Source organism: Oryza sativa, chromosome 4 (assembly GCF_034140825.1).
Source record: "Oryza sativa Japonica Group chromosome 4, ASM3414082v1".
Lineage (NCBI taxonomy): Eukaryota > Viridiplantae > Streptophyta > Magnoliopsida > Poales > Poaceae > Oryza > Oryza sativa.
The window spans coordinates 3692278-3763686 of NC_089038.1; the positions used below are offsets into that span (position 1 = coordinate 3692278).

A 71409-nucleotide genomic window follows, 5' to 3' on the forward strand; every position below is an offset into this window, starting at 1 on the left:
TATGCTATACAATCTAGATTAACAATGAGATCTAACTCTATCGGCTACTCTCTGGTGATAGATATTAACCGATTGAAGGTTAGATCATGAAACTAATAAAGATTATAAAGCATATATGATAACTCAAAGATTTACATAAACAAGAGTGTCATAAAGATGGAAGCACTAATCCCGAGAACGCAAGCCGCCATGACAAGTTTACCTCTTGTTGAAGATCAAAATCGATGCAGCTCAACCCGAAAGCAAGAACTCGTCGAAACAATAAAAGTAGAAAAAGGGTAGCGATACACCAAAACTGTTATTGAACTGTTGTTGTAAATTACATGGGGTCTGGTTATATTTATACCCGAGATACATGACTGGTCCTTACCGGACATGACTCTTATCTCTAACAAACTCTAAGATATGAACAAGTCTTTACAGCAGACTGTTGCCGTAACATATCTCTAAAGAAACTATTTAAAATATCCTAATTAATTGATACAATTGCCTATCCGCGAGCTTATCTCCATCGTGGCAGTCCTTGGGTAGCACATCGATCGATCCTAGAGACGGTTTTACAACCATCTCAACGAAATCGGCTACATCAGCTATATCGGCTATCTTCTGTCCGATCCATCTCAGCCGATGCAGTCTTCAGCTGATACCCTCGTAGCCAATGCACACTTTGTTCTTGGAATATGATTCCTTGCAAAATCCACATCGATTCCGATGTTGAACCTGGTTCATGACTTACCAAATTTGGTCGTTAACAGACTCCTTCGAAATTCGACTCTGCATCCCATGCGCACACAATATCTCCATCATATGCCATTGTTAACGACCAAATTTGGTAAATTATGAACCAGGTTTGGCATTGGAATCAAAGTGGATTCGGTAAAGAATTGTACTCGAAGAACAGAGTGCGCATCGGCTGCAAAGGCATCGGCTGAGATGGAGTACAAGGAGATAGCCGATATAGCCGATACAATCGATTTCGTTGAGATGGTTGTGGAATCGTCTTTGGGATCGATCAATGTGCTACACAAGGATTGCCACGATGGAGATAAGCTTTCAGATAGGCAATTGTATCTATTAATTAGGATATTTTAAATAGTTTCTTTGGAGATATGTTTTGGCAAGAGTCTGTCGTAAAAACTTATGTGTATCTTATAGTTTGTTAGAGATAAGAGTCGTGTCCGGTAAGGACCAGTTATGTATCTCGGGTATAAATATAACCCGACCCCATGTAATTTAAGAACAATAGTTCAATAACACTTTCGGCGCATCGCCACCCTTTGTACTTCATTGTTTCGACGAGTTCTTGCTTTCGAGTTGAGCTGCATCGGTTTCGATCTTCAACAAGAGGTAAACTTGTCATGATGTCTTGCGTTCTCGGGATTAGTGCTTCCATCATTATGACACTCTAATCTTGTTTATGTAAATTGTCGAGTTATCATATATGCTTCATAATCTTTATTAGTTTTGTAATCTAGCCTGTGATCGGCTGGTATCTATCATTGGAGAGTAGCCGATAGAGTTAGATCTTGTTATTAATCTAGATTATATAGAGTATTTACCATATCCTAGAGGTTTTCATTACCTTGTCTAGATCTTATATTTATTTGTATGCTTAATGCCGCATCGGTTGAGTTCGATCTATTAAGTAATATCTATAGATGTAATATCTAGCTTGTTTTATGATCATCAATAGAGATAGTGTCGGAGTTTCAGCCAATCTTACCTGATTTAGCTATTTTTATCTTATATGCTTGCTTGTTACGCTAAATCCGCCCTTTATATTAAGATCTTATTACATTAAAGTATATTAGGCTTTTTGTTTAATATATCCTGCCTGTTTTAATATCTTAATATAGAGTGGTATCAGAGTATTAGCCGATACATGCTAAATTTGATTGATCGGCTATTCTATAAACGTTCGCATAATCATTATCTTAATGTATCTTTAGACTTAAGTGATTTATACTGACTCGACTTGCTGTTCGATCTATCCCAATCACTTAGTTTAAATATACATCGAGAAAATGATTATATCTCGTTGATATCTACAGCCGATCGAGTAGATTTAGTTTTATATTACTTTATTCTTCACTGCCGATCTAATGCCAATAACATCAGCTTAATGATAGACGATATGTCATCGGCTCCTAGCTGATCGGCTATCAAATCATCTTTATTTCTTGTCTTTATTTCGAACCTAAAAGCAAGATTTTAGACCTGCAATGGAGTTAAGTAGATCTCCCAGGCCAGTGTGTGTTTTTCGCATCAACAGCCATATGGAATCTTCATTAGACACTTGAATTGATCTTTACTCTAAGCATCTCGCATGATAGTCTAATCGTCCAGATGTCATCTTTTCCCAACTTGACTCCCAATCCATCACCGGCAACACTATCCCGAGGCATCAAGACTCACCTACACATAAATTAACTAAGAAACCATATCCGAGCACAAGTTCTTACAACTTGACTCAACATTAGCACACAACACTATTATATGCGCATAGTATCTGGATACTATGCGTATATAATACTGTTGTGTGCTCCACTACAACAAAAACCTCATGTAGAGGCAACTTTTAAAATGCCTTAAAAATCAGAAGTTCTAAAGTGCAAAGACACTTTTTAGAGGCACTTTAAATATTACCTAAAACACTTTCAATATAGAGAAATATTAGAGACACTATTAACGCAATTTGTTAAATTTATCTTGTAGAGTTAGTTTTTCGGCACTTTAAAATTTGCATGATATGTAAAGGTATTTTCTTGAGACATTTCAATCTATATAGAGGCACTAACAGTTATTTTAGTCTATGCTAAATAACTAGATGAAAGTAATATGGGGCACATAAGTATAAGTAATGACATGAGGTTGAGATGGTTAGACCATTCAAGATTAAAATGATATATTCAAGAGGTGTAGATGTAACGCCCCAGGTAACCACGTACCTAGAGTGCCACACAAAAAAAAGCACTAAAAACCACTAACTCCCGAAATTATTAGAAATTTTGGTAGTCTCTCCTAAAAATACGGACATCCACGACAGGTAGTTATAAGATAGATCAATAACGAATTAACCAACATATTGCTAACCATCCTATCTCCATAAATTCCACATGAAAATAAGGACCAGAACTTTAAATGACCGTTACAAGTTCTATACAAAACTTATGCTAAGCAGAAACATAGTCTAAAACTAAATTTCAATAATGTGCAATAATAATGTGTAGTTTAAGGGTGCTACTCCCGTCCCATGCCGATCAATATCATTAGGTACCTAAAAACCAAATTAAACACAAGAGTGAGTAAAGAATACTCAGCAAATACAATATTGAACTAGTAAAACATACACAGGTTTAATGCAATAAGAAAACCAATATGAAACATTTGACTTCCTTTAATTTAAAACGAAGGAGGCAAAAAGTAGTAGTTCCCTCCCGGGCAGGTGTGAATATCCTCTTAGTATTACGGTAAGCCGAGTAAGCGTGATCAGCACTTCTCAAGGATAATGAATAAAGATCCAAATTGCACTCCCATAACTACTCATGGTACTTGAATAAGTAAACAAAAAAATTTCAAATTGCACTCCGATGACTACGCATGGTACTTGAATAATGTAAACAAAAACTTCCGGAAGAATGAAACATGAATAACGTCGTGAACTTGAACATGAAGTGAAATATGAATAGGTAGCATAATACCAAAACCACACAATTGATAATAGGAAGCTTCGAATAATATTTGGGTAAATGAAACCAACAAAGTAACACAGTTTATCCATCACACAAGTCCATCTTGTACTTGCCTTAACTCCTTCGATAATCTGACTCAACTCCTCCAACATTGGAATCCTCCACACCTGTGGAGCAAAACTACGCATAAACCACTATACTCAACTAATGACAGTTACAAGGGATATTTACTAAAACCGATAACCTAGAACATATATACTCAACTAATGACAGTTACAAGGGATATTTACTAAAACCGATAACCTAGAACATATAGACTTTTTTTACCGATTTGTATTAAATAACCTATAGGAGTTCCCTTACTATTTTATGCGTAACTCGCAAACCGTCTAACGGAATCTAGCAAATAATATAACTTTGGACATCTAGACAAAATTATCTACAACTTTCATGTTGAGCACAAAATCAGATTATGCCTCTGAAAATCCCAGATTAAGGAAAACGAATCGCTGTCCTGATTTCCGGACCCGGTCAGCAGTACTGTTTTTTTGTTGTTTCTCCCAAACTGTTTATCAAAATTGAGTGAAACCTGCGCCGTTAGAAATATATCGACGATGACTACAAACTTTATTTAGGAAAACTAACCTGAATCCTGATGGTTTAATACCAGCTTTGAAAATACGGTTTCAGCCTATATTTGAATCTTATACTTCTAGGGACTAAAGAGAAATTGCCTTTGCAGGGGAGGAGCACTACCTTGCGACAAATTTCCCTAATTTGCGAAATTGCTGAAATTCCTCAACGTTGCTCTGCTTTTCTTTTCCTTGTTCCTCATGTACACCCTCTCGGTACCCTTTTCTCTGATCATGCAGCAGCAACAGCAGCAGGGCCACGTTAGGAGCAACAGCAGCAGCAAGGAAAAAGGTTAGCAGCAGCAGCAAGGGACAAGCAACAGCAACAGCAGCTCGGCAGCAGCCGCAGCAGCACACGCCGCAGCAACACAGATCAGCAACGATAGAAGAAGGTGCAGCAGCAGGAACTCACCGGGAAAAAGGAAAACGGAAAGGAAACACCGGTTGCGATGGATGACGACGGCTGCGGCCTCCGGCTATAGCCGTGGCAGCGGCGCAAAGACGGCGGCAGCAACCGGGTCGACAGCGGCAGCGGCAAGGGCGCATGACGGAAGGCGTGGTGGCGGCTAGGGTTGGCTGCAGGAGCGTTCCCCTTTTTTTTTTCTTTTTTTTCTTTTGGTTGGTTATATAAAGAGACTGAAAATATCTAACGGCCCACATTGTTTTAATCCCCGGGACTGTGATCGGACTCCGATTACTATAAACTTATAGTCTATTATGCACTACTCTGCAAGCTCTACGCATCCATGGTTCCTGATCGCCTATTCGAATAACAGTTTAAAAATTGAACTTTTGCACGTTTGTGCTAATATTCCCTGAAATATAGTAATTCGAAATTCGGGGCATTACAGTAGAGTTCAAGTATTCACACAGTCAGACCGTCGAGCTAGGTGGTCTGACTGGTCACATAGTCAACAACCCACTTCGCCAATTGTCTTTGAATATCAAAACCCAGTTATCTCACATGCCAATTGTTTATCACAAAATAATAATCAAACACGATTTAATTTTATAGAATAAACTTGAGTATAAAACATTTCATTCTAGGTGCACTGCACGTAATAATTAATTTATATAATTATGGTCTTATTTCAAACAAATATTAATTGTTTCAAAGAAACCATGAAAAGAGAAAGACAAAGAACTTAGCTTCAAACAATTGTTGATATTTTGCACTACCAAGCCAAGCTAAGTTCTTTAAAAGTGTGGAGAAAATATAAAATTATGGAACTTTTACAGAGAGAAAAAAAATCCAATCTTTAATGTACAATTAATTTGGTTGTCACTATATCATATGAGAGGATTTAATCACAACAGACATTGAGTTTCTCTCGCAATTTTCGTTTGTATCCATAATTTACGGTACAATTTTGCTATATATTTGTCGACAAATTTTTTCTCAAAAATTTGACAGATGTAATTACAGTACAATCGTAGTGTAATTACACTGTAACTTGCATCTAATTACACTGTAACTATAGTGTAACTTGTATGTAACTTTGAAAAATCTCTCCTTAACATGTTATTTCGGTAAAATGGAGGTCATGGGAACAAATTCTTTCACATATATGTGTGCTAGGATTTGTTTTCTTCCTCACCAAAACAAATCTTGTAATAGATCTAACGATTCAAAATTATGTGAAACTTAGTTACAGTGTAGTTACATATAAGTTACAGTGTAATTACATATAAGTTACAATGTAATTACACTACGATTGTACTATAATTACATCTGTCAAATTTTTGAGGAAAAAATTGTCGATAAATGTATAGGTAGTCCGTTTACGGTATGTATAAAGCTAGTGTGTATAATATGTAGCTAGCGATAGTTTATTATTTACTCGAGGAAAAAAGATGATCCAAAAGTCGTACTCCCTCTGTCCCAGAATATAGCAACCTAGAACCGGATGAGACATATCCTAGTATTATGTATGAATTTGGACATGGAGATGTCCCAGCCGGTTCTTTGGAATGAGTTGGCGACCCAGATCATGCTGCTCTTGAGCTTTATTAGGATACGTCCCATCTGGTTATAGGTTGCTATATTTTAAAACAGAGGGGTATGAACTAATCAATCTCTGGCTCAAAAAGGGTAGAGCCCTTAGATTTCCCCTTAATCTACGAGACAACGGTGGAAGCGCAACAGCAAGGAGAACGTGGCGCTGACGCAAAAAGCAGACAGCTTATCACTTATCACTACAATCATCCGGCAAGGAAAGGAAGCACATGGTTTGGAACCGTACTTAACTACCGAATCGCCTGATCCCAAAATTTACTACTGACAATACTCTCGGATGCAAAAAAAGGTACGGTCACATGCGCGATTCGTCACTCGTCAGTTCTCAAAACTTTTAGCTTTTTGTTTGGCTTCTTGTTGAAAGTGGATATAAACCTTGTACTCCTTGGTTCTTAGCAAATTAGCTACCTACTAATCCATAGCTCCCACAACAAGTAAGGATGCACTGCGTTCGCCGACTCGAGAGTGTGTGCTATCAGTGTTTGGCTTTGACTGCCACCAGCTCTCGCTCTCCTTGTTCCCAAGCTTCATAGCCAATTATGCGTGATCGATCGTCTAGCTAGCTCATGTAAGTTTCTTCTTGTTGTTAATAACGTGGAATGCATACATATATACATGTATATACCTTAATCTTCAAGTACAGCAATTGCAGGATTTCCCTGACCCATCAGCAGCAATGGCACGTGGGCCAATGGATCTTTGGAACGAGTGGGCGACCCAGATCCTGGTGCTCTTGAGCTTCACTCTGCAGATCATCCTACTCCAGCTTGCCGGGATTCGTCGCCGAGAAGCTCCAGCTGTGCTGAGGCTTCTCCTGTGGTTGGCATACCAGCTGGCTGACTCCACTGCGATCTACGCCATCTGCCACCTCTCCCTCGGTGGCACACCGCGTGAGCACCAGCTGGTGGCATTCTGGGCACCATTCCTTCTGTTGCACCTTGGTGGCCCGGACAACATCACCGCATATTCCCTCGAGGACAGTAAGCTCTGGCTCCGACACCTTCTCACTGTCGTTGTGCAGGTCTTGGGAGCTGCATATGTCCTCTACAAACAATTCAGGGGCAGTGGAAGCCCACTCCTACTCGCCACCATTTTGATGTTTGTTGTAGGTGTTGTCAAGTATGGGGAAAGGACATGGGCACTCATGTCCGGCAACATCGACACCATCCGGAGTACACTCAAGAAGGAGCCGCATACCAAGTGCCATTCCCACATTGAGTATAAGCCCCACCAGATGAGCTTCAGTAATGAAGGGCACTTTAGGAGGGAGGCTAATGAAGAGGAATTCCTGATCTGTAATGCTCACGCCCTGTTCCACATTTGCAAGTATGCGGTTGTCGATGATTCTTCATATGACAATACTAGGGATACCCGTGCCAGTGACGCCGCAATACTTCGTGGCCTTACGGACGAACAGAAGTATGCAGTGACGGAAATTGAGCTCTCCCTCTCTCCCTCATGTACGATATGTTGTACACCAAGGTGAGTGTGATACATAACTGGATTGGATATTGCATCCGACTCGTCTCGCCTCTTGCCACGGCCGGTTCATTACTCATCTTCCAATTCAATGGTAGAGGTGGTCAAAACATAGTTGATGTTTCTATTACATATGTTTTGCTACTCGGTGCTTTCCTCCTAGAGGTGACCTCACTGTTGCGCGCACTAGGGTCAAGTTGGACGTTTGCCTCTCTGTGTGCTGCCCGGTGGATTTGGCTTAGGCACGCAATTGCTCTTATAACCACTAGGATACATGTTATTTCGCAACAACTAGTAATTTTTTGAGTGGACTAGAACGAACGTTTATGTATAGAGAGAGTACTGATTGCTGTACGACATACTCTTTATTACTTTCTTAAAATTATATATTCTGTGATTGAAATTTAATAGGTTAAGTGACTCTCAATTTAAAACTTATTAATTATGATTTAGAATTTGAAATAAATAATTTGCATCCTGTAACATATGTAACTCCAAATCAAGCACAGCTACATATTTGTAATTATGATTAATATATAAAAAAGATATAATTAAGACTTCGATATATTGACTAAAGTTTTAGAATCATTAAATCCTAAGAAACATATATAGTTGAAAATCAAATCAAGTGTAACTAGGTACTTATTTATTCACAATTTATAAATTAAATACTAAATTGAAACCCCAATATCAATACAAATCGGTACTTATTAATTCCAATTTTAAAACTTTTAAATTAAGAAATAGAATATACCAAGAGAAATATTTGAACGAATTCTATATAAATCGGTAAATACTATTTTTGATTCTGGAAACTATAAATAAAGTTATGTTTATCCTCATAACTTTAAAACATATTTAGTATATATTCAGCAAATTTTAGTAACCGATCTATTTAAACATTTTTAATTTATAGTCTTCATAATACAAATAACAAACAATAGGCCGTGTAACACACGGGTTAACGATAGGCTGTGTTACTAGGCATTAGGTTCCAAGCTCGCCAGTTTCATCTCTGGCATCACCGGGGATGCGAAATATGCCAGCGTGTTCGTTGAGTATCCAGACAATTGTTGTGAGCTCGCCTCCACAGGCGAGCTGCTTGGCATGAGAATCCCTTGTGCATCGGACGGACGCATACATCAGAATACGAACCCATGCCTTGAAGATATAGTCCAGCATTACCGAGATATCAAACGCAACCTGTTCTTCCAATTTAGGAATCATCTCTTTAATCCTTTCATATCTCTCAGGGCTAATTTCGATATGTGCGGTTATATGTGGGCTGTCTACCCAAGCTCTACTTAGCAGCACCTCGGCGAATTTAGCTCCATCAGACAGAATTATATTCTCGTCATAAAGAACACTTGCCTTTGCTGGCCTTGACTTGTGATTACTATAACCTGGCCTCCAGTTGCTTACCTTCTTTGGAGCGTTTGAGATTTGGACCTGCTTCTCCTTCTCCATTTCTATTAGCCTGTCGGCCAGCTTCTCCTTTCTCTCTATCAAGCTACCAGAATATCCTTCTTTGAGCAATATTTCCACAAGAGCCTTGTGAGTTTCTTTGTACAGGCTGCGTAGCTTAAGGCCTGGTAGCATGCTTGGGCGGACCGCTACGAGGAACGCCATGTAATTCGACAGCGCCATGATCACCTGTACTTGCTTGGAGTTGGACGGTGATGCAAATTGACGACTGACCAAGAGGAAGATGTCCGTGGCGATGTGCCAGATAAGGATTGTCTCTTGGAATGCATGAGCAAAGTTCATAGCTTCATCAAGCTCCCGGTTCTTCCATGCACTCCCGGCATATCCCAGACTGCTGCAAGAGAGTAAATTAGTCTTCTCAACAGTCGCAGCTGGATATGCTGTCTTGAGTTGCTCCCATATCTGTTGGAACAACAATTCCCTTACCTCCGATGAAATTGCAAGACCCCTTGCGTCATGGTATTGGTACTCCATCCAACTGTCATCTGATACAACCTTCTTCAGCAGCGAGCCAAACATGCCGATCGTGCCATGAGTGCACTCATGCAATAAGTTGTACTGCCCAACGGTTCCTGACCACATCCTGTACCTAGTTGGTTCCTTGCCGAGCAGCCGGCATGGATCCAGACAGAGGACAAGACGACGGAGCAGGCGCCACCTCCCGGAGCTCAAGCATGCGGCATGAAACCAGCAATCTGGCCTATTGTTCAGGAACGAATAGGTCCATGTAGACACCATCGCCCTGAGAAGCCATCTGACATCCAGGATGATGGTGCCGACCATCAAGATGTAGGTGATGAGCACATCTGCCCTCCTCTGCTCATCTTTACCTTGGAACCAGAACAGCAGGAACGCGGTGGCACTGACGACCGGCGACGCCAAACGGATGATGTAGCCGAACCATGTGTGCACCACAGCTACCTTGGTGTAGAGGATGTCGTACATGAGGGACAGCTCCATCTCCACCACCCTGCACATCTCCTCCCATCCATGACCAAATATTTGTGATCGTGCCGCATCACTTTTCAGGGGATTCTCGTCGTCTGAATGATCGATGAAGGCACCCTTGGTGATATGGAGCAGGCCATGAGCAACCAGCAAGGTTCTCTCGTTACCCACCTCTTTAACATCTCCGAAGCTTCGTTTTCCTAACTTGCACTTCTTGTTTGAGCTTCTCATCTTTCCCAGGTTGGCCTGCCTAATCGCCACGGCCCTCTCCACGTACTTGGCAATGCCGATGGCGAACATGACGACAGAGACCCACAGCAAGGCGCTACCGCCGCCGTCACGGTTGTATATCTGCTTGTACAGGACATATGATGCTCCCAAGATCTGTACTGTGACGGTGAGCACCTGTCTCCCGGCGAGAACCGTGTCCTCAAGGGAGTAGGCGGTGATGTTGTCGGGGCCAGCAAGATGCAGGAGCAGGAACGGTGCCCAGAATGCCAGCTGCTGTTGCTGCTGCTGCGTTGTGCGGCCGAGCGACATGCTGCCGAGAGCATACGTCCCAGCCCAGCCGCCAAGCTGGTACGCCAGCCATAGGACAAGTGCCCGCACGCCGGTGGCTTTACGCCGACGGATTCCGGCAAACAGCGTGAGGACGAGGTGGGCGGCGAAGCTGCAGAGCACCACGATGCGGATCGCCCAATCGTTGACAAACAGGGACGTCTGGTTCAGCCAGCCTGCAGCCATGACAATATTGTTAACTTCTTATGCACTGAAATGAGGTTTCATGGTGTACCACACATTCACCGTTTGACATATTAAGTGAGAGTTAACGGCTGAGGGCACACATACCGGCAGCCCAGCTGATCGATCAACAAATTTGTTACCTAGGAGAGCGATCAATCATCTCATAGGCTCAAAGCAAGATGACTAGAGTTTGATAAAAAAAAACTGTGAGCTTGTATGCTTGTAAACTTAACTGATTGACCAGTGTTTACTACTTTAGTTTATCTGGCAACTAGCTAAGCTTGCTTGCTATTATAAAATTGGTGGTAGGTGGTACTACAAACAGATTCATTCCTCTAAAGAAAAAGAACTGCAGACTGATTCAATAGCTTCACAATTAGCCGCTTGGTTCCACTCAGGATTCCATTTTCTAGATAGTTTCATTGAGAAACATTTGGTCACCATCAAGAGTAACTGTCAAAAGAATTGGCCGGTTTATAGAATGTCTGTAAGAACACCGGGAAACTGTGGTCAACCACAGAATGGTGATTAAGACTATTACGGAGTGCAAGAATATAATGCTTCCAAAGGAAATAAAATAGCCAACTAGTGCAAACCCACACAACTTGGGGTTAACCCAGTGTTTTCAAGTTGTCTGATTAGTCGCGACTAATCGTAACTAGTTGTCCTTATCGCTACCCTGATCTCAATCAGGAACCTCGAAGCGATTAGTTCGATAGAAAACTTATCGTCCGACTAGTCACAACTAGTCACGATTAGTCGTGGATGACTAGTCTGTTAGGGCTAAAAATATGTGTTGGGCTTTACACTTCAGTGGCAGGCCTTTAGCCCAGCCCAGCCCAGCCCAGGAAGGCCTGTACCCCTCATCTAACCCGAACCAGCAGTCTAGATCTAGTCACGGGAGAGAGGGGAGAAAAGATGAAGGACTTATTGCAACAAGGACAGGTAAATGATTTAACTTTAAGACCTTAAGTCAAGTGTGAACTGTCAACTATGTAAGTCTGATTATCCTTAGTTTGTACTATACTATACTAGTATACTATGGTAAGTAATACTTATAAATATCTATACATTATCCTGGGTACCCCTAGCCCATAGTCACTGACTAATCTACAACTAGTCACGACTAATCACGATTAGTCGACTAGTCGGTGCCCTTATGACTAGTCCCGACTAGGCGACTTGAAATCACTGGGTTAACCACAGTTTAACAAACTCCACCTTACAGGGTTGTATGAACGGTATTGCAAATCTCGGGGGATCTAGCATTAAAGTTCAAGGGTGCTAATAGGCTTCCATCCAAAGTTAGGTAGGTAAAATCTAGTCAGGAAGTTTGTAGTATTTTTGTAGGCTTGTTGTAGCAGTATGAATATTTGTTCAAGACAAGCCAATAAAAATAGGCCAAAATGCATACCGGCCTGAAGTGAAATAGTCAAGTGGGAGCAGCTACTTCATGCCTTCATGCTTTATTCGCCGTGTACTATAAACAAACCCTATGTGGATTTGGTTGAGGCTCCTCCCCACACCCAATATCCCTCTATCAATCCGCTTCCACCTGTTTGGTTAATCCCTGTGAGGGAAGGATTGGAGGGGATTTACTCAATCCCCTCCAATTCTCTTCAATCTCCTCTAAACCGAACAAGTCCTAAGTATTGTATTTGTTTGGAGGGGATTGGTCATATTCCAGAAAACATTGTCAGGCTTCATGGGCTGGCGATGACAATTTGTCTCTCCCGCGTTCTGATAATAAGGAAAATGTAGAAACATACAGGATTTTGTTGTCAACTGAACATCCCTGAATCATAATTGATAAATTGAGCATGAGGCATGCATGTACCTAGAACGAAGAATCTCATGTAGGTAAAGAGATCACATAAGTTGCACTTCTCTTCCTCCAATAGCTTCCTCACCTTGAGTGAATCGAGCTCAATCTCGCTCGGACACCAGCCGAGATGCAGGTCGAGGGCGCTGTCGCCAGATTCGTCCACCGCCGCTCGGCTAGTGGTCCCCATCATGTGCGTCGTCGGCCCAGGAATCCCAGCCGCCAGATCCGCCTCTCCTTCGTCTCACCCCCACCCTCCGCCTCCGCCTCCGCCTCCGCCGCGGCCCTCGGCCACCCTCCCATCTCCCCGGAGCTCACTGCCTCGGCGCCTCCATCTGTCGCGTGTCGCCGTGGGATGTGGCGCCGGCGACCTCCGTCCTCGGGCAGATCCGGTGCCCAATAGGCCATGACGCTGCCGCATGGTGGGGGGAGGGAGGGAGAGCTCAGCTGGCGCCGCGGAGGAGAAAGCGGTGTCGCGGTGAAGGTGAGGAGGAAGGCGACGGTCGTCTTCGTTGCGTGCGATGGCGGAATTTTTCTTATTTTTTACGTACTTAGAAAAAAATGCCATTGCAACGGGAAGAAAACAAGAGATTTAAGAAAGAGTTGAGAAAGATTTACAATATATAATTAATTAAAATATAAAATCACAATTAGACACGTATACGATGCTGGAGAAAAGAAAGACTCATGAAAATCAAGGTAAAGAGTCATCGTAAATTGCACTGCTTCCTTCCAATAGCTTCCAGACCTTGAGTGAATCGAGCTCAAGCTTATTCACGTGGACGCTATCCGAGATGCAGCTCGAGGGCGCCGTCGCTAGATTCGTCCGCCGCTGCTCGGCTTGAGGTCTTTGTCATGTGCGCCATCAGCACTGGAATCCCAGCCGCCAGATCCACACCTCTCCTTCATCTCATCTCCGCCCCTCCGCCGCCGCTGCAACCCTCCATCTCCCTTGATTCCTGTCGCCTGATTTCTTTCGCTGTCTTCGTCGCCGGTTTATCCATGGCGAGATATTTTGTCTATTTTATTTGTTCTTTTTGGTTTGTTCTAGGGTTTTGAATCACCTCGATGTATACTACTGTGTTTCTTTTTTTACATTTTCATGTGTTGCAACTACCGTGAATCTACGGTGTATACTATATGTATACTAGCAAAGATTAATCTGTGTAGTTTACATGGGTGTGCCCCCTTTATTTTTGTGATTTGATTTCTGGATTTGAATCAGCGGACTTGGTACGCTAGCATTGCAGGAGCTGGATCTTTCTCTTCTTTTTGTTTCATGTGACAACGGAGCATCCAGTATCGTGGATCTGTATTGTAGCAAGTAGCAACGGTGAATCTGCAAAGTTTTCATATGCATGGGCCTTTTTTTCTCTTTGATGATTTGGTTTATTATACAGATATTTTGAGGCCTTGTGGACTTGTGGTAGGCTACCATCGCAGGATCTTGGATCTAGAGTATGAATCATGCAACGATGTATATGCAGAGTAGCATATGCTTTTCTTTTTACTCGATATCTCATGTTATTCATTTTATTTTTCCCTCTTATTTTGTGCTGATCTGTAGTTTCATAGTTTTGTAGTTTTTTTTCTGCAAAAGGTAGAGAGACTCTACCTTGTATCCATTATATTAAGTAGGAAGGTAGCCCGCACATTCGCACGGGCAAATAACGTAGGTTATGTTTTAAATACTATAAGGACGGAATATAAACCGGAGTACATTTCCGGAATATAACCCAGAAAGAAAGCTCGCATAGATGCACCGATATCTTATTTGTTGTTCAAGAAAAAGAATGCTAAAAGAAAACGCTATACACAGCAAGGGAATGTAGATGGTGGATTTTAATATAATACTAAACGTGATAAGAATGTCTCTCATATTGAAATAAAAATCCCTTTATCCTGGTCATATATAAACTCGCCTATTATCATCACTATTTATTTACTTATTGTTATTGTTTTGTAAGCTAGGTGCATAGGGTTAGCCGATGAGCTGGGCAACGATAACACTTAACACTTTTGCTCTGACTTCTTGAAGGTCCTACACATTTTGAGGGAGTCTTGGGCGAAAGCCCTGCCTAGTCTTCTAGGATCGGCAACATCGACGTCTGCGGGTGTCGTTTACTCCTTTGAGGTGTTGCCTTATGGACTCTCTCCCTCTTTGGGTGAAATCCCAGTCTAGTTATGGGTTGTTCACCTCCTTGGAGGCTTCGCCTAGAAGGTCTTACTCCTCTCTCGGTTACTTCAGTGGTTCGTAGTTTTGTCACGGGCTGTTTGTGTCTTCTGTGTAAGGTTTTGCCGATTTCCCTTTAGCAAACCGTGCAGTTGTATGGTTTTCCAGTCCGGTTTCCTTTATAAACAGGGTCAACTCTCTTCTTCTAATATATCCGGTAAAACTCCTACTGTCTACTGTTTCAAAAAAAAAGAAAGCTAGGTGCATTTTTAATAAACGAAACTGCATTAGTTCCACTAAAAATGATAATACACTAGAAATTTATTTACATTGCATAACTCGGTGTTCATCACTTATTTTCACATCTATATATAAATAGTCTAGAAATACCACTTCTACTGGATAATACTATAAGGCCATCACCAATGCGTAGCTTCAACCCGTGCCCCTAACGCCGTCCATTAGCCTTTCCGTCCGTGTCGGCCCCTCACAATGGAACGCGTCCCTCAGCTGGGGGACGCGTGCCTCGCTCGCTTTTGGCAGGGAACGAAGCCGAGGGGACGCGTTGGGCGCGAGCGTCGCTTGTGGACACCTTTTCCACCGAAAAATTTCCCCTTCCACCCCTCGCCCCTATCACTCATCGCCCTCACGGCCGCCAGCGACGGGAGAGAGAGAGGGAGCGAGAGGCCAGTGGTGGCGGTGAGAGGAAGAGGGAGACGAGCGGCGGAGACAATGCTGGCGACGACCCAGAGACGATGCCGGCAGCGATGACAAATCCACGCGCGGCGACGACGGATCCATGCTCGGCGATGACGGATCCGCAGCGGCGACGGACGGATCCGCGCGCCGCTCGCCGTTGACCGCTCGCTGGGCCGGAGTAGGAGGTGGCACACTATCTGCCGCGTCCTCCTCACTCCGCTCGCCGTCCGCCACCGCGCCTCGCGGGCCGCTCGCCACGGCCACCATGTCCCGCCGTGCGGAGGGAGAGAGAGGAGGGCGTCGGTGGTGGGAGAAAGCGGCGGCGGCTGGGGAGGGAGAGGAGGGAGGCGGCGGTGGTTGCTGGGAGGGCGAAGAGGGAGGCGCGGCAGCGGCGGTAGAGAGAGGCTAAGGAGGGAGGCGCGGCGGATTGGATCGGAGTATCGGACGCATGAGAGAGGGGGAGAGAGAGGAGCGACGAGAGAAAGGGAGGAGTTGCCGAGGGTAGATTAGGAAATTTAATGGGGTGACTTTTCAGTAGAGATACCCACAGATTTTGAGGAACCCATCTAGTTGTGGCTTTCATTGTGAGACGAGTATCCATATGAGTGTCTTCAGTTAGTGAGGACACAGTGGGTGTCTTGCATTGTAGATACCCTAACTCCGTTAAAATTAGGCATGAATGCCTCTCTAAGGTTGAAGTCGACTATAGCTGCTAGGGCTTTCTTATGTAATATCTTAAAATATGGGTCCCACATCGACGTAGTTGTGCCCCTAAAGACCAGCTTATAGCACAAATTTAACACTTAGTTCACTATCAACAAACTCACAAAGAACTACATTTGTAAGTACATCACTTTAGCTCAATTGCCTACGATGGCCTTTCATTGACGCAGCTTAACTCAATAATATGCATGCCCCTGCGATCTATCTATCTATCTATACCTATACTAATTGGATACTTTAAGGAATCTCTCACGTTAACCAGAAAAATCTGACAGTTTATTTAGAAAATTATTTCATCTTGACCATTGATCTTTAATGACATCTATTGATTTAAGGAAAAAGTATACTTTGACTCCCTCAACTATCCCCCGAGTATGATTTATGACCTCCAACCATAAAACCAGGTATATCGACTCCAAGTATTAAAACCGGTGCAAACAATACCCTTAATGGTTTTGGAGGTGGTTTTAGCTGACGTGGCGCCCACGTGGCGGTGTTGACCAAGTCTTTATCCTACGTGGCGCTTACGTGGCATTAGAATTAAAAAATATGTGAAACCCATATGCCATTCACATAAAAAAAAGAGTATTGTAGGATCCACTGACAAGTGGGACCCACATGTCATCCTCCCTCTCCTTCCCTTCTTCCTCTCCTCTCTCTCCCTTATCTCTCTCCCCCCGGCCTTTCTTTTGGTCGGAGGAGCGGCGGCGGTCGGGACGACGGCGGTGGGGAGCGGCGGTGAGCGGGCAGATGCTCTCCAGCCTCTCCTTGATCTGATTGATGGCGTCGTAGCCTCGCATGCTCCGGTTGGGCGTCGCGTCCCTCTCCCCCTTTCCGCTCCTCGACCTCAGCATAATCGATACGTCACACCCCTGCAACCAACACTCAGATGATCGATAGCCATGGACGAGCAGGAAGTAGCTTGAGCCTGGGCAATTAAAATTGTTAATTACCTGGACAAAGCAGTCGTGGTAATGCATCCGGTGCAGAGACGGCGCGAGCGTGGGATCCTCCTCGAGGATCATCCTCATCTCGCCCAGCACGACGTCCTCCGCGACAGGGCACTTGGCATGGTAGAACCCCACCTGCAGCCCGGGCCACGCCGCTGCCGTCGCCGAACCTGCGACGACCTCACCGAGTCACCGCTCACCCGTAGGGCCAGCAAAAACAGCAGGAGCTCCAGCTCCCGGGACATGAGGCAGCAAACTGTCTCAACGGCGCCGCGCCGCTCCCCACCGCCACGGCCGCTGCCACTCCCGACCGCCTCCGCCACTCCCCATAGCCACCGCCGTCGCTTCCGACCGTTGCTGCTCCCCACCACCTCGTTCCCACCGCCACCATCGGCGAGCTCCTCTCCAGGCGCGCGGACGGCCGGCGAGTTCCACCCCTGCGCGCGGACGCCGGCGATTTTCTGCCCCGGCGCGCGGACGGCAGGCGGACGGTCGACGAGCTCCTCCCCCGCACACGGACGCCCGCGTGTTCCTCCCCTTGCGCACGGACAGCCGGCGAGCTTGCGGGACGGCCGGCTGGCTCCTCCCCCGCTTGAGGACGGCCGGCGAGCTCCTCCCCCGTGTGCCGTCACCGTCGCTGCCGCCCCGCCTCTAGGGTTGGAAGGTGAGAGGAGTGGAAAAGATGAGAGAGAGAGAGGGTGGAGAGGTGAGGATGACATGTGGGGCCCACATATCCATGGGTCCCACTATTTTCTTTTTGTGTGAATGATATGTCGGTCCCACAATTTTTTTTACTCTAATGCCACATAAGCGACACGTCGACGATACACGGGACGAAGACCAGGTCAACACCACCACGTGAATACCACGTCAGCCAAAACCGCTACTAAAACCACCCAGGGATATAGTTTGCATGGGTTTTGATAGTCGAAGGAGTCAATATACCCGGTTTTGTGGTTGGAGGCCATGAATCATACTCGGACCATAGTTGAGGGAGTAAAGTATACTTTTTCCTTGATTTATTGATCAACGACATGGGCCATTGGAAGCCCATGATCTTCTTGAGTCATGCCGTAATCCACATGAATCTTCTGAAACCCATCGATCGGGAGGAAGCGATTGGGATAACAACAGGCAGTTATCGTAGAGAACAGATGGAGATCGTGACTTCACGAATGAAAGGAGATGGGACTTCGTTGGCGACGACAAACGCCGCAGTCGATCGACCATGATCCTAATCGGCCGGCTAATCGTGAGCAGAACGAGTAAGAGACGAGCCTTCAAACCTCTCCATCTCAGATGGTATTTCTTTTCTCCGTCAATATTGATCTCTTATTTGAATAATACCTGACAGATGGAGCGATCAGAAAGCATGGATAGGACATGCGAGCTAGCAGCGGCCAGCAACAGCAAGGTATATGCAAGATCAATTCCATGTTTGCTGCTTTAGTCTTCATCCTTAATTTGTGCATCTAAGCATGCATATTGTACGTGCTGTTCTGTGAAATAAAACATCACGGGTCAAACACAAGCCCGCAATTACTTTGATTTGGCAATCCAATCTTGGTATGTCTACCATCACGGTAACCGTGTACAGATGAGGGTCGAAGCACTGCTGTTACCAGTTGGTAGCTCCCATCCTCATCTTTTGCTTTTGTAATTTTCTTCAAATCAATCTAATCTAGCCATACTCTGCTGCAGCCTACAGAACAAGGTGCAAATTAGTCCAATATAAGGTACTCAGATTGGAAATAATTGCATTGTAGTTTAAATATCTGATGAAACCTTACCTGCAGAATCTAAAAACATCGGAGCGCATTCGCATCACTGCTGCAGGTGCAGATCAATCAAACAATGTTGTTGTTACATTGTTGGATGTCAACTCTGCTGACAGTAAGGAGCGAGGAGGAGTGACGACTATGGATTCCAAGCAATGAGCTGATGATGCGTCTCTTTTTTCGTAAGTACCCCCTCCACTTTATATTACAAGTTTGATGACTAAATTTATAGAAAAATATTGTAACATTTTCAACACAAAACAAACATATATACAATTAAAATATATTTAATAAAACTAATTTGGTGTGGTATATGTTGCTAGATTTTTCTATAAACTTAGTCAAACCTAACAAGTTTCATTAGAAAAAAAGTCAAAGCGACTTATAATATGAAACAGAGGGAGTATATTTTAATTCTTTTTTATGGGAAACATGTTTTAACTTTTTTTATCTGCATATTAATCATCAATGGATTTTTCATGTACATCGCACGCTGCAACTGGTACTGCACAAAATCCTTTCTTTGGAATCAACGTTGCTATTTCACAAGGTATTCTATTGAAATTATAGATTTCTGATTTTTGATGTATTGTGCCAAACTTGCATATCAAATGTGACACATTTAATATATTTTTGAGATTTCTGATTTTGATTGCAATAATGAAATATGTTGCTGAGCTTTTGCATATATTGAATAATATGTTCTGTGCGTAAGATAATCAATTTAATGAAAAGCAAAACAAGTCCCATAGTTCAGTAACAAATTAGGCTGTCAATAACAATTTTGAAGCAGAGAGAATATACAGATCTATTACTCAAATCACTCAAATAGCCCGCTTGCATATAAGAAGATCTATCCACTGTGGTCACATGTGCAATTTACACAAGTATTCTGTCGAACTTTCAATGTTCCATATGACCTATTTTATAATTTCCCGGTTCTGACTTGAAATAAGTAATTTTGTTGCAATTTTCCCCCTAATAAGTAATACCTATATAGCTAAACTTGCCCCCATACTTTCTACTAATATATTTTTTTTCAATCAATACATGATTGTGTTCACGAATATAATACATTCCTAATCCCTTTTTTCCTTCTCAAATTAGCATTTATTTGTTTAATTTGAAATTAATAATTATCAAGTTGTAACTAACGCGGACTCTTCTTTTACACGAGATGGGTATAATTTGAAAAATAACTAACATGTTTCACTTATTACTAAATTTTATATTTATAATAAGAATAATAATAGCCCGCTCAATGCACGTTAATTTGATGAATCACATTATTAAATAACTCATGCAATTGGAAATCACATGAACTATAATTTAATAACTCTGAAATTTATAATTAATAAACATGATGTCATAGTTATTTTACATCCTCAATCTTAGAATTTTAGTGTTTCGTTAGTTTATTATAAAATTCAGAATTAATAGTTAAGAAGTTGTAGCTAAAGTGCACTCTTTTTCTTTTAATATGAGTATTTATAATTTGAATGGTAACCCACACATTTAATTAGAATTTAATATTTCTTATCAATACTAATAACCCGTGCAACGCACGGGTTGGCGAGTAGTATATACTAACCCTGCATTGAAGGGCGTGCAACTAAGTATATACTAACCGTGCATTGAAGGATAGGGAGGGATAGAAAAAGGAGGTGATGAAGATAGTTTTTTTTTTGATGTTTTAAATCAATTTGTGGTAGAGAGTAAACTAATCTTGTATATGATGTTAGTAATAAGTACTACTAAAATTTTAATGGAATACATACAATATTCTGGTTTTCAATTTGCGTGTGCGGCGGTGAGGAAGTTTATATATAGATTTTTTACTTTATCAGTTTTTTTCCTTTTCGGTAATACCTTGTATTATTTTTGGACCGATTGTGTGGGACCGATGGAGGTGCCAAAGATTCACTGTATGCTGGTATAAATGCTAGTGGCGGCTAGCTGATTGGGGACTTTCTTGAACTATTTCACTACATATATTATTTTTCTTCTATTGTTTGTGCCCTACTTTTTTTTAACGAATCGACGAGCGCCAATTTCATTGAATAGAGAAGGAGAACTTTACAAAGCGAAAGGAAAAAAAGAAAGGAGCTAGGACCTTTGGTCCGAGCTAACTAAAAGAAAGCCAGCTATTAAGACTTCTCGCTCCTGCTAAGGCCCAAGTTTTGGCCTCTTCCTTGATCTTGGTTAAAAGGGAGGTAGCTGTAAGCTCCTTTTATTGGAAGGTTCTGCGATTCCTTTCGTTTCATATCTCCCAGGCGACCAACAACATCAAAGTGCGGAGTGACTTCTTAGGTGTCTCTTGTATGTTTGCGGTAGCCTCCCACCAATCTAGCACCGTTGAAGTTTCCCGCCATTGGCTAGGATTTAGTTGCTCGCACGTCGCCCACTCCGCTAGTGCCGCCCAGACTCTCCTTGTGTATCTACATTCTGCGAGGAGGTGCAGGGCTGTTTCCTGGGTCCGACGACATAATGGGCAGATGGAACCGTTTGGCCAACCTCTTGTCGCCAGCTTGTCAGAGGTCCAGACTCTGTTTTGGATGATTAACCAGGCGAAGGTCTTGCACTTGCGCGGCGCCCAGGCTTTCCAGATTAGCCTGTTGAAGTTGGTAGCGGTGGTTCCAAGAAGTTGCGCGTTATATGCCGATGCTGCCGTGTACTCGCCGTGGTTAGTAAGCTTCCATGTTATATTGTCCTCCTCGTGCTCTACCAGGTGTATAGCCTGAACGACGCTCCAAACCCTGACAAGTTGATCAATCAGGTCTGTCGTCTAGCCCGTAGTCCCTGGCAGGTCCAAGTCAAGAAGCCATTGGTTCGCTTGCGAAGCCTGTTGAAGCGTTCTGTTCTTTTTTTTGGAGGCTACGTAGACAAGCGGCGCAACATCCTTCAATCTCCTCCCCTACGTCCAGGCTAATTCCCAGAAGCTTATTTTGGCACCATTTCCAATCGTTATGGTTGTGGCGGCCATAAAGAGGAGCCTATCAGTATCATCACATGGCGTGCCAGAGCCCACCCAAGCTTTTCCGGGTGATTTCCACTCGTGCCAAAGCCAACGCAGTCGTAAGGCTCTTGCGAATTTCTCAAGATTTAGGATGCCCAGGCCTTCGGAAGCAGTGGGGAGGCAGGTTCGCGTCCAATTGATTTTACATTTCCCCCCTGTCAAAGCCTCTCCTCCCGCCCAAAGGAATTTTCTTCTTTGTCTATCTAAGACCTCGAGGGACTCCTTGGAAGCTTTGAGTCCCGTGAGTAGGAAGACGGGTTGTGAGGTAAGCACCGCCTTTACCAGGGTAGAGCATCCCGCTAGACCGATGTGTCTTCCTCGCCAACCAGCAATGCGACTCATCGACTTGTCATATAGCGGTTGGAGGTCTGTCTTCCGTAGACGGCTTGTGGTCAAGGGTAGGCCCAGATATTTCATAGGCAAGTTTGCTCTGGTTGCTGGCGTGTCCATTAGGATGTCATCGAGGTCCAAGTTATTACACCCGATTGGGGCCACATGTGATTTTTGGAGGTTCGTGCATAAGCCAGTTGCGTGCCCAAAGCGACCAAGAAGATCAGTGAAGGCTTGCACATCTTCTTTGTTCGGGTTTATGAAGACAGCTGTGTCATCAGCATACAAGGATGTGCAGAAACGTACCGCTTTCCCACCTGACGGAGTCAAAAGCTTTGGAAATGTCTAGCTTGAAGAGAAGAATTGGTCGTCTGGTCCTATGATATTTCCTGACCATGTTCCTTACATAAATGAAGTTGTCATGTATACTTCTCCCACGGATGAAGGCGCTCTGATTTGTTGGGATCAGCGATTGCATTAGCGGCCGTAGTCGGATTGCTAGCACTTTGGAGAAGATATTCCTGAAGCCGTGGACCAAACTTATCGGTCTATAGTCTTCGATTCCCTCTGCCCCTTCTTTTTTGGGGATTAGCACCACGTTGGCAGAATTTAGGAGGTTGAAGTGCGTGTTTCTTGAATCGTGTAAGGCGTTGAAGGCGGCCACTACATCATTTTTGATGATGTCCCAACACGATTTAAAGAACTTCCATGTAAAACCATCTGGGCTTGGTGCCTTGTCGACTGGCATTTCTTTTATCGCTTTGCGGATCTCTGCTTCTGTGAAGGGATCGTCTAGCTCGGAGAGATCGATCGGGGTGTATCCGAGAACAGGCCAATTGAGGTCGCAGGATCTTGGCTCTAGCCACCCCATCACATGCCGGAAGTGTTCAGCAATGGTAGATTCTTTATCCTCTTGCTGGTTTAATGGCGTGGCTATCCAACTTGTAACCACTTAAAAATCTTGCAAGCCCGTCATCCATTGCCCACAATTTTGTTTCTTGGAAGCATGCAATAGTACAATTTGTTTCTGCCATGAAGTCATGGACCGCGCTGCACTTGGCAGGAGAGTTCAAACCGCGGACGTTCCAACTAAGAAGTTCGATATTTTGCATTACCATGTGAGATGGAGGGGCTCTTTGTCTTTGACGGTGCATGCGAGTGCGAGTGCAGGACGGCCTCGGCATGGTGATGACCGTGCTGTGTGGAGGGGCGTTGAAGGCATCCATGCAGATGGTGTCATCACGCAGATGCAGTAGTACGAAGAGAAGATCATCTCGAAGCAAGCACAAAACATAATACCGCTTAGAGGTCTTACAAACCGATAGACATTCCCAGAAGTTCGATAATCAAGCTCAACGCATGGCAGAAGGTCTCGCTGCGTCGAGGGCAGCACATGGTGCAACAAAAGAGAGGCATAGTAGTGCAGTAGAGTAGACAACATGATATAGAGGAGACGACGATACATGCAAGCACAGCTTGCTCCATGCTTCAGCCAAAAGGCTAAGCCGCCACTTCGTCGACTTCATCGGCGAGTTCGGCGATACCTTCTCCCACCACCTTGAGCAGGGCTTCCTCTGGTGGCTGGTCACCATTGCCGTCGTCGTCGTAGTCGAGGTCGAAGATGGATGTGAGCGCCGTGATAATGTGCGGCGGCAGTGGGCCGTTGAACATCGTCACGTACTCAGCGAGAACTTCATCAAGTGAGGCGTGGGTGCGGAGGAGACCGAGGCGCTTCATCAACACCCGGTGGCACTTCTGCATCGGCGTCATCTTTGGTTTTCCTGCAATCCTAGAGCTGCGACGAGGGTTAGTAGAGCTGTATTCGGCAAGACGAGCAATGCGACAGCGCTTCGTGAGAACCGGGCGGCTTTTGGCCGGCGGCGTAGACGATGGTCGGTCAAGAAACGGCGGTGTAACAGCCTTGAAGAGGTTGCCCAACCTGTCTGAGTGCGGCGACGTGTGATCCGCCGTCGGCGATGACCCACCGGTTGCTTGCGTCAGTGCTGGTTGTGTTCGGTTGTGCGTTCCTGGCGAGGGAGCAGCAGCAACCTTCTCCGTTGCTTCGTGGGCCAGCGTCTTGAAGATGGCCTCGTCCACCTCGCCTCTGCTAGCAAGCCCAGTCGGTGAAGGCTGCCCAGTGAGGCCTGGCGAACCCACGCCTGGGGGCCCAACTGGTAGCTGGCCGGCCTGCTCCCCAACTACCTTGGCCGGCCCGATTAGAGGTGGCCCGTGTCCGGCCTCTATTCCATCTGCTTGTCCCAGGCCGTGGTTGGTCACCGGCCCATGGGCCAGTTGCCTGGATCGCAGCGGGGAGGGCGGCGGCGACATCCCCCGGCAGGACTCTGGCGTGGCCGCCGCTGCCGCTATCTCCATCCTCGCGAGAGCTTGCTCGAGGTCATCGATGTTGCTTGCCGGAGCCCTGACCTGCATGGCGTGGTTGATGCAGTCGAAAGCGCAGCGGATAGGGATGTCGACGTGCTGTCTCCTCATCTCCTCCGGTCTGCCGCAGTGCCCCACTGCAGCCATGGACTAGGCTTCGTTCCCCTTGCCATGCTCCCGCACAGCAGCGGTGAGTGGAGCCGGACTGCCGACCTGCAGAGCTGGCCAGTCGATCTGCAGCGCAGCATCCAAGTTGTGCGCCTTTGCCAGGAAGCCGTTGAAGTCCGCCGTCGGGGCCACAAGGGCATGTTTGCCTGATGGTGGCTGGTGCTTATGCATGTCGGTGATGTTCTTTGCTGCGTCCTGCGCATTTAGGGTACGTAAGGCGAACATGAATTGGAGATTTGCTACCTGTGAGGTTGGCGACGGTGTCAGCGGAAGCAGAGTCAGCAGTGGGCACGCACTGACTGGGCGCGGCGCATCGGCACGGCGTCGTCCACCATAGCTAGAGCCTTCGCCCCAGTCACAGCGCCTTGGCGAGCGGTCTCTCTCCCTCTGGCCGTTGAGACCCGACGGCTTGGCGGCGTCACGGCCTCGCCATGTTTCACGACCATGGCCTGACCTTCCGTCGCGGTCGTCATCATCGCCGTCGCCGTCGCCGTCGTCGCGACAACGCCAGCCGTGGCCGCGCTCGAACTCGGGGTGGTCGTCGTTGTACTGTCAGTGTCGGTCGCCACGCCCTTCATTGCCGCGGTCACGCCTGTCCCGCGCTTCCTTGCCGTGGCCTCGGTGATCCGCATCACGACGATCTGCAACGTGGCGGTCCACATCATGGCGGTCGACGTCGTGGCGGTCACCCCTGATACGGCTCCCACGATCCTCCTCCACGCGTGGCGGCGGTGGATGGTGGGGGAACTCAGTGAACACTCGCTCCGGGACTGGCTCGCCATCCGCCACTCCGAGGTGCCACGGCGGAAGGCGGCGCTTTGCCGGGGTGATGGCCGCGGAATCGTCAAGCGCTACCGTCGCCGAGGTGTAGTCGTGGATTTCTTCTAGGTGCACATACACACAATATTTCACCCCGTGTTGCCAGCGCTTCGGCGGCCGCTCGGAGACCGTCACGGTGTCGAGCTTCTTGCTCCTCGTGCTGCTGGTGAAGATGAGCCAAACTCGCTTGGGGATGGAGCTCAGGTTTCCCGTCCACGCCCACACACTGATCCAGCGCGTGTCCGGCGGGTGGAGGAGGCTTGTCTCGATGCTCTCCAGAGCGCAGGTGCGTGCCACAACGCGCTCGACGGTGTCCGCGTCCCAGGCGTGGCGCGGAACATCAAGGCGACGCCTAAAGCACTTTTGAGGCCTCGCCACTTGACGAAGTGAAGCTCGATGCCACGGCGCTTGACGGAGCCTCTCTTCAGGGCTTCGACACAATGTCGCTGGTGTGCAAACTTGATGATGAACGCCTCAGGATGGTGACGAGAGACGACCACCTCACCCTCCCTCAGATGGAGCTCCTCCATGAAAATGGCTTCCGCCTCCTTCGGCGTGGTGGATGCAGGTGCCCTGGCCACCCAAGTGATGACCGCCGTGGATTCCCATTCCTTGAGTTCCACCTCGGTGGCGTGCGGAGTCGGGATGAAACACTCCTCCTCCGGCTGGGTAGAGGGGTCGCCGAGATGCGCCATCGGCGAGAAAACTGAGCGAGGAGGTGGAGGCGGAAGCGTGGTGCTGCGTGTCTGTGTTGGTTTTGGCGAGCGGCGGCTGGAAGGGAGCAGTGGAGGTGGGCGTGTCGCACGGGGAAGTTGCTCTGGCCGGCGAGTCTGCTCTGGCTGGCGAGTCTGGCGGCGGCGCTCCGGGCCGCGTTCGCTAGCCGGGGCCGAGGAATGGCGTTGGGGACAGAAACGCGCTTTGTGCCTTGACTTGTGGCAGAGGAAGCACCGCACCAGGTCACGGCAGTGTGCCGCGCGGTGGTCGCGAGAGAGGCAAATGAAGCATCGACCGTAAGTTTCTTGCTGGAAGAGGTGAAAGGCGCCGGAGGGCACTCTGGGCTCGCTGGGAGGCTGGATTAAAGAAACGTCTCGTCGCCTTGAAGATGGTGGTTGGGCGGGGCTTGAATGAACTGCCCGACGCCACCAATGGCGCACTCTCACCTGTTGCCAACCAGGCTCAAGAGGAGTGAAGTCCTCTGCCGCGGCCGTACTGTGGCGACGTCGCGCCATCTCCCTCTCCGGCCTAGCGTGGTAGGGCGTGGAGTAGCTGTTGCGTCGCGGAGGCGAGCACCTAGGTGATTTGCTGGCTTCCTGCATGGGCCATCTTCAAGTCGCAGCGAACGGGTTGTTGGCACTTTTCAAATTTGAAATCCAAGGTCTTCTCGGATGCTACGACGTCGCGGAAGGAGTGCGCACTCAGCGGAGCGGAGTATCCCTGCGGATCCGGCGTCGCCGAGACATGGGAGACACCCCCCGGCGAGATCCGTGCCGCGGATCTGGGCGGCAGTGGGGGGGGGGGTGTCACGCCAGAGGGCGTTCTTCAGTTGACCCTGCGGCGACGGCAGTGGAGAGGAAACTGTTGCAGAGGGCGCGGTCGAAAGAGTAGCAGGCTGAGGTCGTCGGAGAAGCGTGGGAGGCGGCCGCGCGGGCGCCGCCGCTGGCGGCGATGCCCAGGGCGGCGAAGCGGAGCGCATACTTACCTTCCCCACTTGGAGTCACCTAACACACCTTTTGTTTGTGCCCTACTTTTTTTTCTCTTTTCAGGCCAAACACAACCCATTTAATTAGGACTCGCCGCTCGGATTCACTCAGGATTACATTTTAAAGTTAGTTTCCTGAGGAACATTATTTGATCACCATGAAGAGTAACTGTCAAAAGAATTGGCCGGTCTCAAGAATGTTACAATACTGGGTTACTGTGGTCAACCGCGGAATGGTCATTATGACTATTTTGGAGGCAAGAATGTAATGCTTCCTAAGGAAATAAAATAACGAACTAGTGCAAACACACACCATTTGATTAATACTTTGCAAAACCACCATTAGGGTCTATATGAATGGTATTGCAAAGTTAGGTGTGTTGTTGTGTTGAGATAGCTAGGTTAACTATGAGAAATAGTGTTGTTATGATTGATTTAATCTAGTTATTGTGAAAGTGAAAAGAAACTAACAGAGAAACCAAGTTAATTTACTGTTTAATAATCATTGTGACAAGTTGTTGCAAATCAACTTGTGGAATGGGACAAGGCGTGAGCCTCCTCCCGACAACTAAAATTTTGACTCAAGTAAATTTATTTGCCGAAAAGACTGCTTTCGCAAATAAAACCATAGCCTACTTGTTTAAACCGAACATGTCATTTTTTTCCTTGGCTTGCTGAGTACATTAAGTACTCACCCTTGCCTTATATAAATCTGTAGAGTATGAAAATGAAGACGTCGATCCGACCGCTGAGGAGTGCCTCTAGGAGCAAGCCGAGTATAAAGACTTCTAAATTTTTCATGCCTAGCCCCAAGCCTCACCCATGGAATAAGTTAGTCGCCTAGGTGCTTGCCTAGTGTTTAGTTTCTTAGTCGCTTAGTTTTTCCGCGTTGTCGATTTTATGGTTTTCTGTGCTGCTGTGTTGCTCATCTATGGGCATGTCTACGATAGCAACTTTTGTAAGGACTACTATCCAGTGATGTAATAAAGAAGTTTACTTTGATTCCATATTTATTTTGTGTGTATCAGCTAGTGTACCTAGGGCTGGTACTACCTCACAGGGAACGCATAACACCCCGGTATGGTTTTTTTTTTTGCGGGGAAAGAAATATATTACTCAGCTGAGAAATCCTCACCCACAAGGTGAGATATAAAGTTACAACTTTCATCCGGCAAAAATCTGTGAGAGATTCACATCGGGCTTTATTAGCAAGGAGATGGCCTATATGGTATGAGTTGGCTTGTGTTTACGGCTAACGAATGTCGTCGGGGCGTTACATACAAGCACGAGGATTTGCCGACTGAGGTTGTTCAGGTGGAGTTGGTGTAGCAGCTGCCGCCTCTCCCGCTTGTGGTGCCTTCTCCTTCGGTTGCACTAGGCAATACTGCTGCGTCACGTCTCCCTTGGGCGCCATGGCTGGGCCTCCCAACTCTCCTCTTCCGGGACCTGCTGTGACTCGTCACCTTCCTAAGCTGAGTGCCCTTGAGCCGGCGGTGCCTATGGGCGCGCCCCTTGCTGTGGTTCTGGAATCAGGCCGGCCTTGGCTAGAAGTGTCCCTGTCATCGATCGCCTTGATGTGTCATCTCCTGATTCCGCCCTCACACTACTCTTGCAAATCTCCATATGTCTCCCTGGATTGTGCCCCTCCGTCGAGCTTCTCCGCCACCAATCCCCAGTCGAGGCAACTCCGTCTCCCCGCCCCTACTCCTTTTTGGATCTCCCTTCCACCAGCCACTTCGGAACCCTAGTTTGCTCTGATTCACCCCCCCATCAGTGTTGGATGTGGCTTTTCAGGAGTTGTAGTTGTCTAGGCTTGGCCCTAGTGCCAACTCCACAGTACTGGGCTCCTTGGGCTGCGTCACATCGGCCACCATCTCGTGGGTTTTGGAGCACTCCCCTCGAAACCTCCATGGCGCGCCGGGACTATCGTCATAGACTCATGAGAATCTCGTCGTTATCTTGGCCGCATTGCTCGCCACCGGCATCAGTGAGATGAGCTCCTTGTTGGCTACTTCCTCTGTTTCATATTATAAAACTTTCTAGCATTGTCTATATTCATATATATGTTAATGAATCTAGATATATATGTGTGCCTAGATTCATTAACATATATATGAATATGGGCAATGATAGAAAGTCCTGTAACCTAAAACGGAGAGACTACTAACGTTTTACTAGCTCTTTGAACTGAGCCTTGATCTTGGTCCTGTTTAGTATCCGGCACATCACTGATACCGACCGACCTCGATCCGAAAAAAGTTGAAGTTATCCTGGGTCGGAAGAGAAATCTTTTGTCATTTTATTTTGTAGGGCAGGCACTGATTTGTCCCGTCTCCTTTTCTTTTCCTTTCATTTTGTCCTTTCATGACTGTGTGAACCAAAAAGTAGAAGCCTGATCAGTTAGCAAAACACCTTTTTTTTATACTCCCTCTATTTCAAATGTAAGTCATTCTAGCATTTTCCATATTCATATTGATGTTAGTGAATCTAGACATATATATCTATCTAGATTTATTAACAACAATATGAATGTGGGAAATGATAGAATGATACATTGTGAAACGGAGAAAACGGAGAAAGTAGTTACTAAGCTTCAAGCCTTGTTTTTCTGTTTATCCACTGATCCCCAGCTAACTAAACTAGATTAGATGGATCATCACTAGTACAATGCAACCGGCAAGGCACATGGTTTGGAGCCGTACATGACTAGCTACCTAACGCATGATCCCAAAAATTACTAGTTAAACCTACCAAACTGTACCTAGTACTGTAATCAGATGGACGCAAGTGGCCTGATTTTGTCAGTGCTTAAATCTTTTTTTTCCTGTTTCTTTGGCTTCTTGTTGAAAGTGGATATGATGAAGCCTATCAGCACTGTACTACATGTCGGTTACACTTTTCACTTCTTCCATTCCAAAATATAATAGTTAGATATATTCTAATACTACCTGTCAAATTTGTAGTACTAAGATATGTTTAATCCGGCCGGTCATGCGCTACTATATTGACTCTATCACACTGCTGGAGAGGGAGAGGCTCCCTAGTGTAAAAAAAAAAACTCGGTAATGCACAAAAAAAAAAACACGGTAACAGGGTTAGCTAGTGCCACACTCACCAATCTTCGCCCGGGAGTGACATCACGTTCCCGTGCATGGTTGGCTAGTGTTCCATGTGCACACACACTCTGTAACAATATGAAAAGTACCCTAATATAGAGAATAGGCTGAAGAAGTTGCGAGCTGTCGACTTCCACGAGAGCGTTATCATCTGGCACATCGCCACAGATATGATCCTCTATGGGAGAGAAAGCAGCATGTCCGGCGGTGACAATGCAGAGAACAAAAAGGACGCCGAACGCGTGCGCTCGATCAGGGCAATCTCCAACTACCTCATGTTTCTCCTTGTGACTCAACCTGACATGCTTCCTGGCATTCCCCAGAACTTAGAGAACCGTGGGCAACTCATTTCTTCCGGCGTTAAGGTTGATAACTTGGTATTCAGGCTCGTGAAGAAGTTACTATTGAGGAACAACAATCGCACAACCACTACGTTTGTTGGGCTCAAACAGACCAATGAACTCGCCAAAATCCTACTCAAGATTGACGTTCCCAAGGAATTCGACCCTTCAGTTCCTCGTCTCGGATATGCACGCAGGATCGCTGACATATGGCTAAAGTGGAATACTGAAGAAGAATTGAATGATTTAGATCCAGTGGATATGCTGCTTCGCTTTTGGTTGAAGTTTCTCATATATGCAGCCAACCGATATAACAGAGAGTGCCATGCCAAGAAGCTTAGCTCCGGTGGCGAGTTTACAACTGTCGTGTGGCTAATGGTCGAACACATATACCAAACAAAAAAAAAAAACCAAAAAGTGAGACATGGGCTGATGGTGATGGTGATCGGTTTCTCTTTCTACTACTATTGTTCTGTGCATATATGTAACGTACCTAAGAATGTAAAATCCTGAAAGTTAATATAATGAAATAATGGTCATAGAACCTTCTGTATTTGGATTTCTTTACTTTTTTTGGATTTTCCATGTACTTTACTTCCTCCATCCCAAATTATAATTATAGGGCATAGTTTTTTTTAAAGAAAATCAAACTCAGTAACTTTTGACTAATAATCATACCAACCATATATATGCTATGTATTATGCACGTTGTGTTAATATATTCATATTTTAAAGTGGTTTCATGTTATGCTAATTTTATATTTATAGGAGACATAAAATGGAATAAATGGATAGTCAAAGTATGTATGTCATTAAAGACCGTGTAAAAAAATATAGCCGTTCTAATTTGAAACGGAGGGAATATATTGCATTTGGTTGCATTTGTTTAATTTGGAAGGGGAGTGGGAGGATGGGGAGGATGCTCGACTATGGTGCTTCCATGATGAAGACTCCACCTCCAGTGCTAATGCCGCTTGCTTTCCATCGAGCCTCCTTGTCGATACCACATGGGGATTTTTTTTTTGATGGGGGGTGTGCTGAGTGAGCGGAGCGCACGGGATTGAGGGAATCCCATCCAAAATGGGTAGACGGGATCCCAACAAATAGCTTTTCTCTTAAAATAAACCGATGTCTGGCAGGTTTGATTTCCGAAGGTCCCTACAAGCTCGACGACGGATGAAAATTGACAAAAAGCACTAGATATGCAAGAAATACATTACTCAGTCAGGAAGTACGACGGACGCAATATTCAAACTGAAAGTTAATGTAGATCAGATACAAGAATTCAAGCCTACCAAGGAGGGGGGGGGGTTGAATGGTAGAATCACCAAAAACCAAAACTTTTAGTGAAAATAAAAGTTACGCTCAAATTCGATGAAGTTACACTGGTTACACCACCAGATCGCTGCCGGTCTGACCGCTGTACACCCGCCAGTCTGACCGCCTGCTCGCAGCCGATTTTACCGCCGTTTTGCTGTCGGTTGGATTGCCGGTTAGACCGGTCATCATATGTCGGTCTGTCCGTTGAGATTCAGAAAAACACACCTCGATGAAACCCTTGAAAGTAGATAAACTTTATTACATCCAAATCACTCATCTCTTAACTCACGAATTTGAATCGAAGCCTCGAAGCAAACCTAACTTTTCTCTCCCAAAAAGTTGATCTACTTCTAGCCTCAACCCCTCTTCTATTTATACCCAAAACATGGTTGCCCTTTGCCACGAACTCGACTAGAACTAGGACTTATAATCACATAGAAAACCCACGTGTATGCCATATGAAAACCTTCACCTCCACATGTATTGTTATCGAGCCTGAGCATCATTCATGATCTCCTTGACTGTCGGGACCTCAACTTCCCCAAGCCTAGTCCCGATCCAACACTAGCTATACTCTCGTGGCTCTATATCCAAGTACAAATTCGCACCAACTTGACTCACATCAGCACACAATAGTATCACATATGACTAGAAACCATCTAGAAGTCACATATAGGAAGCAATCTAGAAAATCCACAAAAAAGAAGTTGACACCGACTCAAACCAATTGAAACAAAATCCAACATGCATTTTGGCAACGGACCTTCTCCCTATAGGAAAGTCCTTGCTAATAGTGATGGGCGATGGAGAGAAGGAGAGGATCAGAGTTGAGATGGCAGCTGTATGTGGGAATGGATGAGAATGGGAAAGTGTGGTCCCCTACTTTGCCCATGGAGGGTATTTTTTATTCATACGCAATGGAAAATTACATTATTACCCTTGATACATGAGAGTGGCATTTCCTAGGAATGTTTCAGTCCTCAATTATATTAGTCAAGACAACAGTACCGTAGGAATGGGGTTTACCCTCAAACAAGCATGATGGGGATATATGGAATTTGCGCCACTAGGAAGAGCAAGTGTTATGGTGATAATTTCTTCAGGTGATTCAAGGCAATATTGATTTTTCTCAGAGTATCATGGATTCAGTCTATGGATGCGGGAAGCATGGATATTGGATTTGTTAGCTCAGTTCATAAGATGATAGGAAGGAAGTGTTATCTTCAATAATCTGATGAGTTTGGTTTGTCTGCTTGGTGATGACATTGGTTATCTGGCCATGGAGTAGATTATATCAAATTTAGGATGGAAGATGAATGTGAACATAATCTTTGGGAAGTTTGGAATGTGCTGGCTAGGGTGGAATCCGATTATGCTTGACTAGACGAGTGTGATGATATGAGATAAGGTATAACATTGTTGCAGGTGGAGTAAAAAGGAAGAAGTGACAGGGATAACGGAGTCTCTTGATTACGGTGAGACTGGTGAAGGCTCGTTGGGGTGACTCAGCGTGAGCGGTGAAAACGATCAACTCAAATCCGAGCACACAGAGATTTGTGTAATGAACAAATTCATATTGACGTGGTATATTCGCCAAGGTGGAGATTGTTAGAGTCTGTGTCGAAGATGTATACGTAGTCGGTTATAGTTTAAGACTTAGAGTTGTAATAGGTGTAGATTATAATTAGAGCCGGATTCTGTCCCAGGCTCTCTCTTAAATCGAGAGGCATAATTGGTAACCACATAGAGACTTAGTATAGGCGAGAGGGAATGGCTACCGTTGGCGGCTAGCCAAGGGTCATCTTAACTCTTCTACGCTGTAATTATGCTGAATTGGGGCTAATTTTATAACAAAAACACTTTTATGCCACTTTAGGTGGTTCTATCTATAGTTCTTATTTTGTAGGGAAGGCAGCGTTTCTTTCTGTCTTACTTTTCCCTTCCATTGTGTACATGCAAGGCTGGTATGTGAACTACTATGAGCCTAAGAGGCAAAAATGTAAAACACTTTTCATTACCCAATTTTAAAATTATTGCACTCCAGTTCTTGTTTTTTTGTGTTTGTCCATTGGTCACCTGCTAACTAAACGAGATCAGATCGACCATCACTACAATTAATCAACCGGCCGCAAGCGAGCACATGGTTTGGAACCTATACGTACTTGAGTACCTAATGATCCAAAATTTACTACCCAGAGAGCTACCTAACTGCACTTAGTATTGTTCTCAGATGCAAGAAGTACGGTTCACATGGGTGCACTCGTACCGTCAGTCCTCAAAACTTTGAGCTGTCTTTTGGCTTCTTGCTTAGATTGGATGTGAAGCCTAGCTCTACAGTCCCTGTTGGTTTATACTCCCTCCGTCCAAAAAAACCCAATCCTAGATTTAAATCTGGATATATATAGTTTTTTTGGGATGGAGGGAGTACTCAATCTATATATAGCTCCAACCATGGACTGATCAGGCAGTCAATCATGCGCTGATTGCTGGACAGTGAACAACCAGTCCTAGTTAGGTTGCTGTTTACACTCACAGTCAAGCACTATGTCACTAGCTCCCTCCTAGCTTGTTTCACATTTGTTTCATAGTGTGAAGCTCTCTCACTCCCTCGTAAATTACTTCTACGCAACAATGGCAGGAGGGCCCTTGAAGCTGTGGAATGCGTGGGCAACACAGATCCTAGTTCTATTGAGCCTCACACTGCAGATCGTCCTCCTCCTCTTCGCTGGGATCCGCCGGCGTGAGTCATCTGCCTTGCTGAGGTTCTTCCTCTGGTTGGCGTACCTGCTGGCTGACTCCACCGCGATATACACCCTCGGGCACCTCTCCCTGAGCAGCGTGACACGTGACCACAAGCTGGTGGCATTCTGGGCGCCATTCTTGCTTCTCCACCTTGGCAGGCCAGACAACATCACCGCCTATGCGCTGCAGGACAACCAGCTCTGGTTGCGCCACCTGCAGATTCTTGTCGTCCAAGTTCTTGGAGCCGGGTATGTCGTCTACAAGCGTCTTATTGTTGGTGGAGAGAAGACGATTCTCCTGCTGGCCACTGTCTTGATGTTCATGGTTGGCCTCGTCAAGTATTGTGAGAGGACTTTTGCACTGAAGCGCGGCGACTTCAGCAGCATCCGGAGCTATGTCAAGGAGCTACCGGGTAAGCAACTCCGTTGGTACAGAGGTTACTTGCAGAGTGAGGATCATTACAACTCCAATGATGAATTCCTTCTGCAGCGCGCCCACTCCCTATTCCACATCTGCAAGCGTGGGATAGTAGACTCGGTGATCAATGTGGATATGGATAAAACCGAGGCTGAAATCACAAGAAAATTAATCAACCAGATCAGGAATCCACAACAGCCCATGGTCATGTGGAAGGTGATGGAGATGGAGTTGTCCCTGTTGTATGATATTCTCTACACCAAAGCAGCCGTGATCCACACATGGATTGGCTACTTAATCCGAGCCATGACACCGGTTGCCATCGTCTCGTCCTTCCTTCTGTTCCATTTTAGTGATAGCAAAGATGGCCAGAATGTGGTTGACATCACTGTCACTTATATCTTGTTGGGTGGTGCCCTCATGATGGAGATGACATCCCTGCTGAGCGCACTAGGGTCGAGTTGGGCTCTTGCTTTCCTGTGTGCCATTCCATGGAGCTCACTTCGGCATGCAGTTTTATGTGCTGGAAGATGGCACCGGCTCCGCCGAGCAGTCGTGACCCTTCGCCAGGTTGTCATGGCAATGACCGGAGGTTTCCTAGGAAGATCAAGGAAGTGGTCAGGCACCATAGGTCAGTTCAACATGCTCTACTTCCGTGCTGCACAGATCCATGCAACGAACCGACGGTTCGGCACGCTAGCTAAGAAGCTGGGGTGTGAGGATTGGTGGGACAGCACTTGTTACTCACACAGTATCAAGATTCCCAATACGGTAAAGGAACGGGCAGTGAAAATGGTCTCGAAGCGTGCTATCAACACCCTGGGCTTGCTCAGGCATAGGTGGGGCGAGCTGGCACTAGATAAAAAGAAGTATCCTAAGCTGGTAGGAGATCTGGAGGAATGGGAGGGTGTTGACTTCCACGAGAGCATCATCATTTGGCACATCGCCACCGATCTCATCCTCTGTGGGAGAAACAGGTCCAGTAACGACTCAACAAAAAAGAAAGAAGTTGAACGTGTCCGTTCAATCAGGGCAATGTCAAATTACCTCATGTTCCTCCTTGTGACTCGCCCTGACATGGTTCCTGGCCTTCCCCAGAACTGGTTGTACCAACGAACCTGCGATAACCTCGACAAAATATGCAAAGAGAATCGTGTGCAACTCATTTCTTCCGGTGGCAGGGCTTACAACATTGTGTTCATGGTTCTCATGAAGTTGATCCGGGGCAACAATAACAATAGCACAACATCTTATGGGCTTGAGCAGACCAACGAACTTGCCAAAATCCTACTTGGGATGAAGGTATCAGGCAAATTCGATCCTTCAGTTCCTCGCCTCACATATGCACATGGGATCGCTAAGACAGTGTTAGGTTGGAAGGGTGAAGATCAATTGAAGGATGCAGATCCAGTGAAGGTATTGCTTGACTTATGGACGGATTTTCTCATCTATGCAGCCAACCGGTGCAACAGGGAGTCGCATGCCAAAAAACTCAACACTGGTGGCGAGTTCATAACTGTCGTTTGGCTAATGGTGGAACACATATACCAAACTAAAGAAAATTAATGAGGCATAGACTGATGTTGATCATTTCTCTACCATGAATTATTTTGTGTATATTTATGAGCCCTTGTGTGTACGGGCAATGAAATGTGATGCAAAATTGGCATCGTTCATGTATGTCATTTGATTTGGATGTTATGTAGCGAGGATTGTACATGTGTTTGTCCATGTTGTGATTGTATTGACTAAAATTGCTCATGAAAAAAAATAAATCATGAGTGATATGTGTGATGAATACTTGGTAATATCAATTATTGTTTTGGACTAAAGTGAAAACTTGTTTCCGGAATATGTTTTATTCGTCTTTGACGCCAAGATGAAGCTGTGAGATGATCATGGTGAGTGATAAGGGATTGAGAAAAGGAGATATCACTCGAAGGTCTTGCTTTAGTTTGAGCGCATGGAAATGATGGATGATGTGGAACTGGGATATCCTACGCAACCGGGTCCACAGTGTAAAGTGGCATTCTGCTCATTGAACTGCTTATTCAGTTAATTTTTCTTATGTAGGTTCAGTGTAAAGGTACATGGAATATACACTTCCATAGATCCTCTGATCAGTGTTGGTTCCAAACAGCTATCAGTGCCAATTTTGGAACCGGCACAACAGTTGCCGCACTTATGAGGGTTGGATCATGAGTTCCTGATCGAGAATCAGCACTGATGCGTTAGCACGGTTATTTAGAAAATAAAAAGAAGCGGCTCAGCTCAATTCAAGCTAGTTGGTATGGCTTGGTAGCCGATCATCACAGATTCAATCATAGAATCAAATCTCATAAAACATTCATCACATATTCAATCACTAGAAGTGGAAAATCAAAGAGGAAAAGTTGGCCAAAAGAAGACTGCTGCCGCCACTGTCACTGGTTGCCATGGAACTACCTCAGCCAGCACTGCTTCGGAAGCCAATGGGGACCTACAGGCGCTCAAATCTGATGGCCCGGCCCAATCTCCTGGTAGGCCCACTATATATGGCCTCTACCGCTTAGGGAGATTAGGAGGGAGACACACTCATGGCGACCGAATGGTGGCGGCACTGGCGTTCCCACCGCCGCTACCTGCGCTTGAGCCCAATAACGGAAGCGGGGATAGGGCAAGGGGCCACCATCGCCACCGGAGATGGGGGCCGCCGCCACCACGAGGAGAGGACGATTGGCCGCTGCCGGGTAGTTATGTAGATACAGGCAAACCGTCATCGTTTTATCCGAGTGGTAGAACGCTTTCATTATCCAATTGCAAGTCATTATGCTCCAACTTTATTTTTTCGTTTGTCTATCCACTGCTAACTAAACGAGATCAGATGGGATCATCACCACAATCAACCAGCCGCAAGCAAGCATATGGTTTGAAACTGCACTTAACTACCTAATGGGGATTACATGATCCCAAAAGTTACTAGTCAGAGCTACCTAACTGTACTTAATTAGTATTTTTCTCAGATGCATTTGTCACGGGTCACGGCGGCTACTTCATCGTCTTCAAACTAAGGCGGGAGGAAGGCGCCCCAGGATGCAAGTCGGCCAGGAGATTAAAAATAGAGAAACCCAACGACCAAAATAAATGATCAAGATTATCCCTGTTCTTTAGTGATCAAGATTCGGATTTTACCTCAATTTTCGTTAGCACATTATTTAAACTAATAAATGATGTGTCCTGTAAAAAACTTTTTATATATAAGTTGATTTAAAATATCAAATATACTCATTTGTCAATTTTGTAATAATTAAAACTTAATTAATCATATACTAATAGTTTTTTTTGTTTTACGTGCACTAACTGTCTTCGGTAGTTTCAAACACCACAGAAAGCTAGGACACTTTAAGAGATCCCTAATAGTACTCCCTCTATTCAAAAGTCTAAGACATATTTCTTGTGGTATCAAGACCAATGAGTAATTAATTCATTTACAATATGACAAAACCGATAAACATGCAACCAATAAGTTATAAAATGGCTTCTAGAGTTTTGATCAAAATTTAATTTTGCACTTAGTGATTACAAATAGGACTTAGACTTTTGGAAAGAGGGAGTATGATACTCTATAGGTTGGCGGGATTGAGAGAGAACACATGAAAAATGATTGACCACTGCTACTATATACCCGGATGCCTCAACCATGACTACATCGCGTTTGATGCTTCGGCTACCTTGATAATGGCATAAAGGGTTATCATTGTTGGGTTCTCTTGTCATTGTATTCTCCAGTCTAAGCATCCGCGCTGCTCATACTTGAACTACAGAAGATGTTAGAGAATATGATAGTTAAAGAGTTATTAGGATATGATTGATTTGTAAAATAGTCTTCCTTATCTATATATAGACCCCATTATATACACCGTTTCGGAGGCTCAATACAATCATGAGTAAATTTTAGAAAACTCCATGTTTTATGGTCAAAGTTACACATAACCATATATATTATGACATGTGGTACATAACCAGGTTTTATGGTCTATATGTTTGATAAAACCCCACCTTTATCAAAATCTTGAAGAAACGATTTGATACCGTGAGATACCGGTATCTCAAGATACTTTTTGCTGGATATGAGCAAATCTCAAATGTAATTCCCATCTCTCTTCCTGAGTTCTTGTTTCCATCGGTTGTTCTTCTCCGCCATTTGTACCACAGAACGAGGCAGCGATCACCTTGGCGCGGGGAGGGTTGTTGCAATTGCCGTTTGTGTGGGTTGCCAGGATTTGACACCAACAACAACCCCAGCCCAAGAGCCACGACGCAGCACATCCATCTCATCTTGCCTTTCAATTTCGAACGTACGGGTACGGCCATGTCCCCCATGCCTCCGGCCGCTCACGCGGGCATGCACTCTCCGAAGGCTCCAAACTCAGAGTTGAAACGTTAGGCTCCATCCCAATCGTTCGGTCCAATTATTTGTTGGCAAGTTGCGGATTATATACTGTGATTCCTACGGCCATCGCGTCGCATCGACCGCATCGCGATCAACCGCACGCAAATGCTCCCGTCGGCTAAACTCCTCGCTGGCCATCATCTGCCGCGCCGTGATCGAGGCCGGCACTAGTGAAAAACAATTTTTCCGTACGGACGGAAACCTATTTTCACATCGGCCAAAATCCGATTTTTTTATGTGCAGGCGGAAACCTATTTTTACGACGGCGAAAATCCGATTTTTTAATATAGGTGACGCTCCCACACACGAAAATTATATTTTTGTGCAGAAAAAAAAAATCAAAACCGTAGGAATCCAGCAGCGTTCGGCGCGCCCGCGTGTGCGCGGGGCCGGCTGCGCTGCTCCTAGCCGCCGCCTCCTTCTCATCGCTGGCGGGTGCGTTGGGGATCCGGCCGTCGTGTAGCGCCCGTTCCGTCGTGGCGCCTAGCGGGAAAGCTATCTCTTAAAAACCCTATTTGCGAAATCTGTTTCTTTGCTTGTTGTCTAGTGTCCGTGCCATCTCAGATCTCAAATCCCCGATCTATCGTCGAGTTCAATCCCGAATCCAACCCTTCCCAAATCGATCCCTCCGCAAAAGTCTATTTTGCCTCCCTCGGGTTCGATGGGCCGAATCTCTCTCGGCCCATCTTCCCCTCCCTCCCCGGCTATCTCTCTCTCTCTCTCGCTCTCTCTCTCCCTCTTCTCCGCTCTGCCCGCGCGCCGCGCGCGCGTGCGCGTGAGCCGCGCCGAGCCGAGCCCTCCCTCTCCGCTCCCTCGTTGCCGCTTCCCGCGCGCCCGCACGGTCGCCGCCCGTGCCGCGCCTGCGCCGTCTGCGCCGCGAGTCAGCACGCGTGCCCGAGCCACGCCGCTCAAATCGCCGCGCCGCCGTTGCTTCCCGCGCGCGCGTGCCGTGGTGGCCGACCGCCTGGTCGCCGCCGCCGTCAGCCTCTGCCGCGCCTGTCCGCGCCTGCCGTCCGTGTCGCCGCTCCGCTCCACACCGCCCCGCCGTCATCGCCGTCGTCATCGACTCGGCCCCGCCACTCCGTGCGCAAGCTGCCAAGGGACGGAGGCAGAGCCCCTCCTCCCTCTGCCGCGTCGCCTCCGCTCCCCTCCTCCTTTTCCCAAAGAGGCAAGGGGCAAGCCTCCTTTTCTCTCCCTACTTTTCCCCTTTTTCCTCCCGCCGGCGTCATCCTCCCTCCGCCCTGTCGCCGATTTGGCCGCTAGCCAGAGCGCCAGCTCGCTGGCTTGACCGTCCAAAGTCAGTTCCCCTCTCCCAAACCGAGATTGCCATCCTATAAAGCCCAGGCGCCCTCCCTCTCTTCTCCTCTCGTTGTCCCATCGCCTCCACTCCATTGTCGCCGCCTCCCGTGCTCTGTTCGCCGTCGCCGTTTGTCGTCGCGCGTGTCGGAGGAGCCGGCACGAGCGAGGACGCGGAAGGGGACTCCGGGCGCGCCCTCTTCTTCCTCTTCCTCGGCCCGAGGCCGAAACGATCACGTTTCGCGCCGTCGGCTCTCGTCACTGCGCCCGCCCGCACGGTAGTGCCTCCCTCCGTTCTTCCTCCTCGTTCCATCTCCTCCCCTTAGACTCGGGTAGTAGCACGAGTAGCCTCCCCGTAGCTAGCCAGCGCCGCCCCGACCGTTGCCGTCGCTCACCGTGTGCTCGCCGCCGTCGCCGCCCGAGCTCGGAAGCGCCTCTCGTCGCCGGCCTCCCTCGATGCGTTTCCTCCTAATCCGGCGAAAGGGACGGATTCCCGTAGCCGCGTGGATGCTCTCGCCGCCGGAAATCGGCCCCTCGTGACCTCATCGCCGTTTTCCCCTTTTCTCTCCACCGGTTGCCGCCGCTGCAATTCGCCGCCGTCAAGCTCCCTCCGGCGAATCCGAGCCGTTGGCTCGTCTCCCCTCGTCCTGTGCAGCCACCCGGTGTGCTCGCTTTCGCTGGTATCACCGTGGTTCGCTCCGCCGCTCGCTGCTGTCGTCCGCCGTCCATTCCGGCCGGCGTCGTCGTCTACCTCCTGCCGGCCCGCGTGGCAGCCACGTAGGCGCCACGTCGGCGCCAGCTCGGCCAAGACCAGGTCGAGCCGACCCCGGTCAGCCCCTCCCTGTGCGCGCGGTCCACCGCGAGCCGTGAGGCTGCACGTGGGCCCGCCGCATCCGCGTCCTCCGCGAACCGCGCGCGTGCACCGCGTCCCACCCCCAAACCCTAGCGCGCGCCGCGTGCGCGTTCCGCACGGTGAACCGTGTCACCGACAAGCGGGTCCCACTCGGGACCACGCGAGGTGAGCCCGGTCCACCGGCTCCCTCTCTCCTCCCCTCCCGCGCGCGCGCTCTGGGCCACCTTCTTGGGTCGGCCGGCCCATTAAGCTCGGCCGAGCCGCCCTTTCTCTCGGGCCGCGCCCTAGCCGCCCGAGGGAAGTCTAATTTCCCTCCCTCTTTCCTTTTCTTTTCTTTTCTTTTTCAAAAAGGATTTAATTAAATCCTTTTTCCTTTAGACCAAAAATCCAATAATCTTAGAAATTCAATATCTTCCCAACCGTAAATCCGTTTGACTCCGTTCAACTTCCAAAATTCCTCAAATCTCGAGATCTATCTAATGGCACGCTTACGGGGCCATTAATAGGGCTTTATTTTCGCCGTTTGTTGAGTCGTCCCGTTTTGAGTGTAGTTTCGGAGCCCGAAGACCCGCAGTGCGAGGATTTCGAGGATCAAGCTCAAGATCTCGAGCAAGGCAAGCCACCTTTGAACATCTTGAGCCTATATTTGAACTTAATTATTTTGCTTGAAAAATATTATGCATTGATAGGATCGCACTTAATCTGCTTGTCCCGTCTGCAAGGCAGATTGGCGGACCTACCTAACTTGTTGCATCTGATCCTTCCATTGTTAATTGTTGTATCATGTCCCCTTGTAACCATCTAGTTGCGCCTCGATATTCGTGCACTCTGTGCGAGTATCGACAGTCGCCCTCAAACTTAAAATCTGAAAAAAAAAACATCTTGGGTAAAACTTGGGTTTTACAAAAGATTTGGAAAACCCGACACCTGGGTCGGTGCTTGCGAACTAAATGAATTTCCAAAACCGCGGACCGGGGAACGTATCGGGTGTACGGTTTCCCGCTCTTGCACTTAAGGACCGTTTCCTTGGAATTTCATCCAAACATAAGACAGTACGACCACATGGGTGGAATGGGACACCCCTGGCTGAGTAACTAGCTTATCAGGGGAGCCTTGATGCCGAGAGACATGTGGATTTGCCGGGGTGGTGTCGGGGAGGACCCCTGGGCTTCCTGGCACAGTATGGTCTGGGACCTAACCTGTTGTTGGTCTGGGACCCCTCTCGTCGGCATATGGTAAACCTGTGTCAGCTTTAGAAATGCCTTGTCATGAAAGCTTGGAGGTCTCCCGACGTGGCTGATCCCCACGGGCTGGGTGATCCGGGTTAGTAATATCGTGTGGGTAAAGTGTACCCTCTCTGCAGAGGTTAACAAACTGTTCGAACAACCGTGCCCACGGTCATGGGCGGATGTGAGGTGATTCCTAGCGTAGTTTTGTTTGACTATTGTCTTGTGAAATTGCTGTTGTGGAAAGGGGATCGATGTTGGAAAATCTGCAGCTGATGGGATCAGCTAGGCCCGGGTAGCCATTTGAAAGTTGTTGGCCCGGGTGGCCGTTTGAAAGTTAATTGGCCGGGTGCCAATCTTGAACAATTCAAAAGACTGATACATTGCACATACTCCGACCGGACAAGACGCACTGTCTCATCCGTGTCGTTGAGAAGCACTCACTTAGTTGTTTCAGAAAAGAGTTCAAATAAAATCAATTGCAAAAACAACAGCCTTTCCTTGAAGCCTGCATTAAACACTAAATTCCCATGGCTTGCTGAGTACTCCCGTACTCACCCTTGCTCTATATAAATAATCCCCCTCAGTTGCTGAAGAAGATGAAGCGGATCCCGCTGACGAGGAGTTCGTCCAGGAGCAAGCCGGCTACGATGAGTTTTAGGGTTTCGGCCTAGTTCCCAAGTCGCGCCTGTGATGTTTGGTTCAAGTCTTGGCTTCCGTTTCCCTTTTGTAATGCAGTTGTGAGCTCGGGATCTGTCCGCCGCCCAACATGACTGTACTCCTACTCTATAATAAAGAGACCACTGTTGCTGTGATATTCTGACTTCCTGTGATACCAGCACTGTTTCCTGGGACTGGTATCGATTAACAGGTTAATTTGGAGCGTCGCGGGCTAGTTCCGGTCAGGACTAGTTCGGGGCGTGACACGTCGCAAGGCCGAGGACACCGCTCCCGGCCACCTCCTCATCGGCGAGTGCGGCGGGGATCTACCCACGTGGAGGCTAGATCCGCGCCGCTAGCCGTCGGATCCGCGCGGGGAGGGCGGTGAAGAGCTGCCGCCAACCTCCCGCTCGAGCCTGCCGCCGGAGCTGCGCGGGGAGGACGAGGGAGCCTCCGGTTTCGCTGTCGCCCGTGCATGTAGTCGACCATCGTGAGGCCGGCAGAGACAGATCCACCCGCCACCAAGCCTTTCGCTACCACCAGCTGAGCCCTACGCCTGCCGCCGGCCGTGCCCACCACCGTACATGCTCACCGCATGCCGCCATGCGCTCCAGCCGCCCATCGTCAGCCACACCCGACCGAGACTGTCGTCGGCGAGATGAGAGAGGAGACAGAGTGAGAGAGTGAGGAAGAGGGTAGAGAGTGAGAGAGAAGAGGATAAGGATGAAATTTTGAAGTGTTTACGAGGGAAATGAGGAGGGAGAATAGACTTGTAGGCATGCCTTTAAGATGCCTGCTTGCGAAACTCGATTTTCACGTGTGATCCTTAAGAAGTCAGTTTGCAAAAATGGGCTTATTTTTACGTGCAGACCATTAAGAGGTCCGTCTGAGAAACGCGACCAATTATAGTCTATTTGCAATCTAAAAGCTCTTTGTGCATGAAAATCATTTTTTTAGTAGTGCGATGATCAGCCGAATACTTCCGGTGCTGTAATGCCAGCTGTGCTTTTATCGTCTGATAAAGGCCGGGGTGCAGCTATATAACATTGGACGGTTATATAAAATTTATCGTCTGGTTCAATCGTATAGCCAAGTTTTTTCTATATATTTATTGGCAAATTTTCTTCTAAAAATTTCATAGTGTAATTATATTGTAACTTACTCCCTCTGTCCCATAATATAAGGGATTTTTAGTTTTTGCTTGCACTGTTTGACCATTCGTCTTATTAAAAAAAATTTAGAATTATTATTTATTTTCTTTGTGACTTACTTTATTATCCAAAGTACTTTTCGTTTTTTATATTTGCATAAATTTTTTAAATAAGACGAGTGGTCAAACACTACGAGCAAAAACTTAAAATCCCTTATATTATATGGGATGGAGGGAGTATGTAACTATAATGTAACTCATATTTAACTTTCATACATACATACATACACTCATATGAGGCATCATGGCGCCCGGGCACCAAGGTATGAAATATACAAATTCACTCAAATTTTTATAAATTTTCAAATTCTGAGTGAATTTTTATAAATTTTCAAATTCTGAGTATATACCTTAGGTATAAAAATTTGATTCATACCTATAGCTAACAACAAAACAACTCAAATTCAACTTTATTTCACAATGCGTTATTACATACTTAACTAATTATACGTTTGGATGCTATATAGTTTGAACTAGTTAGTAAAGTAGTAAAGTAGTTAATGTTCATACCTAAATATTTTAGAAAAAAAATCGTACTCATTTCAATTGGATATATACTCAATTCGAATTTTGGTGCCCGGGCACATGATGCCCCATTTAATTATAATATATATAAATTTGTATGCACATAGTATATGTTACTCGTATATAACTTGCAGTCATCTGTGAAAAATATGCGTAGGCTCAGTTGGTTAACACAACTGGTTGGATGGATAATTAAAGGGCATGGGCCGGATTCAATTCCCACCGAACGAGATAGTGTGCGCGGTGTTGCCGAAGGAGGCGCCTGCTAGAACAAATCATGAAACACGTCCAGTGATCAAATTTTGAAAAGTTTTCAGAAAAGGAAAACTGCAAGTTTTTTAGCCAATCCTTTTAAGTAGGCAGTCTTAGTGTTACTGTGCTGTGATATTGGAGGAGGCGATCGAGTTTCAACCGGGTTATCGGTCACTTGCACAGATAGGTTTTTTTCCCCAATTTTTGAAGAAAAGAGAGAGGGCATGTATGCATGGAGAGAGGACGGGTCCGACCAAGTTGACAAATTGTTGTCGGCGTTGCTGTTTGTTAACATCTTTTTTTTTTATTCTGAGCTACCTAAAGAATCAATTAATTAAGGATGTAACAGAATGAGCATTCAAAGGTGGATACATGTCCCTTTCATGAATCTTGACGGTCTCTGTATTCGATCGGTTGAGTGGATAGAGTGAAAAGAATTAGGGTGATGGGACAAATCGCTTGATTTTTCTATCATTGACCTAAAGTTTATAATGCATAAATTAAATATACACAATGTAAAAAACTGTAACTTTGATATAAATTGATGCCCTAAACCGCATATCTTTCATGAAGGTAAAATAATTTTCCGACTCTGTGGAAACACGTGTGGTATGGTGAATGATCGTGAGTAAATGACTCAATCCAGTATGGTGTAAAACTTAGTGCCATATCAACTATGTGTACATCCTGTGTTTTCAAAGGAATTTAGTGAGAACAAAAATTTATTACTTTACCTCATCTCTTCGAGCATTTGTTATGACGCGCATTCGGAGCCGTGTACATGTGTGCCTTCCATATAATAAAAAACAATGATCATCTTAATGTGGAAAAGACTAGAAGGAAATAAAGAAAAACGGTAGAACCACATAAAGAAACGAGAAATAGAAATCCCTTTACTTGGGCGGTTGAATTGTTTCCAAAGTCCAATTTCTTAGCCCTAACCAGGAAAACATCTGTATCTTCTTTATAATCAGGAAACAAAAAATTAAAATCGGACTAAACCAACCAAAAGCATCATAAAATAAGAAAATTGTATCAATCACTATTTATCATTTAAACAAATAATGTGATGTACGTTCAATCGACCATTGCATGTGCCCAACTTGTACAATATAATATCGATTCCAAAGCTCCTTAATTGTCTCATTGCTTAACCAAGTGTCTCCTTAGCCAAGCTATATGTTAGAGTTTGTGTCGAATATATGTACAAAGTCGGTTACAGTTTAGAACTTGGAGTTGTAATAGATATTAGGACTAGAGTAATAGTCGGACTCTATTCTTAGGATCTCTCATAAATAGAGGGGCGTGCCTGTTGTAACCGCATGGCGACTTAGCATAGCGAGAGGGGCCGTGAGTCGTTGTAACTCTGATACGTTGTATATGCTGGATCAGGGAGGAGTACCCCGTAAACAGTGTCCCAAAGATTTAGGTTATAGCTGAACTCCGTTACCAAATATCGTGTCTCAGTGTTGTCATCATGTTTGGATATCCTATGATGTTTCTTGCACGTTTAGCTACTGATATCGATTTCGGGGCTGGTTTTCTAACACAATACGTACTCTACATATATATAGCACCAACAATATTGAATCAATCACTCGCCCACTAGACATCGTGTGGATGCTACCGGTGTTGCTAGTCTGTGACTAGTTCGCTGTTCTCAAGCTTCACGCAGGCACTCTGTAAGTTGAATGGCTGCCTTCTCCTAATTCATAACAGCATGGAATGACGAGGCATGCATATGCATATTCATATTTTTTTTCTCTAACATGCTAGGCATATACATGTTTATATATCTGAATCAAAGATGCAGCTAAATGCTGAACATGATCTTTCAGCACGCGCAATATGGCACGAGGGCCGATGGACGTTTGGAATGAGTGGGCGCCCCAGATCCTGGTTGTCTTGAGCTTTACTCTGCAGCTCTTGCTGCTCCTCCTTGCTGGAATCCGTCAGCACCGGGGAGCCTCATGTTTGCTGACGGCCGTGCTGAAGGGCGTGCTGTGGCTGGCGTACCAGCTGGCTGATTCCACTGCGATATACGCCATTGGCCACCTCTCCCTCTGCGACCCACCACCAGAGCATCAGCTGGTGCCGTTCTGGGCACCATTCTACACCTCGGTGGACCAGACAACATCACCGCCTATTCCCTTGAGGACACCAAGCTCTGGCTCCGACACTTGGTTTCTCTCGTTGTGCAGGTATCTGGCACTGCATATGTCCTCTATAAACAATTCAGCGGCAGCCATAATTCGCTCCGGCTAGCCGCTGTCTTGATGTTCACCGTAGGTGTTATCAAGTATGGGGAAAGGACATGGGTGCTTAGGTGTGGCAACATCGACACCATCCGGAGTTCACTCAGGAAGGAGCCACGTACCAAGTGCTATTTTTATCTTGAGGATGAGCCTAGGCAGAGGAGCTTTAAGAGGGAGGCCGATGAAGAGGAATTCCTCGTGCGTCATGCTCATGCCCTATTTCACATTTGCAAGTTTGCGGTTGTGGATGACTCTCCGACGGATGACAAGGTTGGAGATACCCGTGAGGCTAATATATTTAATGTCCTTGATGACAAAGAGAAGTATGCACTGATGGGAATTGAGCTATCCCTCCTGTATGATGTATTGTATACCAAGTTACGTGTGATCCATACCTGCATTGGCTATTCCATCCGAGTGGTCTCCCCTCTTGCCACGGCCGGTTCGTTGCTCATCTTTCAGTTCGGCGACAAAGATGGTCAACACATAGCAGATATTGCTATTACGTATGTTTTGCTAACTGGTGCTGTATTCCTAGAGGTGATATCTGTGGTGCGTGCCCTGGGGTCGAGTTAGACATTTACCTTTCTGTGTTCCACACGTTTGAATTGGTTGCAGCACACAGTGTTGTGTAAAGGAAGATGGCATTGCTTTCGTCGCAAAATCGTTTCTCTTTGCCACCATTTCAAGGTCATGGGAGTCAATAGATACTTCATACCTTCAAGGCGGAGGTTCGGATCCATGGGGCAGTATAACATGTTTCACTTGTGCACTCGTCGTGGCACGTCCTACACTCCCATTCTTGGCTGGTTGGTCAAGTTGTTCGGACAGGATGACCTGTGGGAAAGATATCATTACTCGGGGGATGTTGAAATTCCAGAGAAGGTTAAAGAGATGGCGTTCAAACATATTAATCGGATAACCGAGAAGGGTGATGTGAATACCATGGGTGTTATCAGGAAAAACTGGGGTCAACGAACAATGGAAAGATTCAGATGGGAGCCGAGCGACACATACATGGGCGCTGAGTTTCAGGAGGGTATCATTATCTGGCACATTGCCACTGAACTTTTTCTCTCCAGATTCAATAGAGTTAACGACCAGAATGATGCAGAGCCCACAATGCAGGCGATCAAGGCGCTGTCCAATTATATGATGTTTCTCCTAGTCGCCCGCCCAGATATGCTTCCTGGCCTTGCTCAAAATAGGCTCTACCAACGAAGCTGGAAATTTTTGTATGAGGAAATATGGCCTAAAGTTATTGACGACCCTACTTATGATCATCCTTGTTGGATTATCCGAACTATGTTCAAGGAACTATTCAGCCTGCAGCGCGATGAACCCAACTCTGATTCTTGGCGCCCGCAAGGAGAGAAGCTTGCTAGCAAACTACTGGAAGTGTGGAGAAATTATGTGAATGAAGAAGAGGGGGTAATCTTGAAACCTGAGGCTTCTCGTGTCATATATGCTGTTTCTTTGGCCGACAAACTGAAGGAAGACTCCCAACTGCTCCTAGAAATGTGGATAGATTTTCTAGTCTATGCGGCCAACCGATGCAGCAGGGAATCTCACGCTAAGAAGCTTAATGATGGAGGTGAGTTAACAACCGTCCTGTGGCTTTTGACAGAACACATTTACCAACTTAGGAGCAATAAATAGAGACGGTCGACAACAACTCTTTTTCCTTTGTTATATGGGTTATCTTCAGTTGTAAAGATAATAAGAAGTTTGTTCGATTCTCGTTTCTTTAGATGTAATCTGTAACGAAGAAGGTCGTTATCGATGAACGTCGCTGTAACCTGATCGACACTGTATGCTTTCCCCCGAATTTTTTTATACTAGTCATCAACGTTGCACAGGCTATGGTTATTAATATTATAAACATAAAGGAAAAAGTACGAATTACCCCCTAAACTATCGCGGTCGACCGAATTACCCCCTAAAATTCCCAACCGGTAGGCTTTCGTTTTTTTTTTTTGACTTTCTACTGATCAAGCCATATGGAAATGGTAATCAACTGAAATATAATGAAAATGGAAAAAAAAGACATATGGAAATGGAAATGGAAATAGTTTTACTGTTATACCGATCATTTCCGTATTTACTATATTTTTGTGGAAATTATCTTTTTTATAATATGGTAATTACCGTATTTCTAAATATGTCGATATTTATATGGTATGTCTCTATCTGACCCATTGCTTGGAGATTGGTTGACTCTTCAATCGAATTCCCAACTTGATTGTATGGCTAAAATGGAGTTAATTTATAATTTATATAGTATAAACTTCTAATTTATTTTTACGTATTACATACTTATGCAAAGTTAAATATATATTTTTATAGTTTAATGTTTTTGTCCTTGTCAGTGGTTTCCGATTTATACCGAAATGCTTCTGTTTATATTGTTTCGTTTCCGGTTTTCTGATATTTTCAATTTCGCATCCAAGAAAAATATGATTATAAAAATGGTTGAGGCTATTTTCCGATCATTTCCAAACCCTTTTTGTCCCTAACCGAACAGTATAGCCAAATCCCCATCCCCTCCCATCTCTCCCAGTGCGGCGGGTGCACTACGAGTCACGGAGTCGCCGTCGCCGACCAAGTGGATGACTGAAGGCTGAAGGCTGCGAGGCCAGCCTGCCAGGTCTCCGGGCACTGCGCCGCAGGACGAGCAGGCAGGGTGATAGACACTGGTCTTCTGAGCTCTAATAATACTTTTTCCTATGTTATATAATTTATCTTCAGTACCATAAAAAAATAAATCATGTAACTTTTCCTACTGTCCTCATAACTGAACCTTATCCCCAAAACTAGTTAATAATGCGATGCAGGTGTTAATTTCTAATCTAGTAGAGACTAATATTCCTGCTTCTTGGTAGTTCTCATATAAAGTAGATAAGTGTTCAGATTATCAATGTGCTATTTTTCTTCAGCAAAAGGCATACAATACATAATCCTGAAGATGTTTCAACTAAAAGGTAATCAACTACCTTTCATTTTTGTTTACTACTATCTCATTTGTTGTTTCTCACTTACAAGTAAATGCTGATCTTTGAGTCCTAAATAGTCAAAAGAAAAATTTATATATTTGGACAGTTGCCTATAAGATGAGAAGAGCTGAAGCGAAGTTTGAGAAAGCTTAGGGGACGAATCGTTGACACCAACACATAAAACATTTCGGGATCAATCTAGTCCTCTCATCTAAGAGTATGGGGTTATTCAAAGTGTGCCCATTCGGCACAACAATGTCGAGATCGTCCTTGATTTTCATGTGTTCGAAGTTTATGACTTCGACGTCATTATAGGTCAACCAATCCATAGTTCTCTTATCAAATCAAATTTAGATAGCGCATCAACAAGGTCTTCTGGGTAAGAACGGCTCGCATCTTCACTTGCTATAGTGAGAATCATGTGTCTCAGTCCAAGAGCGGTAGATCATACTTTAAACTTGACATGAAAATTAATCCTGAATTTGCCAGTAAGAAATTGATGTAAACCTAGCAAAAAGCAAACATCTGGGTACACTACTCGTGTGCACATAGCATAGATCAGAAAGTCTCCTGGTAGATTGGCTGTGTGCGCGTAGCAAAAAGTCACCAAGAATTTCTTCTCAACAAGAGCAAAGCTGTCCCTGACTTCCTTGCGTCACGTGCCCTACAGTAGTAGCAGACGGCTGGCCCTTCCGCCCTGGGTAGATCTCACAAAAAAAATTTACATCCTATCACATCACATTGAATATTGAAACACCCACATAAAGTATTAAACATAGGCTAAAAGAATAACTAGTTGCTGAGTTGCATAGATTGTGACTAATTTGCGAGACGAATCTTTTGAGCCTAATTGCTACATGATTTAACTATTTGGTGCTACAGTAAATATTTACTAATGACGGATTAATTAGGTTTAATAAATTCGTCTCGCTTTACTAATGGATTCTGTAATTACTTTTTTATTAGTATCCGAACACTATATGTGATACTCTATATAATATCCAATGTGACATGCTAAAAACTTTACACTCTGATCTAAGGTTGTGTTTAGTTCTTTGGGTATAAAGTTTATATAGACACACATTTTAAGTATTAAACGTCGACTCGTAACAAAACAAATTACAGATTCTGACTGTAAATTTCAAGACAAATTTATTAAGCCTAATTAATCCATCATTAGCAAATGTTTACTATAACATCACATCGTCAAATCATAACGTAATTAAGCTCAAAAGAGTCGTCTCGCAATTTATATGTAAACTGTGCAATTAGTTTTTTCCCACATTTAATATCTCATGTATGTGTCTAAATATTTGTTGTGGTGTTTTTGCTAAAATTTTTTTGGAATCCAAAAAAGGCCTAAACACATCTTTGATTTTTCCAGGACGTGCGCTGTGCTGCTGCTCCAGCTTTTCTTGCGCCTGCTGCTTCCACCTTTTCTCCTCGTGCGCAGGCAGCAACTTGGATTGGAGTCGACGGCGAATTCGCTTTACTCACTCCATCACGTAAAAAATGAATCTACTACTGGACGTATCACATTTAGACCAGATCTAAATTCATTTTTTTTTAAGAACGGAGATAGCATATTGCGGAAATTTGATCTCGCCGAGAGCTTCGACGAGAACAGAAGAACTACGACGATGTGTGCCGCCGCTGATAAAATCGATTATTCGATCAGAACATTACGCCGGTGGCCGAGAATAGTAGATCGATCTCTAATGCTCTAATACCACTTGTTATAAAAATAGATATACAACGAAGACACGAATTTTACATGGAAAGTACTTGCAGGATAAACCACGGGCACCGACCAACAATGATTAATATTGAGGAGTTGAGGGGTATAACAGTTGGAACGCCATCTCTTCTTGTACACTTTAAAAGAGTATATATAGAAGATAAAAGAAAGACACATAATAGAAAAAGGCATGGAGCCCTATTAGAAAACTAATCCGAATATATTGTTGGCCTAAATTCGGATCACATATTTAACACCGCGTGGGAGGGGGAGAAGCCGTTGGATCCGAACCTCCCGTCATTGGTGCTAGCAGATCAAAACTACTTTAGACCGCACTAATTAGAGGGTAATTTGTCTGGTTTGAGAAGTAGAAGGGGACAGAATGTCTGGTTTTAAAGTTCAGCGGGATAATTCTGTAGGATTGAACAGAAAGAACTAAGCTAACCAGAGAGGGGGTGAATGGTTGCAGTACCAAAAACTTAAACTTTTAGCGGAATTAAAAGTTACCCTCGAATCCGATATAGATCGGTCTGATCGGAGTTGATCCGCCAGTCTGACCGGTGCAATGCCGTCGGTCTGACCGCCGGTGTCTCGTCAGTTGTATTGCCGAACCTGAGCAAAACACAAATCGAAGATCTCTCAAATTAGATTGTAACTTTATTACTTCTCTCTAAATTTACAATGTGCAACAACAACACTCATGAAAATCTCGATTAAACTCGAAACCCTAACTATTCTCTCAACTCAACTATCTCTAAAGCGATACCGGGAGGCTACACCCTCCCTCTCTATTTATACCCGAGGTAGGCAGCCTAAAGCCACGAACCAAATTTGTACAAGAAGTCATAATCCCCTATGAAACCTTCCCATACAAGAAACTAACTTTACAAATTCTAATTGTACCAAATTTGGACTCCATCCAAATTTGACTCCGCATCCCATACACACATAATATCTCCATCGTATGCCATATGAAATCTTCACCAACCACGTGCATTAATCTTTAGCCTAAGCATCCCGCATGATATCCTGATCGTCCGGACGTCATCTTCTCCCAAGTTGACACCCGATCCATCACAGGCAATACTCTTCCGAGGCATCAAGACCACCTACACATGCATCAACCAAGAAACCATATTCGAGTACAAGTTCTCACCAACTTAACTCATTGTTAGCAAACAACAGTATTACATACACATAGTATCCATCTAGAAGTCATAAAAATGAATTATCCACGGATATCCAACAAATCAACACAAAACCGAAACCGACACAGAGTCGGTTGGTTAGACCTTGGGCTGGCCGGTCTGACTGCACGATATACGCCGGTCTGACCGGCAACCACTGCGCGGTCTGACCGGACCCACTCGATCAGCAGTCCCTTTTCGTCACCTGCAAATCCAATCATGTCCAAAGCCAATTCGTCAATAATCTCCAAATATCAAAACCAATAATCTCATACGTCAATTGTTCATCACAGAGAATCAAACACACTTTGATTTTACAAATTCAGACCGAGGTGATAGTTCAATGGGTGATTCGGACTTTTTCCTAAGTAAAAAGGGTTCAGGTACTTTCAGGAATTAATGAAATTATTTTGCAAGCAGAGAAATGCAAGTAATTAAAGTGAAACTAAATTGAAAGACGGGCCGTAGCCTAAGGTACGGCCAGAAATGTTACAAATCTTAGCCAACTAGCTAGTGTATATATGTAGCTAGACATTGGTTGTGTAATCGTTGCTGGTCTCATGGGCTGGAGCATTAGTAGCTGAAGGGTGTGGTTGAGTAGAGCATCCATCTTGTAGTATGATATGAAGAGCTGGACGACCGTGGAAACCTCGGCGCGGTTGCAGAGCTGCTTGAGATGGGAGTCATGCGTTTGGCTTTCGCAGGCCACATAGCACAGGAACTCCACCCAAAGTGCAGCGATCATTTGGAGCGTGTTCAAACGTGGATAGCTTCCTGCCAATCATTCCTCGGACAATCCTGGATACAGATAACCAAAAAGACGCGCAAAATGTTCCTGCCAACAAATCACTCTTGCCAAGCTCCACGGCACGTAGTTTGGTGGCATACTGTTGTTGCTGTTCGACGGAGCCAGCAGGCAGCATCTGGGGACGTACAACGAGGAGGAAAAACATGTAGTTGGCGAGCGTCTTGATGGCCTCCACAAGAGCTCGCTGCCCTTCGTCCTGGTCGATCTCCTTCCTGTACAGTTTGAGGTAGACATCAGTGGCAATGTGCCAGAGCAGGATGCTGCTGGCGAATGACGAGGCCTGATCTCCATCATCCTCGTTGCCAACGCTCCAGCCTAGTTCCTCGAACAAACCCCATCGACGGAGCGTCACGCGTCCACGGTGTCGGCCCACCTCGTCGTCGAGGTTTGTCGCCTCCGTGCGCATGACAGCCGCTGGGATGGAGATGAACCAGGAGTGACGCTTTGTGTTCCACCAGTCTTGGAGCCCCATGCAAGCCACCACCTTGGATCGTGGTCGACTGTACTCATTGTTGAAATTATAAGCACATAATAATTTAATTTATTCCATAAATAAATCATGACATTGCAGATGTAAACTATATTGAACGCATCATTAGATCTACACATGTAAACTAAGCAGTAAAATATGAACAGATCAAATATGCGCAACATGTCGAACACGTACCGAGGTAGCGGAAAGACCGGTTGCTCGGCAGGAACTACTCGCGGCTGCGAGCGTCGACGAAGGCGCGAAGCACGCGAGCGGAGAGGAAGGCGAGCCGTCGCGGACGAACAGGGAGCAGTCGCGCGAAGCGCTTCCCAAAAACCTTATTGCCGCCTTATCCCGGTGCAGAACGTCGAAAGCAGAGGTTCCGGAGACCTGCTCTCCCGATCGCCGGTGCACGCCGGCGAGCGGGATGGAGTAGTCTACGAGCGACGGCGCAGTACAGAGTAGGAGGCAAACCCTAGATAGGTCGCCTGATCAGGGCGCCCGCGTAAACTGAACCGGATAAGTTGCGCGTAACCTATCCGGACTCCACGCCGTTTTCATGCACCGGATTTTTCGAAGTATTTCCAAAACAAAAGTGTTTCCAAAACAAAATAAATCCGAATCTCCTGCAGCAAAACAAAACTGCAAAAGGAGGTTGCATCTGCGTAAGGGTGAGGAGCCAATTTTAGGGACCATTCGACACGTACGTCATGCACGCGCGCCGCGTGTTTCCCCTCTTCTCTCCACCACACATGTTTCAAGTGGCTAGTAGGGCATCATCCCTTTAAAGGAGGTCCCCCTCTCCTAGAATAAACAAGGTGGTACTAAACTCCACATGTATGCCATCCTATTAGGTGGGCTTTTGTGATTTTTCAAAGAATTAATCTTCGAATGAGCCTTAGCCCATCTATTAATTCCAACGCACATCGTCCTTGCTGCTGCGAACATCGCACATGCGGAACATGTTAAGTTGTCCCATGAAGAGCGTCCAGCGATGTGTGTCCCTCTCCGGACGGACGAGCCGGCGAAGAGACGCAACCACATGTAGCAGGAGGCAACAACGTACATTCCCGTCGACACAAGAGCGCCCACGTCCAGCCGGATCAAAGAGCCCTCAGCGCCGAAATGATCTCCAGGATGCTGGCCCCGAGTAACAGGATGTAAGTGATGGAAACGTTGACTTTGCTGCTGTTCCCTGTGGCACTGGCCAGCTGTTGATGAGAGTGAAACAGCCAGCAGGCGGCTGCAGTACCGAGTAGCGAAACGGCACGGGTGCAGTAGCCGTACCAGGTGCGGATCACCTCAGCCTTGGCATACAAGACTTCGTGCATCAGATCAGCGAGAGCTGCATCTCGATCAACTTGAACATCTCCTCCGATCCACGCCGTACCGCTGGTCTTCTCGAAATGCTACGGCCACGCCCGGCCCCTTTATCAAGCGCTTGCAGATGTCGAACAGTAGGTGAGCTTCCAGTAGCAGGCCTTCCGCATCACCATCACTACTCTGTCCTCTGGCACGACGTGATTTGCGTTGCCCTGGAATGACATCCATACCTCTGACAAGTCGGCTATTGTCGTCGTTGCCGGCATTAGCATTTGCGCACTTGAGAGCCCACACCGTACTTGAGGGCACCCACAACAAGCATCAGGATAAGACGGCCACCAGTAAAAATCTATTTTCGCTGGCGACTGGCTTATGACGGCTGCTAGCAAAGATATTTCTTCGTTGGCGATCGATAACCGCTAGCGAAGATCTTTATTTTCACTGGCCTTTGCTTTGTGGCGGCTGCAAATTTCACCAGCGAAGACCCAAAATGACCGCCACGAAAAATGGTTTTCGTAGTAGTGACAGTTGCCCACCAGAGCAAGGTCGACTGATGATTGCCGTTGCCGGCCACAACGATGGAGGCAGAGGACTTGTAGAGGACGTACCCGGCTGCCGCGACCTGCACCGCAAAACTCTGCAGGTCGTGCATCCACAGCCGGTTGTCCTCCACGGCGTAGGCCGCGATGGTGTCCTGCCCACCAAGGTGGAGCAGCAGGAAAGGCGCCCAGAATGCCACCAGCTGCTGCTCTGGCAACCCGCTGTTGAGGGACATGTGTCCCAGGGTGTACATGGCCACCGAGTCGGCCGACATGGTACGCTACCCAGACCACCCCCCTCAGCGCTCCAGAGTCTACTCGACGCCGGAACTCCGCCAGGATGAGGAGCGTCACCTGCAACGTGAAGCTAAGCAGCACCAGCACTTGGAGCCCCCATATATCCTCTCCACAGATACACCGCGGTCTCCACTACTCCAGCCAGTCAATTAACTGCCCTGTTAGATCGTCGATGCAGACCTGCGGATCAGTACATCTCAGGAAAATATATATACTTCTCTGGTAACCAAACAATTGCACAAAATACATACATATGTGTGTGTATATATCAACGAGTAGTACTCGATGTATCTTGAGGCAGCTGGGCGAAATGGCAAACTGATCGAAGTAGAACAACTTACGTACGTCTTCTACCTTGGAGATGCAGCTTACTCGATATATATATGTACTAATATCAGGAGGACCTTGGCACCTAGCTATCGTTGAAAGAGAGCGTTCTGTTGTTTGAAAGCCGGTCGGTTGCCTATATTATCTTAATAAACCAAGACAGTTTTAATAGAAAATAAAAATTAATTTTTAAGTAAAATTTTTATATATCTATTCGTACTGACTTAAGAGTCAACGTTAAAAAGAAATTACATTAAAATACCTTAAAATCACCTCTAAAATTAAATTTGAGAATTTAAATTTTAGCTTTGGATTGACTTATTAGGTCAATCGATAGGGCTCCGAGTATATTTATACCTCCTTGGGCGATTAAGCTTCCCTATCTTTTTTTTTAAACTCGCTTCCCGATCTATTGGTCGATGCACGCAATAGTGCAATCCATTTATAGATATATATAAATATGAGAGAAGTACTCAATACTTATCGCTAAATATAACGGAAAGGCTACAAATCTGTCGACAGAATTTTTCTATGGATATCTTTCGATTTCTGGTCCATTGATTTCGTGTTTAGATTCGTGCTGGTTGCCAGAGATCCATTGATTTCGTGTTTAGATTCGTGCTGGTCGCCAGAGATAAAAATCACAGCAAACTGCAAGAACAAAAACTCAGCAAACTGCAAGAACAGGGATTCGATCCTAGGACCAACTGGTCGCACGCATCACGCCTCAACCAAGTGAGCAGTTATCCAAACTTGAATTAAAAAAAAAATACACATTACTTAACTGTAATTACATAGAAATTACACTGTAATTACATATAACTTACACTGCAATTACATTTGAAAGATTTTTTCTAAAAAATCTGTCGCCAGAATTTTAGATAGTCCCTAAATATAATCACGAATCAATAAGAAAGTTAGAGGTCAGTTGGAACGGGACAAAATAGCTAGGAGGCCCGATCTACTCCCTTGCAATAGTAGTATATTAATTAAGTTAATTACTAATACTCTTAGCAGACCGTTTTAGTCGACTCCATTATACTCAGCACGCCATATCAAACAACAAGATGAAAATTGAGAAAACTCTCAGTTTTGCATCTGACCATGTTATGTGGACATATTTATAATCAGAAGACTGACTCTGCAATTAATAGTTCACTATGGTGTTTGGATACGATTCCATGGTAAGTACTACCTCCGTCCCAAAATAAGTACAGCCATAGATATCCGTGTTTAGCGTTTTGACCATTCGTCTTATTTGAAAATTTTATGAAAAAATTAAAAAAATTAATCACACATAAAGTACTACCCATGTTTTATCATGTAATAACAATAAAAATACTAATCATAATTTTTTTCAAATAAGACGAACGGTCAAACGTTAGACATAAACAGTGTTAAAACTGCACTTATTTTGGGACGGAGGGAGTATATTGTTCATTGATAGATCAACTCCTCACACCACTGATGAATTACATATCGGAAGGCGCACTACCATGCACGCGCCAAGCTATTTGATTTTTTGTTACCAGGGGGAAGAACACTCTTTTGGGTCATTGCAAAACTGGTGTGTAACGGCTAGTAGACAATATGAAACATTCAAACTAAATTCCAGAAAAGTATTTCGAAATTTTTTTAGGTTTTTTCAAGTTTCTGTCTCCTTTCATGTCAAATATCGTCTCAAATCTTTTATATGACCCAAGGAAGCAAGACAAGTAATTTATTTTTTTTATAAAAAGAATATTAAAAGTCATATTTCACTATATTCACACAAGTACACAGACCCCTATTGGAACCGGTTAGGAACCGGCTATAGGTGTCGGTTTTCGAGCCAGAATCAACTTGACGACACCAATACTTAAACACATAGGTACTGATTTTAGAACCGGCGCCTATAAAGATTATTGGTGTCAGTTGTTACCCCCCAATCGATACCTATACTTTTCAACGAATCAAAAAAAAAAATCCCGCCTACCATCGCCGCCACTTTGCCACCTTATCCACCACCACCGCCGCCGTGGCCGCCACCATCTCGCATGCCACGGTTGCTGCCCAATCCGCCATTAATTCCAATCGGCATCAGCTAGGCTACATACGTACGTGGTTAACGCAGTCCGATCTGTTGACCTAACTTGAGATAGGATACGTCCAGATATATTAACAGATTGGATATACATGTCTATGTAGGTAGTTAACAATACATATAATAGGCGGACTCTGTATATACGTTGGATTCACTTAAATTTTTTTTGGGTTAACGTAAGAGAGCTTAAAAAAGTACCCGACTAGTATAGCGACTAGTATAGAGGATAGATAGATATATAAACGGATGAGTTTGAAACTGTGGTTAACCAAATGGTGAGCGTTTGCACTAGTTCCTTATTTTATTTCCTCCGGAAGCATTATATTCTTGCACTCCGTAATAGTCATTATCACCATTCGTTGGCTGACCACAATTTCCTGGTATTCTAACGGACATTCTAGAAACCGACCAATTGTTGACTGTTACTATTGATGGTGACCAAATGTTTCTCAAGGAAACTAAATATAGAAATGGAATTCAGTGTGGTGCAGCTAATTGTGAAGTTAATTAGTGAATCTGGCAGCAGTTCTTTTTAGAGGAATGAATATGTTTGTAGTATCACCCATTTTTTGATAGTTGTGTGTTTTACTCAAGCAAGCAAGCTATCCAGTTGCAAGATTAACTAAAGTACTGAACACGAGTCAATCAGTTGAGTCTACAAACATATGACGTACAAGCAAGCTAGCTTACAGTTTAATTTGTACTACATCCGTTTTTTTAATAGATGACGCCATTAACTTTTTATTATACGTTTGACTATTCGTGTTATTAAAAAAATTATAATTATAATTTATTTTATTGCCAGTTGTTTTATCATTCAAATTACTAGCATAATTTATCTTATATATTTACATAAAGTTTTTAAATAAAACGAGTAGTCAAACATGTGTTCAAAACTAAATGTCACCATCTATTAAAAAACGTAGGGAATATCTAACTCTAATCATCTTGTTGTGTGAGCCTGTGAGATGATTGATCAGCTAGGCTGCCTGTATATGTCCTCACTCAGCCGCTAACTCTCACTTCAAGGGGTAATTTTACTATCCTTGAAAAGTATCGGGAGGAACCATATTTACTAATATAAAATTTGGTATTTTAAGTACTAAGTATCTATACTTAAGATAGTAAAATTTCTAGTATAAAATCTTCAAGTTCAGTCTTGAGGGCTTTAAAATTTGTCCTCACTTTTTTTTTTGCGGGGAAAAATTTGTCCTCACTTATAATATATGTGAACAGAAAGTGCGTGATACAACACCATGAAACCTCATTTCAGCGCAGTAGAAGTGAACTATATTGTGATGGCTGCATGCTGGGTGAACCAGACGTCCATGTTCGTCAATGAATGGGCGATCCGGATCGTGGTGCTGTGCAGCTTCGCCGCCCACCTCTTCCTCGCGCTCCTCGCCGGGGTCCGTCGGCGCAAGGCCACCGGCGTGCGGGTGCTCCTTCTATGGGCGGCGTACCAGCTGGGCGGCTTCGCCGGGACGTACGCTCTCGGGAGCATGTCCCTCAGCCGCACGACGCCGCAGCAGCAGCAGCAGCTGGCGCTCTGGGCGCCGTTCCTGCTCCTGCACCTCGCTGGCCCCGACAACATCACCGCCTACTCCCTCGACGACACCGCCCTCGCCGGGAGGCAGGTGCTCACCGTCGCGGTGCAGATCGCCGGAGCAGCCTATGTCCTGTACAGGCAGATATACAGCAGCAGCAGCAGCACTGCCGGTGGTGGCGATGGCGGCAGCGGCTTGATGTGGGTCTCCGTCGTCATGTTCGTCATCGGCGTTGCTAAGTACGTGGAGAGGGCCGTGGCGATGAGGCAGGCTGACCTGGGAAGCATGAGGAGCTCAAGCAAGAAGAGCAAGCTAGAAAGAAGGAGATCCTTCAGCGATGTCAGGGAGCTGGGTAACGAGCTTGCCTTGCTGGTTGCCCACGACCTGCTCTACATCACCAAGGGCGCCTTTGTCGATCATTTGGACGACGAGCATCCTCTTGATCGTGATGCCGTCAGATCAGAGATATTTCGCCATGGATGGAAGGAGATGTGCGAGGTGGTCGAGATGGAGCTCTTGTTAGCTGCTAATCACCCGATCGAACACTTTGTGCGCACACTGCACACGTCCGGCACGGCAACAGACAAAAAAAGACTGGAGAACACAGGAAGAAATTCAGAACAGAGAAGCAGAGTATTTCAGAGTTTCAGAGAATCACGAGAGAGAAGGAATTTGTGGGACAATTTTCTGGGTTCTTTCATTCAACTGAATTGAAAAACTTACAAATGGAAATTTTAGCTACTGCAACTTATACTCCAATAACAGAAAAAACGAATCCAAGCCTACAATCGTGCCATCCCACGATCCGGAACTCCTGGATCCAATGCCGTGCAAAACTCACGCCCACAACGCACGCCTGACGCGGTCGTCTACTCCTGCAGCTCGCCACATCTCTCGTGCATGCATAACAAACTCAAAACTGAATTATTCATCCAGCCGTTGCAACTGCCATCGCCTGGATCACCTTGGGGCCATAGCTGAAATAACAGTCAACAAACTCCCCCTTAATTCTGCTACGGCCCAAAATCACGAACACCTAACAGGTGCCGTGCTGTCGCCAATCTCGCTGCTGGCAACCCTTTTGTTAACGCATCTGCCCGCTGCTCCTCAGTCCGGACGAATTCAATCTGAATCTTCCCACTTTCAACACACTCACGAATAAAATGATACCGGGTATCGATGTGCTTACTTCTCCCATGAAACACAGGGTTCTTCATGAGTGCAATTGCTGATTTGTTATCAACATACAGCTTCACCGGCCTGGCTTCTGCACCAATCATCTCAATCAACAATCCCCTGAGCCACAAAGCATGACACGCTGCTGCAGTGGCTGCCATGAACTCAGCCTCACAGGACGAAAGTGCCACTGTTTTCTGCTTTTGTGAACTCCACGAGACCAAACTGCCGTTGAAGTAAAACGCCATGCCGCTAGTACTTCGACTATCATCACTGTCGCCGGCTAGATCACTATCTGTGAAACCAGTAATCTCCACTGCACCATTGCCTCCAGAAAACATGAGTCCACAGTTGATTGTCCCCTTGAGATATCTTAGAATTTGCTTTAGTGCCTTGAAATGCATCACTGTCGGTCGTTCCATGAATCTGCTCACCACGCCTACTGCATAGGACAAATCCGGCCGAGTATGCAACAAGTAACGAAGACAACCTATCAATCGCCTGTACTCCGTGGGATCAACTGTGCTTCCTTCAGCATCTTTGTGCAACTGTGAACGATGTTCAATAGGAATTGAGGTAGAATTGCAATCTAGCATCCCAAACTGGGTCAGAATCTTCCTTGCATAAGCAGCCTGCTTGATGGCGATCCCGTCAGTGCCTTGCAACACTTCAATTCCCAAGTAATAGGTGAGCAGTCCAAGATCACTCATCTCAAACTCCCCCATCATCTGTTGTTTGAATGCAGTGATCTCGCTTGGGCTTTCTCCTGTCACGATCAGATCATCAACATATACTCGAACAATTATCCCGGCACTCCCTGTACCTCTAGTGTAGACTGCTTGTTCTTGTGCACACCGGCTGAAACCAAGCTCCTTCATGCTCCGATCAAGCCGTGTATTCCACGCCCGTGGCGCCTGTCTCAGCCCGTAGAGAGCTTTGCTCAATTTGTATACAAGATTGTCGCGACCGAGAAAATTGCCTTTTCCCGAACGCTAGTGTATTAATCCCCGTCCCAGGAAAAGCCGGGGTACACCAAACAAACATGATACAAAAGGCACATCTTTATTATATCGATAATATTTACATTATTACAAAGGCGCTTCAGGCCTGACAATCAAAAATAAACAGCAGCGGACTAGCGGGCCTACGGCTCCATCTTCACAGGCGCTCAACTGGGGTATAAGCCAGGACTCCACCTAAGACATCTTCTCCAAAGCTTCTCTTACTGAAGAGGGGAAAGATTGAGCAAGAATGAGTACAACCACAGTACTCAGCAAGCCACACCGGCAGATGCATAATTAATGCAAGGGGGTACAAGGGGTAATAATATAGGGGTTAAGTTTTGCAGAAAGCAGCATTTAAAAGTCACTTAGTTGCCCAAAGCCATTTTATAAAAACGATCCTAGAGCTACACAGTATTATTAAACAAGGCCGTGAACCCACACGAACCTGCCTTAACCCAAGGCCTACGATGATTCAGACCGAACTGGCAACCCGACCCTGGGTCCCAGCTCGTCCCAAGCCAACCCAGGCCAACCATTCCACATTTTAGTTGTTGAGCAAATTTTAAGAATTAAAACACTGACTTGGGTACATTGCTCGGCTTGCCCATAACCGAGGGCGCGGCTATTCGAATAGATTATACTCTGATCAGAGGTGTACATCTTTACCCACAAGACACATCTTCCTCACGTGTAACCACGTGCCACATACCACCACGGTATACGGACGGAAGACGTGACATAGTTCCCAACCCATCCTAGCCATAAACAAGAGTACCGACCCAACCCCACCTACGGCCGGAACCCCCGGGACAGGCAGGCAGGATTGAGCCCCCTAGCAGCAGGACACCAGCCCTGTGCCATGACATCTCGACTACCGGGCCGCAGCTCGTGTAGCCTTCATTTGTCCTAGAGAATGTCCATCGACCCCCGACTTCATCCATCTCCATCCGTGTACTTTTGTTTATGACCAGACTGAGCCACAAACTAAGCCTTACCCACTAGACATGTGGAAGTACGGTAGTGCTTTGCAACAGAGGCCCGAGCTTAATCCTTATAGTGGCCGGGGTGCTACTTCCCACAATTGGCATGCACCCAAACCCCACCGAAAACAGGTTTTAGGGGTTTTGAAAGAGGAAGAGAGGTGTATGTCCAATTCCACCATAAGCCAACCATTCCATAGTGTCCAAACGATATGAATATTCCCAAAGTCTAGAGTTATAAAACCACCTAATGTTGCCTAATTAATCAGCGAAGCATCTACCTAAATTCATACTAGTGGAACCATGAATAGAATACCCACTAGTTGGGGTTTTGTTTATCCTAGGGTGAACAAGGTAATAATAACAATAGCAATAATAATAAGGTCATAACAAAGGTAAATAGGCATGGCTAAATAAAACAGTGATAACGCGGGAATTTAAATAAAGCGATAATGCATTAATTTAAATTAAAATAATTTTATAAACTGGGATTCAATATGCTCAAGGATGATGTGACTTGCCTTGCTCAGAGAGAACGGCCTTCCGAACCTTCGGCGACGACCACGAACCACGCTTTGGGAACCTCCGGAACGACGAAAGCTACGCGAAGCACACAAGCAAAGCTACAAGCCTATAAAGAAGCAATAACAATACATAAAAACAAAGCACAGGGTTCTTTAGGTTATAACAAACATTAAGAGACTTGAACGGGTCGATTCGGAGTTTGTATGACCAAGATATGATCATCCGAAGTTTATTGCTGTTATATGGAGATTTGCGGATTATTATAATTAAGCTTTGCAACTATAAAACAGGTGGAAGCGCTAGCCTGGAAAAGACAGGAAGGCTGCGCTGTTGACATGCGGACCCCACATGTCAACCTAAAGGACCGCGGTAGACCGAGTACACAGAGTCGGTCCACGGGTCGACGGAAGCGGATCCCGTGTGTCAACCGAGGCGAGTGGCCGACAAACGGACTCCACTAGACACCACACGGGTTGCACACGTGGAAACCACGCGGCTACCGAGCGGGCACACTAACACGGACACTACACGGTCACCACCCGCACACGTGAACGACTACCGACACCGGTACACGGGTACCGGGGTCGACGACCGCACAACGGATACGGGGCGACACCGAAAGGACGAGGACGGGGCAGCGAGAGGAGAGATCCTTACCACCACGCGACGAGGCGAGGGAACGACAACGACGAACGGGCGCGGCGGAGACGGACGGCGAGGGAACGACTTCGGCGGCGATCCTAGGACGAAGGCGAGACACGGCCGGCACGAGGCTTGACGACGCGGAGCCGAGGACGAAGACGAGGACGGGGCTGCAGCGGCTCGCTTGACGAACGCGGACGACGGACGAGAACGGCTCGACGGAGGGACGAACGCCACGACGACCGGGAACGACGAGAGGACGACGACGACGACGACGACCGGGACCGGCGAGGAGGCGACGAGGACAGCCGGCAGCGGCTGCACGGGGACGAGGACGGCGTGGAACACGCCGCAGCGATGACGATGACGGAGGCGGCGCCGCGAGACGACGAGCCGGGCGACCGACGGGACGTCGATCGGCGAGGACGAACGGTGACGTGGAAACGATGATGGCAGGCAGCAGCGGCTGAGCGGAGGAGGGGACGGAGTGGAACGCGCTGCTGCGATGTTGGAGAAGGTGGTGGTGCAGCGGGGCGACGAGCCGACGAGGAGGAATGGGTGGTTGGCGCGGCGGCGGCGTTCCGGCGAACTTCGGGCGAGGAGGAGGTGATGCCGGGGATGAGGGTGGCGTCGCGGAGCCGAGGGAGGTGGTGGCGACGTCGGCCGGCGCACGGGAAACGCGACAGTGGCGGCCGGAGGTGGAACAGTGGCGGCAACGCCACTGTTTTGCCGGCGAGGACGCGTCTCCGGTGCTTCCCCCGCGAAACGGAGGGCTGACCGAGGGAGAGGAGGTGGCTGCGAGGCCGAGGGAGAAGACGGCGCGGCCGGACGGCGCTCCGGCGAGGAGGGAGAGGCGGCTGGAGGCGGCCGGCGCGGAGGAAAAAGAAGGACGACGGCGGGAACGCGCCTCCGGCGGTCACCGCGCGAAACGGAGGGCAGGCCGGGGTGGAGGAGGTGGCGGCGACGCTGGAGGAGGCGACGGCGCGGCCGGCCGGTGCGCGGGCGAGGCGGCACAGGCGGCTGGAGGCGGCCGGCGGCGTGGGAGAGAGAGGAGGGCGGCGGGGAGATGGCTAAGGACCACGGGGAGGCTCGGGAGGGGGCTAAAACGAGAGAACGGGGGATGAGGATCCCATTTTATAGGATGGGGGAGAGAGCCGGCCACGGGAGGAGCGGGAACGGCGGCGGGAACCACGGCCGGCGGCAATGGAAGGCGGCCGGGAATGGCGCGGCCGTTCCCGGCGATTGGGGACGCCATTCAAGGGGAAATTAAGGGGGAAAGAGAGAGGAGGGAAAGGGGATTAATTCCCCCCAATCAATTTGGGAATCCCATGCTTGATTCGCGCGGATTTGAGGGAGGAATGGTGCTAGGGTTCACGGGAGAGGGAGAGAGGACGGCCGGGCGGGAGGAGGACGATGACTCGGCCTGGCGCGTGGGCCCCACGCGGTCAGGCGGCGGCGTCAGCGCGCGCACGCGCGCGGCACGGGCGGGAGGGCGCCGCTCGGCTTGGGCCGGGCGGCCGGCCCAGGAGGAGAGGAGGGGGAGGCGGCCTGGGCCGGGCAGGCCGGGAGGGGAGGGGGGGGGGAGAGGCAGCCCGGGAGAGAGAGGGAGGAGGGAGCTGGGCCGAGGGGAAGGGGGGCCCAAGAGGAGGGAGAGAAGGAGAGGGAGAGAAAGAGAGGGAGGAAAGGGAGACTTCGGCCGCGGGCCGAGGGGAGAGAGGGAGGACTTTGGGCCAAAATTGGCCCAAAAGACAAGGAGGATTATTTTTAGATTTTTCTTTTTATTAAACTTTGATAATTGTTTTTGTTGTTTAATAATTATTTCCGGTGCTCTGAAAATTCAAGTAAAATTTGAGGGCTCTTTTTAGACCAAGGAGAATTTAACAAAAATTCTCCGGGCCACATTCGATTTTTTTCTTGTACGTATTTTAGTGTTTGCCAATTTCTTTTCGAATTTTAATTAATTCTATTATTCCTTTTAGAAAATGATTTTTATTTTGGGATGAATTTATCAGGACGTGACAAAGATGTTCCTTCCCCTTCTCAACAAAACCTTCTGGCTGAAAGACATATACTTCTTCCTCAAGATCACCATTAAGGAATGCCGACTTGACGTCAAGGTGATGCACCTGCCACCTTCGATCAGCTGCAACTGCAAGTATAGCTCGCACCGTGTCCAACCTTGCAACCGGCGCATACACTTCATCAAAATCCACACCTTGCCGCTGGACGTACCCCTTCGCCACCAGCCGCGCCTTGTGTTTGATCACCTCACCGGCAGTGTTTTTCTTTAGCTTGAACACCCACTTGAGCCCTATTGCCTTGCGACCGGCTGGCAGCATGCACAGCGACCACGTCCTGTTCTTCTCAATAGCCTCCAGTTCCTTGTTCATTGCGTTCACCCACGCCGTCTCGCCGGCTGCTTCACGGTAGGATGTCGGCTCCTCCATCTCTGCGAGCAGCGCTTCTGCGTCATCATCATCCTCCACCAGGTCCACCCGAGGTGCTTCAAGCATGATCTCCACCAAGCTTCTATACCGCACCGGCCCGTCGTCACTGCCGGCCGTGCGCGGTGACGCCTGCACCTCGGCAGAGTGCGTTGAGGATGAGCCGAGTGTAGGCGTGCTAGGCAAGGTTGGTGAGAACCTCGCCGGGCTTGCCGGAGGCGTTCCCCGCTGTTCTGCCACTTCTGGCTCCTTGCCGGCTCGCCTTCCTGCCGGCGGCGCTCGGTACCACGGTACCGAGGCTGCCTGCTCTGCGCCGACGGGTTCTTCTACCTCGAACTCAGTGGAAGTCACCTCTCCTGCAGCAGCACTCCACTGCCAAGGTGTGTTTTCATCAAAAACAACGTCACGACTTACAATGATTTGCCGACGACGCGGATCAAACAGCCGATGGGCCTTGCTCCCTTCTTCAACGCCCAGGTACACGAATGGATTGCTCCGGTCATCCAGCTTCATCAAGTGCGGTGCAGTCACCTTCGTGTGCGCCGTACACCCGAACACCCACAGGTGGCCCAGGTGAGGTTTCTTCCCCATCCATGCCTCGAACGAAGTGCGATTTCCCATCGCCTTGGTCGGCAGCCGATTTAGGAGGAATACGGCGTGACGAACTGCCTCGCCCCACATCCTGCCGGGCACGGACATCCCCTTGAGGAGAGACCGCGCCATTGCCATCACCGTCCTATTGCGATGCTCCACGACGCCATTCTGCTGCGGTGAATACGGTGCCGTCAGGTGGCGCTCGATGCCGGCTGCATCGCAGACACGCGCGAACTCGCCGGACAAGAACTCGCTGCCGCGGTCTGTCCGGAGTGTCTTGATTGTTCGTCCTGCCGTGTTCTCCGCCAACGGCTTGAACTTCTCGGAGGCCGCGAGCGCTTGGTCCTTCGACTTGATCACAAACACCCACATCCAACGAGAAAAATCATCAACGATCAACATAAAGTATCGATTACCGGCGAACGTCGATGGAGTGATCGGCCCACACAGATCCATGTGGAGCAGCTCGAGCGGTGCCTCTGCTCGATAGTTTGCCATTCCTGGGAACGACTGCCGGACTTGTTTCGCCACCAGACATGCTTGACACAGCTGGTTTGGGTGGTGGACTGCGGGCACTCCTGCCACCATCTCCTTGTCCACCAATAGCTTCAATGCATGGAAATTCACGTGTCCGAGCCGGGCATGCCACAGCCACGCCGGGTCATCGAGACTGGCCAGCAGGCACACCGGTGACGCCAGCTGCAGCTCGATGCGGTACAGCCGATTTGAGGTTCGCCGCACCTTCATCACCAATCGCCAAGGATTTTTGTCGAACACCTCGAGGTCATCTCCATCCATCACGACACGGTGGCCAGTTTCAGTTAGCTGCCCCAAACTCACCATGTTGCAGCAGAGGCTGGGGATGTAGTAGACGTCGTCGAGCAACCACTGGTCACCGTTCTTGCATGAGAAAAGGATGGATCCCTGCCCCATTATCTGCACTGACGAGGCGTCGCCGAACCTGACCTGCCCTGTCACAGTCTCGTCCAGTTCCCGGAATTTCCGACGATCTCCTGACATATGATTGCTGGCACCATTGTCCAGGTACCACAGATCACCAGCAGCTGCTCCCTTCTCTGCCAGCATCAGGCGAGGCCACACACGCTCCTCGTGCACGACCAGCCCGCAGAGCGCGTCCTGGCACGGCGCGTTCTGCACCGCCTCTGTCACAGCGAGCAACAAAGCTGGGCCAGCATCCTCAGTTTGCGCAAGATGAGCTTCAGCCTTCTTCTTCTTGGGGTGTGGACACTGCGTGGAGTAGTGGCCAAACTCCTCACAGTTGAAACATTTTATGTGGCTCTTGTCGCGGCCACTGCCGCCACCACCAGAGCTGCCACCGCTGCTCTGCGTCCCGCCGCGTCCGCGACCCCTGCCACGACCACGCCCGGCCTGGCCGCGGTTCGCCCCCTCACCAGAGGGCTTGTTCCTCTGTGGCGACGAGGTTTCTCCCCCGCCTTTCTTGAAGCGCGCCTCCCACTCGGCCTGAGTGAGCAGAACTTGCCCGTCAGCGGTCACTCCGCCGGCGGTCGACGGCTGGATGAATAATTCAGTTTTGAGTTTGTTATGCATGCACGAGAGATGTGGCGAGCTGCAGGAGTAGACGACCGCGTCAGGCGTGCGTTGTGGGCGTGAGTTTTGCACGGCATTGGATCCAGGAGTTCCGGATCGTGGGATGGCGCGATTGTAGGCTTGGATTCGTTTTTTCTGTTATTGGAGTATAAGTAGCAGTAGCTAAAATTTCCATTTGTAAGTTTTTCAATTCAGTTGAATGAAAGAACCCAGAAAATTGTCCCACAAATTCCTTCTCTCTCGTGATTCTCTGAAACTTTGAAATACTCTGCTTCTCTGTTCTGAGTTTCTTCCTGTGTTCTCTAGTCTTTTTTTGTCTGTTGCCGTGCCGGACTTGTGCAGTGTGCGCACAAAGTGTTCGATCGGGTGATTAGCAGCTAACAAGTGGTATAAGAGCTTCTCAGGTTGAGGGCGGATCTGGCACTATGGTGTTGGTTCCAGCGACGGCGGACCCGTCGAGGGGGAGGTCAGGAAGTGCTTTCCTTTACCCACAGCTCACGTCAACCAACTACACTAGTTGGGTAATACGTGTGCAGGCTATGATAGAGGATCAAGGCGTATGGGAAGCAATTGAGCCGGCGGCCTGGGCGGCTGTCGACCCGAGGAAGGACAAGAAGGCGAAGTCTCATCTTCTCCAGTCGCTGCCGGAGGATCTCTTGATGCAGGTTGCAAAGAAACGCTCGGCAAAGGAGGTTTGGGATTGCCTCAAGACGAGATTCGTCGGGGCAGATCGGGTGCGCGATGCGCGCCTGCAGACACTCAAGGGAGAGTTCACCAACATGGTGATGGAGGCCGGGGAGACGCTGGACTAGTACGCCGGCCGGATCAGCACGATGGGGGTCCGGTACTCTGCTCTCGGCGTGACGTTGAACGACGCCGCCATGGTGAAGAAGCTGTTCGACACTGTCCTAGAGAAGTACGTCAGCCTCGTCGCAGGGATCGAACAATTTTACGACGTCGACA

The 71409-nt window shown here is 46.8% G+C and overlaps 4 protein-coding genes, 2 long non-coding RNA genes and 1 pseudogene across 9 annotated transcripts; 5 read left to right on the forward strand and 2 right to left on the reverse strand.

Moving 5' to 3' along the window:
- Positions 1–2978: 2978 nt before the first annotated feature.
- LOC107280704 (uncharacterized) lies at positions 2979–4922 on the reverse strand. The gene is made up of 4 exons (XR_001545259.3): positions 4737–4922; positions 4449–4552; positions 3806–3859; positions 2979–3277 (listed from the first exon to the last, which is right to left on the reverse strand). It is a non-coding gene; the product is annotated as an uncharacterized lncRNA (long non-coding RNA).
- A 1847-nt stretch (positions 4923–6769) lies between these two features.
- On the forward strand, positions 6770–8151 carry LOC112938744 (uncharacterized). The gene is given in 3 exon segments (XM_026025002.2): positions 6770–6909; positions 6985–7794; positions 7797–8151. Coding segments are annotated over 2 exon segments (1107 nt in total). The 5' UTR covers positions 6770–6909; positions 6985–7017; the 3' UTR covers positions 8127–8151.
- Positions 8152–8662: 511 nt separating this feature from the next.
- LOC9267234 (uncharacterized) lies at positions 8663–13324 on the reverse strand. 3 transcript variants are annotated; one of them, XM_015778084.3, is made up of 3 exons: positions 12835–13324; positions 12412–12737; positions 8663–10987 (listed from the first exon to the last, which is right to left on the reverse strand). In XM_015778084.3, the coding sequence occupies exon 3, from the start codon at positions 10791–10793 to the stop codon at positions 8808–8810; it is 1986 nt and encodes a 661-aa protein (XP_015633570.2). In that variant the 5' UTR covers positions 10794–10987; positions 12412–12737; positions 12835–13324; the 3' UTR covers positions 8663–8807. The 3 variants fall into 3 exon arrangements, with proteins under 3 accessions (XP_015633570.2, XP_015633571.2, XP_015633567.2); XM_015778085.3 differs by lacking the exon at positions 12412–12737 and having other exon boundaries at positions 12908–13324; XM_015778081.3 differs by lacking the exon at positions 12412–12737.
- A 4966-nt stretch (positions 13325–18290) lies between these two features.
- Positions 18291–28560, forward strand: LOC107280501 (uncharacterized). 2 transcript variants are annotated; one of them, XR_001544917.3, is made up of 5 exons: positions 18498–18629; positions 18719–18778; positions 19066–19100; positions 19201–19324; positions 28272–28560. It is a non-coding gene; the product is annotated as an uncharacterized lncRNA (long non-coding RNA). The 2 variants fall into 2 exon arrangements; XR_001544916.3 differs by lacking the exon at positions 19066–19100 and having other exon boundaries at positions 18291–18629; positions 19161–19324.
- Positions 28561–34709: 6149 nt separating this feature from the next.
- On the forward strand, positions 34710–35698 carry LOC107275698 (uncharacterized). The gene is made up of 2 exons (XM_026024667.2): positions 34710–35484; positions 35562–35698. Exons 1-2 carry the CDS (start codon positions 34962–34964, stop codon positions 35630–35632), a joined length of 594 nt encoding a protein of 197 aa, XP_025880452.1. The 5' UTR covers positions 34710–34961; the 3' UTR covers positions 35633–35698.
- Positions 35699–47533: 11835 nt separating this feature from the next.
- LOC107278762 (uncharacterized) lies at positions 47534–50061 on the forward strand (annotated as a pseudogene).
- LOC136351231 (uncharacterized) lies at positions 48892–50061 on the forward strand. The gene has a single exon (XM_066309251.1). It carries the CDS (start codon positions 48892–48894, stop codon positions 49855–49857), a length of 966 nt encoding a protein of 321 aa, XP_066165348.1. The 3' UTR covers positions 49858–50061.
- Positions 50062–71409: the final 21348 nt, after the last annotated feature.

What these genes read in the sequence shown, in the direction of transcription:
- LOC9267234 (XM_015778081.3), bottom strand. Translation starts at nt 13,012, where the DNA reads ATGATGGGGACCACTAGCCGAGCGGCGGTGGACGAATCTGGCGACAGC. An exon ending in CATGAGATTCTTCGTTCTAG is followed by an intron (nt 10,988 to 12,834) that starts GTACATGCATGC and finishes TCATGGCTGCAG; the next exon opens with GCTGGCTGAACCAGACGTCC.
- LOC107275698 (XM_026024667.2), top strand. Translation starts at nt 34,962, where the DNA reads ATGGCAGGAGGGCCCTTGAAGCTGTGGAATGCGTGGGCAACACAGATC. An exon ending in CTATGTCAAGGAGCTACCGG is followed by an intron (nt 35,485 to 35,561) that starts GTAAGCAACTCC and finishes TTCCTTCTGCAG; the next exon opens with CGCGCCCACTCCCTATTCCA.
- LOC136351231 (XM_066309251.1), top strand. Translation starts at nt 48,892, where the DNA reads ATGGGAGTCAATAGATACTTCATACCTTCAAGGCGGAGGTTCGGATCC.